Genomic DNA, 72,089 nt, shown 5'->3' with positions numbered 1-72,089 from the left:
CGACTTAAGCTCGAGAGTGGAAAACTCTTTCTCCACTGTACAATCTGCCTCGGCCGAGGTCTTACGAACTCAGTCTTATAAATCGCATAGGATCTCTCCTTATCTATCAAGGTCGATAGATTCCTTATAGGTGCATACCCTACTCCTACAGTGAACCTACTGCAGCCAATCTATACTGCATGGACCCATATGGCTATAGTCCATGTATGTGTGCAGTCAAACTACAATAACCTCACTGTGAGCAGCCGAAGCATCGCAGGTCAAAGAACTAGTCACACTACTGCAACATCAAGCAAGTCACTGACGAGTGGATAGACATCCAAGTGACTTCTTGTCTTGGTCACGCTCAGTACCCTTGTTCTCTAACAAGCACCTGCACTATCACTTCAGTGTCCCTACACTGTGGACTCGAGTCTCGTCCATCCGTAATGAAAGTGATGTGTGCACTGATCTCATCGGATCGATCACCGTCCTCGTGATGATCCATCGATCAGGAGCATTTAGAAATTAATCACCAATGATACATAGCTCAAATTCTCAACTCTTGAGAATATACATCATCATCTTATTAATTCCTTGAACGATTCATAGACACATAAATAATATGAATGAAAAAGATGCCTTTTATTTATTCAATAATAAATAGTCAAGTACAAAATTATGTCCCAGAATTAATAATGTGTTAGCCTTATTGGCTTCTAGGGCATATATCTAACATGTACATCATATGGACAAAAAAAATGATATTTTGTTTCTAAACATTTTTCTAGACATTTTTTATAACATAAATCATGACTAATGATTTGAATCTTTGATTTAAATGTTTCATTATTAATTTTGAACTCAAGCGGAGTAGCTACCCTCTTCTCTCGAGAAATTAGCAATAGATTAGCAACAAATACTTGCAATGCACATTAAAAGATAAATTAATAAAAAAAGCATTCATTAAATATATGAATTAAATTAAGAATACTAATATTTTTATTTGTTTTTAATTTTAAAAAAGAGTAGAACCATTTGGAGTTATGGATAAAGAATGAATAGAGATTTTATTTAAATAGAGTGCAACTATTTTTGGACCTTCAACGGGCACTATGTACATGAAAAATCGAGGAAGATACGGAGTCGGACATAGTCTAATTTTTTATTTTTTTTAGATATTCAAGAAGAGAGAAATTAAGGCTATTTGAATCATAAAATGGCTGATGAAACCTAAACTAGTATATTCTCCAATAATGTAATACGAATAAATGTCAATCATTTCAAATGAATATGAGTAGATCACACACGTACGCATACGCATACAAAAATACCCGTACGAGGACCCGTGCGAGCGTATGTTTAGTCCCACATCGATTATTCGTTAGATAGATTTTGGATACTTATATAAGATCGAGGATCATAAATAATATTTTTTGGCTAGCCATTTTGGATGAGGTCCTAAGTTGTTACAAATGATATCAGTGCGGAACTAGCCCATAACCTATGTGGGCTAGGGGGCACTACAGCATGGATCCATTAATGGAGCTGACCACAGGCTGATCGTGGTGTTTATGATTAAATTTGAACCTTTAGCCAGACGAGGACGTCAGGGCTTGAACGGAGAGTATATAAGGATCCGTGCGGGCGTGTGTTTTATTCCACATCGGTTGTTTGCTGGGTAGATTTTGGATACTTATACAGGATCAAGGAACCCAAATAATACCTTCCAGCTAGCCATTTTGGGTGAGGTCCTTCGTTGTTACAATCCATATCCGGGTTTATTCACTTGTTTGTCTTTTTGGGAAAGATTTATATTCACTTTTTTTTTTGGTAAACCAGAATTTATTAAATCAATCTAGTGTAAATACAACAATAGAAATCAGAAAATAAAATGTCTAACAATTGAGAAGAAAAATTAGGCACCACCAACCACAAAGTAGATTCTATGTAAGCAACGGTATATGATGCCATCCAATTCATAGTACCATTAACTTTTCTAAAAATATACCTTATCTCAAAACTTTGAATAGATACATCCATCAATATATATATATATATATATATATATATAAAATCCTGCATCATGGGATATATAGCCCCTGAATTCCGAAGAAGTTGAACTAGTGAACCACTTAAAAACTGCTAATAAAATCCTCTATAAAACATATGACCCTTGTTTTTCAATAGCGATTGAGTGTTACTATTGTCCAAGCACACGCTGATCCACCTTCCATCGGAAGGCTGTTAGAACTACATCGTTACGTGACCTTTGCACGACGCGATTCACCCTTCCGACGCTGCTGTCGTGCGCTCCCCGCACATATTTCATGATTTTTGATTGCTTACGCAGGTAAATTCAATGTCTTTCTTCTTGTACACCGAAAATAAATTTACATAGGGTATTCTTTACCTGAGAGCCCCCACCTGCAAATTTCCTCAAGGTCAATTTTGATGGCTAAGTCATTGAGAGAGGTAGAAGGGATAGAGCTGGATTCGTCATCAGGGGCCTGAGCTCTAGTGCAGTAGCAGCAAGGAGCTGTCAAATTTTCGATACCTCGGTTCCTGAAGCAGAGCTGTGGGCGGCTTAGATGGGCATGTGCTACGCGAGATGGGTGCTTCAGGCGAGCCCAGTCATTCTAGAGGATAACTCGGCCATGATTATCAGTTGGGTCCGAAAGGGCGGGAGCAGTGTCGGTGGAGTTCACCCCTTGCTCTGCGATATTTGGATGATGGTGAGTGAGGATGTTATATTTCAGACTGCGCACGTATATTACGAAGCTAACGGGGCGGCTAACTGGATGGCGACATATGTAACGAGCCACTCTGGAGGCACTATATGGACTGGGAGGGAGGGATGTCCGTAGCTTTTCGGGACCTTTTGTTTTCTGATTCGATTGGGTGTATTCGTATCCGTATTGTATGAAATGTTCGCTATAGGAAAAAAAAAGAAAAAAAAAAGAAAAAAGAAAAGAAAAAAGAAGAAGAAGAAAGAAGAAAGAAAGAAGGAAGGAAGGAATGAGGAAGAAGAAGAGGAAGAAGAAGAAGAAGAAGAAGAAGAAAAAAAGAAAGAAAGAAAGAAGGAAAGAGAACCACCAAGGTGGTAGCCCAGTTGGAATGGAGCGTTTGCTTCCAACCAAGTGGTTCCAGGTTCGAAACGCGCGGGCGTCGATTAAATTTGGGGACCGGATGCCCCATGCCTGGACACGGGGTCTGGAAGCGCTACTGGTCGGCTGGTAGCCTGGGTGGTGCCAGGTGTGACGTACTCATACGGAGGGTCGGGTCGGGTAACTGAGCCGGCCCACGGGTGGGGAGGGTATGAGTAAAATAGGTCGGGGTGCCCAACACACGACTCGGTCTACCCGCATCGAACATTCTTCTGGCGGGGTGGGGGCCCAGTGGTTGGGGCTGCTACGCGGGGTGGGCTTGTCCCTTCCTCCCCCTCCCCTTTTTCTAAGCAAAAAAAAAAAGAAGGAAAGAGAAGGAGAAGAAGAAGAAGAGAGGGAGAACAAAAAAAAAAGTGTTTAGCTTCCATGTCAACGATAATACAGCAATAATTATTTTTCCAAGTTTCAGTCTGGCTCCAATCAGGATCATGACGTCAAACACTGGCGACAAAAAACTTCTAGTGGGCCCCTTACCTCAAAAAAAACAAAAAACAAAAACGTCTAGTGGGCCCCCAATTAGTAGACTTCTTTTTTTAAACTAAAACATCTTTACATGCGAGATCATTAGCTTAGGCAAGCCAAGATCCCCACTCTATGCCCTGCTCGGTTCCGTGGTCTTCTGTAACGGTTTTGGTGCAAAAAATATGAGTTGGTGGTCTTTAGAGGTTCAGTCATTCCAGATGTCATGTTTGCGTGCCAAAAATAGGAGGCCTTTATCTTTTCCCCTGTCACAACTCACTCAGAAGCCAAATTTAATATCTCAAGGTCTTCTAGCTTGAAAAGTCTTTAAGCCATTAGAGTTGTTGGCATTACGGTCTTTTCTACCCCAAAAATATCTATTGTTTCTTTGTCAAAGGTCACTTTTATTTTGGCAGGATCTACTTATGTTAGAGTAATTAAAATGCCGTTTTTACCCCAAAAAAAATGGTCATTTTTATCATAAATTATTAGCATATCTGTCATTATGAAAATTTAGCCGGTTAATTGACTCATATGACTTGTGCAGGCAAAGAAGAAGCTACTCTAAATATCAAAACGGGCTGAGATAAAGCAATTTAGGGAAGCCCACGGGTTCGAGTTGGAGGCATCAATGATGCTATGCTGATTGCTGAACTATCACCTTGTGGAGCTATTTGGGCTGGGCTTCGAAATCAGGGAGCAGAGAACTGTCGCCCTTTAATAATCACAAGCCAAATTTATTGGAGCGGGTGCAGAGGATATCCCCTTCATTCGTTTGTAGTGGGGTTTTCACTATCCTGCTACCAAAAACAAATTAAATAAATTTTAGGTCTTTCAAGGTCGTAAAATATTTAGCTCATCTCATGCACATTAGGCTCTCTCCCATGCCAAAAATCTCTATTGTTTCTTCTGCCAAAGGTCAGTTTTATCACAAAGTACTAAGATATCTATCAATGTAGAATTTAGTCTATTGATGACTTATATGCGTTGTGGAGGCAAATGACAAGATACTCTAAATATAAATACAGGCTCAGCACAAGCAATTAGGATTTATATTTGTTTAGGGAAGCTTATAGGTTAGAGTTAGAGGCATTCGGGACGTTATGCACACGTATTGTCTTGTTGAGCTATTTGGGTTCGGCTTCAAAAGCTGCCAGTTCTTTTGCACTTCTATGAATAGTGGATACAACTCCATTCAATATATGTTGCGATGCCTCAGTTGTTTGCGTATTAAGCAAGAAATAAACAGCAACTCTAGACACTCCTAAAACCCAGTAAATGTTTATAATGTGTTTATACTTCACATGGTGAAGTATATGATGGTGAAGTATATCGATTTCATATAAATCTTTTTATGCAGGTGATTGATGTTAAGACATAAAAAGACCGAAAAACATCATAAATGTTCCCTTCACCACTGCTTTCTTCTTTTTTTTTAAGTAAAAAAACCTGCAATCTTTTCTTTAATTTTGATATCAAGACTACTTTTCATTTGACAAAAAAAATCTATATGGAAAAAATATTGGACACCTCGACCTCGAACGAGACTAACCTCGACCTCAGACAATGTTGGCCTTGGTCGAGGAGCCGACCGTCCAAGGTGAGCGACTTCGGCCCCGACCGAGGATCCGACCATCTGAGGTGAGCGACTTCGGTCCCGGCCGAGGATCCGACCACTCGAGGTGAGTAACTTCGGCCTCGACCAAGGAGTCCATCAGCACGTATCAACAAGGACTCACAAAACCCAACAAACGATACCTCTGGCAATCCACAGTCGTGGAGACAACAATCTACACCCGACCAACGTTGCACATCGTCCACGCAGACAAACTCCACGCCATGATCGTATCAGTGGCCGTTACCTGGCCATCAGTAAACGCCACATTAGCTTAGGTAGCGACAATCCGACTCTCCTATATAAAGGGGCGACCTGGGGGACCTCAAGGAATATATTCATTTCATACATAGCATTACACTCTACTGAAACTTTCTCCCTTCCACATTGTTGCATCTCTATTCTGACTTAGGCATCAGAGGGTCCCCCACCGAAAACTCTCTGGCAAGTGGACATTTTGCAGGCCATCCCCAAAGGAGATCGACGCCACTACCAGCCTACTCAGCTTGTCTCCAGTCAACCTCAGGGTTGTCCGAGCAGAACTCCGACCTCAGTTCGGATTCGGCAGCAACAGATTGGCGCTAGAGGAAAGGCCCTATCCTAGTTACTTCAATATTTAACGAAAGAAGAGACAATCAGCATGAGGTCATGAGAAGCCTGCAGTGCATCACATGCCTTGCAACACCGCACTCCAACCTTCTGAGGCTCATTGCAGAGCTTGGAACCTGCCCCACTAGAATAACTCGCTGCACTTGTGGGAAACAAGCAATTTGACTTGTTCATTTAACAGGTCCAGGCACTGACCGTGGTGATCCAAGACCTGCAGCAGACAACAGCATGTCGGAGCCGGTCCAACTAAAGTTCGGCCAGTCCAGCCACCACTCTCAATCACTGAAGCACCACATGTGCCTGAACCAGTCACCACTCTCAACACCAAGATGCAGAGCGGTCTCGCCAAAGCCGGCATACTCGGCAAAACAATCCCCATCAAGATAGGTAACAACGTACTCCAAGCCCCCATTCTGATAGGAACTTCATCCAGAGCCTCTCGCTTATTCACCTCGTAGAGTTCTCGCTCTAGCGGGATGCCAACCTTGATAGGAGAATCGAGGAGATGGGCTGACAGATTCAGGCCTTCAAAGGATAGACTCGGAGGGCAAAAATGAAGGCATCTTTTGTTGGGAACCCGCCCATGCCGCTGATATTTCAAAAATTTCAGATGGCAGCGGAATCGGCATGCACGGGTTCGACGTTCATCGCATGAACGCTTGTTTCGAGACCTTTCGTAATTAGGTAAGAATTAAAACTTTTAGAACTAATAGGAAGATCAAATCTTCACCTTGCGCGGGTAGATGATCACCGCGAATCTGAATTCGTGGTTTTGGAAGAGGGTTCGTTTGAAGCCGTTCAAACGTCCGGCCTCTACGGGTATCCACACGAAGTAGAGAACCGATCAAAGCTTTCTTGTCTTCCCGGGGTGCTAGCTCCCTTGCAAAGACTCCTTTGATGGCTGATCTCTTCTCTTTCTTTCAACTCTTGAAAGTGCTTGAGAGGAGGAAGAAGAAGAAGGAACTCAAGGAAGAAGAACACAGCTTCTGCAGCCTTCTTTCTTTTCCCTGCGTTGGAAGAAGGATTGGAGGAAGAGGAAGACGCCAACACTGGGACCTTGCTTTTCCTTTGCTTGCGGCTGAACCAAGAGAGGAGAGGGGAGGGTGGCGGCAGCAAGAGGAGGATGAATCCAATACCTAGGGCGCCGGCCTCATGGTGCTTCTTATAGCCATCAAGGGCTCCTCCAAAGTAGGAGCCCTAGATGGTTTTCCAAAGAAAGAAAGGGGGGGTGCGCCGGCCCCTCTCTCTCCTTCAATCCGCACCATCCAAGATGAGAGGGGCTGATGCCCCTCTTACTTGGTTAACCTAATCCTCTTCCAAAGAGGATTAGGTGCCTCTCTCATGGTTTAATCCTAATCTAATTAGGATTGGCCAAATTGGGTTCAATCTATACTAGTCCTAATCCAATTAGGACTTGAATGAACCATGACTCAATTGAACTCTTCAATCCTAATCCAATTAGGAGTCATGTTGATTCATTAGATTAATAATTAATTTGGACTTAAGGAATCCTAATCCAATTAGGATTTGTTTAATTTTAGTCCTGATCCAATTAGGACTCTACTTGAATCCGAAGTCCTAATCCAATTAGGATTTCTAGAAATCCTACTCCAAGTAGGAATCCAATTCAAAACTCCTAATCTCATTAGGATTGAGGAATCCTATTCCAAGTAGGAATCCCAGTCCTAATCCAATTAGAACTCTAGTTATCCTACCCGAAGTAGGATTCTTGTTTCAAGTCCAATTAATTAATTCCTTTTTCCTTCTTCAACTTCTTATCAATCAAATTGATTTCTTGTGATTCCTAATCACGATTTCAACCATCGGATCGGTCAATACTTCTAGTGTGTGTGACCCCATAGGTTCTATTCTGACTGGTAGTGAGATATATTGTGATCTCTATCACTATATCATTGAAAACTCCTTTCAATGGGTTGGAACGATTCCAACTCAACTCATTAGGGTTTATCGATCATCAAGATAATCCCTATGAGTCCCACCATCCACCAGTGACACCTAGCAGCATGTAGTGGCTACCCAGCAGAATGGAATGATGAACCTCTAGGTGCAGTTAAACATGTGATACAGTCCTACTATCGTGGATCCCTACAGGACGGAGGTCATGGACAACTCGTCAAACCCCATCGTCTGTCATATGTCAAGATTTATTCGACTCGAGTTCGATAGTGAAAAACTCTTTCTCCACTGTGCATACTGCCCCGGCCGAGGTCTTACGAACTCAGTCTTATAAATCACATAGGATCTCTCCTTATCTATCAAGGTCGATAGATTCCATATAGGTGCATACCCTACTCCTACAGTGAACTTACTGCAGCCAATCTACACTGCATGGACCCATATGGCTAGAGACCATGTATGTGTGCAGTCAAACTACAATAACCTTACTGTGAGTAGCCGAAGCGCCGCAGGTCAAAGGACCAGTCACACTACTGCAACATCAAGCAAGTCACTGACGAGTGGATAGACATCCAAGTGACTTCTTGTATTGGTCACGCTCAGTACCCTTGTTCTCTAACAAGCACCTGCACTATCACTTCAGTGTCCCTACACTGTGGACTCAAGTCTCGTCCATCCAGAAGGAGAGTGATCTGTGCACTGATCGGATCGATCACCGTCCTCGTGATGATCCTTTGATCAGGAGCATTTAGAAATTAATCACCAATGATACATGGCTCAAATTCTCAACTCTTGAGAATATGTATCATCATCTTATTAATTTCTTGGACGATTCATAGACACATAAACAATATGAATGAAAAAGATGCCTTTTATTTATTCAATAATAAATAGTCAAGTACAAAATTATGTCCCTAGAATCAACAATGTGTGAGCCAAATTGGCTTCTAGGGCATACATCTAACATCTTTAGAAAGAGCTGCTGAGCTTGAGCTCGTCATACCTCAAAGCCCTTCTTGAAGGCATCAGTCGCTTTCTTCAAGGCCTCCTTTGGGTACTCATCCGAGGTGCGATAATCCTCGACTGCCTTCACGACCTTTGCCTCGGAACGGATGACCTATTCCTTGGCCTCGATAGCCCGCTGATCGGCCTCAGCAGCCCGCTGCTTCGCCTCACGGGCCCTCCAGTGAAGCTGGACCAACTTCGTAGAAAGCATGACTGCCCCCTGATCAGCAGCTTTGAAGGCCCCCCTGACAGCAGATAGTTGGGCCTCTTTCATTTTTGCTTGGGTATACGTGGCCAAGGTGCGGGCTTCTGCCGATCTGAACTAATCTCATCCTCGGCCGACTTCACCTTCACCTAGGCTAGCTCGGCTCGATCCTCGGCAGCTTCCCACTTCTTCCGGAGCATCGAGCTGCGCTTCAAGAGCATCCTGGCCATCAAATATGCCTCGCTAATAGCATGGGCATGCTGGAATGGAGAATGAAAGTCAGTAACCAAAGTAAGGACTTAATGAAAGTTTACAAGTTAGAGGCCTACCCAGATGACCGTGGTGAAAGTCTCGTCGAAGAACTCAATGGCATTAACAGAGTGCATAGTCTCCTTGTCAGCCGGGAGCTACATGGCGGGACCACCTGCTTCACCACCTTAGGGTTTGCGAGAGCCAAATCTAACTCTCAGACAGACCAACTTAGGGAGTAAAACCTAGGGGGCCGATCTAGAGCCGAAGGGCGCTCCTTACAAGCGGATGAGCCTAGATCAGACCAAGCCAAACCACGGGACTCAGGGGGTGACCGAAGTGGAGAACAACAGCAACAGAGGGCTGTGTCGGGCCAACCCCCTCCGGAGGGGCCGACGTGATAGGCAACACAGCGTTGGCCTCGATGTTAGGCCTCGCGGTCTCCCTTTAAGGTGCGGACAGCTTGGGGGATACCTCGGGGGATAGAACCTCGATGGCAGCCTCGGTGGTAGCGGTCGAGGAGGACTCCCCCCTTGGCCTTTTCTCTTGAGGGGCCATTGACCTCAGCTTCTGTGGCTGACCTCTTCTTCATTTTCCTTCTCTAACGAATTAATGTGAGGTCAGTCTTCATGGCGGCGAGAACTGCAAAACCAAGGATGATGTCAGAAAAGAATGCAACAATGGAGGAAGATAGAGGAAGAGTTCAGGAGGAGCTTACCAAGGGGGTCTGCGAGGCTCGGATTGATATTAATTAGAGTCTCCTCGAACAACAGCTCCCACAAGACAGAAATCTTGAACCAAGAGTCCAGAAGCCTATCCAAGGCCTTTTGATCGCTACCAGACAACCTTGGAGGCTGATTTAGGTCTCTCCAAGGTGCCCTCCACTCAGTCTCAAACTCCTGTAGCTGCTTAAAGTGAACGAAGAAGAACCTTCCTTTTCATCCATGAATGGAAGAGGGATTATCATGGAGCAACTGACGGTCTTTTCAAGAAGAAAAATACTACCAGCTATTATCCCGAGGGTGCTTCTCAAGGTAAAGCATACTCAAAAAAGAGACATCGAGGCTCGGATATTCTAAATAGAACAAAAGAAGGGAAACTAACTAAGACCCGCCAAGAGCACAACATGAGCTAGTTCGAAATGAGGCTACAAGACCTCATCAGTTGTACAAAGAAGGATGGAGAGAAAGTCTCAGCCTGGCTCTTTGAGTCTCCTCATATAAGCCGAGCCGAAAAGGATGAGGGTTTGTCACCTGATTACTAGGACTGGCGAGATCAAAGGTGAACTCGGAGGGCACAAAATACTGAACTCAGATGAGATCTATTTTCTCTTGAGTGAAGATGGATGCCTCATGATCCAAGTCTGACTGGACCTTGGACTCAGCCTCACCTAGAGGTGATAACTGCCGCGCTCAAGAGGAGTGTTCAGATGATCGACTCCCCTCTAGAGCATTGGCCTCAGCCCCACTCATGGTGGCAAGGAAAAGATGAAGGAAAAGACCAACAAAAAATCAAGAAAGGGACGCAAAAGAAGATAAAAGCAGAAAAGAAGATGAAGGAGAGTGGTCGGGCAACCAAGAAGCAAAAACCCATCAGAAATCAAAGAATGTAGAAAGCGCCAGAGCCAAAGATAAAGAACTTCATCGGAGCACCACTCGAGAGCTTGGACACGTGGGCACTTGGGCGGCGAAGCAAGTAACACAAGAAGTATAAGCTGAAGGAAGGGTCCACCCTTATAGGGGCCCCGATCCAAGTGTCGGTTTGACTACCCGAGCAGTTTGAACCATGCATCATCTCAGGGTATGGCGCAGGCGATTCACCAAGATTACTGCAATAATGATGCCTCAAGATATTCCTGCATTAATGACACATTGAAGTCATCCTACCATGATGACGTCTCGAGACACTCCGAATACGACAATGCTTCAAGAAGATTGATCGGCACATTTATTTCTCCCTAACAATGACTCTGTTCTCAGCCGAGGTGACAGCTCGACTTCCATCACCCGATACGAAATGCAATTTGGCCTCAAAAGTGGGGGGCAAGTGATGCAGAAAATAATGACACCTCAATCTCGAATGAGACCAACCTCGACCTCATACAATTCTGGCCCTACCGAGGTGAACGATTTCAGCCCCAACCGAGGATCCAACCATCCGAGGTGAGCGACTTCAGCCCTGACTGAAGAGCCCATCAACATATGTTGACAAGCACCGCCAAAATCCAACAACCGACAGCCCTGACAGCTCACAATTATGGTGACATCACAATCTGCGCCCGACCAGCACTGCACGCCGCCCACGCGGACTGATTCCATGCCGTGGCCGTACCACCTGCCATTATCTGGCCATCAGCGCACACCATATTAGCCTAGATAATGACACATCCGACTCTCCTACATAAAAGGGTGGCCTAGGGAACCTCAGGGAATATATTCATTTCACACAAAGCACTACACTCTACTGAAACGTTCTCTCTTCCACACTGTTGCCTATCTATTCTGACTTAGGCATCAGAGGGTCCTCCACTGAAAACTTTCCGGCAAGTGAACTTTTTGCATACCATTTCCGAAATCGATTGACGCCCTACGCTAGCACTAACCTACTCAACTTGTCTCTAGCCGATCTCAAGGTCATCCGAACTGAACTCCGACCTCGGTCCAAATTCGGCGGCGATACAATTCATTTTATAACCCTTTCCTTAACAATAATGCTTGGCATTTCTTATGGAGGCTATTAATTAGTCAAATCCGCCGAGCTCACATTGTTAGAAAAGAATGGAAAGTACATACAAAGTAACAATTTAGTCAAGTAGCTTTGAATACTGGATTTGTATAAATGAAAACAATTTGACTTAGTTTTCACATGTTTGATTATTGCTTGGACTTCTTTAATTACCTACAATAATTACTATCGCAAGTTTGTGTACATAATGTGGTAAGTAAAAACATAATCTATTTCCATAGTACATGTGCTAAAGAAGACTATTATGAAAAATGTTTTGTTATTCAAATTGAAGGATGCATGTTAGGCCCCAAACACTCAGGCTGGTGCGTGGCACGGCATTCCACAAGCATAACTCTATGAAACATGTAAAGCATAATGAATAATTAAAACATAAACCAGATTATTCTCCATTTTAAGGAATGAAGCAAGCAATTATTCTTTTTTTTTGAAAATAGAAATAGTACGATCACAATATCCAACATCCATTGGACTTAGAAATATTCTAAATTTTCTCCACCTCTCATTGGCAAGCCTCATACCTTAATCGAATGCTAAGCACCGTATTGCCCTATAAAGAAAAAGAAGAAATGAAATGAGCTAATGGCTCAATGAGAATTCTCGGGTACGCTCATCAACATAAATAATTTGAAGACATAAATAGCCAATGATCAATACCAACATTATGTGCAATTATCATGATATCACATATCAACAATTCATCATAACTCCAATAAACTGGAAAACACACTCATACATCATATGTCAAAACAATCGTTCCATTCTTAATATGCCATATATCATCAATTTAACCATTTGTCCAATAATGCTTTCAAATAGCTTATTTGCCATTTTCAAACAAATGATCTGGTTTCAATGTAGTTTATCTTCTTGATTTTGAGCCAATCCCAATCACATTTTCCACTCGTGATAAGGCAATCAATAGTATCACATTTTTCATCAATAACAAGTGAAACAATAATGCCACATTACCGGCCTATGACAGGACAATCAATAATAATGAGATCAGCCTAGAGTCCACTCTCACCTAATAGGTTCACATGCACATATCTAATATTTTATTTTCAGTTTTAGACTAACCACCATCATGTTTTCTGCCCGTGATGGGGCAATCGCTCGTGCCATGTTTCTTGCCTATAGTGAAGCAATCAATAGTACCATATTGCCATTTGTGGCGAGGCAATCCACAATGTCCTGCTTTAGCTCGTGACCAGCAATCCATAATTAATGTGGTTAATCTAGAGCTATCACCCACCCATTCATTTCAAAATTGCATATTAATTATATTAAATTATCTTCAGTTTTGGACTTAGCAACAATCACAATTTCCGTCTTTGATATGGCAACCTATAATCTCACATTTTTGGTCTATGATGAAGCAATCGATAATAACATAACCAATCCAAAGCACCCACCTGATAATCCAATTATGCAAATCTCAATTTATAAATTAAATATATTAACATGCCCACACTATAGAATGCAAAATATTGTCACAATTTAATTCATTAATTTCTATAGCATGCATGCATATATCAAAATCACACATATATGTATCAAATTAACATACAAGAAATATGCAAAGAGGATTGTTATCTCCACCAACGATAAAACTCAAGCAAGGTGTCTAATAGTCCACATGTACCCCTAACATATCTAATCAATTTTATACTTATATTTAATAAAATTTGAAAAACTAATGATCCTTATCAAAATCCAAAAAAATAAACTCTTCCCAAACTACTTACCTAACTTAAAATAATTGAGAAGATCACATCTTTACCCATAATCAAAGGATTTAGGTATAGACCCCTCCTCACTGGACCGCCACTTCTTGATCAAATGATCATACTAGCAGGAAATTAAAATTAATTAATGAAAGACAGTGGTTAAAAAAATAAAATAAGAGAGAGAAGAAAGCCAGCTAGCTAGCGGGCCCAGTAGCCCAGAATTGATTAGATCTGCATAGGGCTGCAAATGGGTCGGGTCGAGTCGGATCCTAAGTGATCCCGATCCGATCCGGTTTCTTGTTCGGGTCCAAATTTTAGACCCAAATCCGACCCAGTTGAAAATTGAGTCAGGTCGGGTCCATGCCTACAAATTTTGACCCGAGGGGTCATTCGCGTCGGGTCAGGTCTAGGTAGGATTCGGATTCACAGCTCTGCCTTCTCGCTCATGGCCAGGCTGTCGATTTCCACAGGCTCAACCTAGCCTGGCCACGCCGAGTTGACTCGAGTCGACCGGGCCAAGACTCACAACACATTTCTGCGGAAAAATAACTACTGATTAGAACAAAGATTCGGAAACATCACGTCTGGGGTTCGATTATCTGAAAAATCCATTAGCTTACCGGTGTCCTACCGGTGAACCTCCATTATGTTTCAGCTCTGAACTCAAGACAATTGTCCAATGATCCATCACGAATAAAACCCATACAATCTTTTGTTGGAAACAACTAAATGCCGCAGAATGTCGTTCAAATTGCTAAAGTCTTACGATGTTTCAAAAATTATCCATTAAGAAAGGTACATATAGAGCAAGATGACATAATCTGGCAATGGAGATGAAATTAGATGAACTAACCTCAAAAAGTAGGGTTCTCAATACATTCATATTGCTATGAACATAGGCAACAAAGACTAAGAACAGTATTAGAAACAAGAATTAATGTTCGGATTGAGAAACTTTATGTTGTTCGTAGCTCTTTTTATTTTTTTGGTAGAAGTTCATAACTCAAATTTGAATAAGGAACAGCGGCAAAAAATTGAATATCCCCACTTCTAACAACTTGACAAAACCGCGATATCAGCCAGGGTTGGGAACTATGGTTGATGCTCTGCCAAGCTATCATCGTAAAACATGCCACAGCATGCAACATCGTCTTCAGGTACAAGATATTTCCAGTTGTGTACTAATCCAAGATAAATATATTCATTAATCATCTAGCATCATAATTATGTAAAAATTTGTACATAGAAGCTTACTGCAAGATCAGCAGGAATAATACTCGATGGTGAGAACGAGAGATGTGACTGCTGATATTTCAAACTCGAAGAAGAACAGGGTACAGCGAGAAGAGTGCTTAATTCATGAGCTGTTCAGTACCATTATTTATCAACCTATATTTTGAAGGTTTTCTGTCATAAAATATAATTTATGTCAAATATAATTTACAGGTGGATAGGTTGGACAAGCACATTTCAGAAATGGAGATTATAATCAAGGTTGGACAAAATTAAAAGAGTGATACATATTCTTTCTCAATTCAAGTAAACCAAACTTGAATTATTTATTAAACAAAATCTATTCTCTGAAGAAAAATAATCAACCCTTTTGCGGCTTACTAAGCTCATATTGTGTATTATCTTATTTGGGAGACAAGAAGAATAAAATAAAATTATGACTGAACAGGCGATATATTATATGCTTTTTGATAAGCACCATATAAAGATGGAGGGCAAGACTTTGCTATATGATTACCCTTAAAGACAAGCACTATGTTCTATATATCTTGTTAATTAGTACAAATTGATTGTTATTCAGAAAATAACGAAACAAATAGTACCGTCAATCAGCTATTCTGAGGCTGAGAAGAGTTCTGTTGCTTCTTAAACATATTCTTTATTACTTCTTCTTTCTCATCAATGAAACTGAAGAATTTATAAATGGAATGAGAACAGCCCTTGCTTGACTGTCCATAGGAAGATGCAGGATCTCTTTGCTTCCTATTGAACTGAATGAACTGGCGGATTGCCCTTATAAGAAATAGCAGAAGAGAAATAAAGGTAGCAATCCCACAAACCAAAAATAGTCCCCAAAAGCTGCTTACATGAAGCTGGTTAGGATCAGAGCTCGTGCTTGTCTGAGTAACACAATTTGTCTTGCAAAACCACTTCTTGTGAATTTTCTGGAGTTCTCCATTCTCCGAAAGGTTTAGCATAGCTCTTGACATGTCAATCGCGAGGGGAGAATCTCTTGGAAATGCCTGTCATAGTTTGTCAGCAATGCAAAGCAGTTGTCATGAAGCATATAAGAAAACAGATAATTTGCTATTGCAAAAGAACAAGTATCAAACTATGTATTACATGCTAATAATAAATCTTATCGACATAATCGTTTCATCTGTTTCATCAAGGATATTTCTGTGATGTAATTTAAAGTTCTAGAAGGAATGTTAAATAATAAAACAGATAATCTTTTATTTTAAAGGAAAAGGTATCAAACTATGTATTACATGATAATAAGAAATCTCATCTACATAATCATTTCATCTGTTTCATCAAGGATATCTGTGTGTGTGTGTCCATCAGCATGTGTTTATGTGCGTACGATAATTTATCTTTAGTAATGACAGTAGTCACATGATTTTGTTTCTTCTCTCTATGAACACAAACAACCACTCTTGTTGCTCAAGGGGTAACCAGAATAGCTGCCGAATGTCGCTGGAACTCAGTAGCTTAACAGACATGCCATCAGTCAGTTTACGCACAAATAAAACAACAGAAATCAAGAAGCCTAAGGTGATGTCTCCAGAACAGGTTTCTATTTTCATTTATTTCCTAACTCACTAAAAGTTACTGATAGAGGAAAAGGAAGAAAATTTTCTATTTAGAGAAAGAAGAACATCAACATATGAAGCTATTTCTTCAGAATTTTAATTCAGTGAATAAAATATAATCTCAAGGTTTTACCTTTCAACATGCAATTTGGCTTATTTTTTGCACTGTGGAGATGGATACAACTCCTTTAAGTAAACTTGACTACTAACCCTCTTGATCTAGACTCCTTCAAAGCCATAAGAACCATGGGCTCTTGTTCAGCTGCATGAGCATAACTGTAACAAAAAGGCAGATTCTCATTCCATGGTATTATAGGTTTTGTGGCAAACTCACCTGTTGTAACTTCCGCCAGTTCCCCAACTAACCTGCAGAGTTGTTGTTTCGGGTAGGAAGCTATTCAAGCCACTTTTCAGTATTTGACTGTTCTTGTTTGGTCGATTGAGTTGATCATATGGATGGGATGAGCATGTTTGTTTCATATCAATTGACTTGTTATTGACATACTCCTTCTAATTCACAGTACTTTCAAGTCCATTTCTTACTCCCTGTTATCCAACAGGAAACTTAGATGCAACTACAGTAGAATTGGTAATATCTTCTCATAGACCATACATTTGTTTCTTTAACATCCACTGCATCTTAACTTTTTCCTAAATTGTGACATGCCATGGTACGCTGTTCATCTAGAAATACATTATGTAATTTAGTTGGTCTAGGTGCCTTTCTATGTATCCCAGCTCTTTGGGGCACTCCATATACGCTAGAATGTTGGTAATTTTTCAAGTCTTCCTTTCGATGCTAGCATCACTATCAATAGTATATCTGATGTATAAATTTTCAACATCAACAGAAGTGGTGTAAGTAGAAATTTCTTTCAACTAGTTAATTGCATATTCATTATAGACTGTTATTTCTGTTCAAATATGTAGGGACTTCACTATTATGACTAGTAACCATCGGATATCAATAAGATATACCATTGTAATCCAAGAATATTTGTCTTCTAAATTTCTGCCACTCCCAAATATTGGTAAGGCTTATGTATTCATTTGCATCAATGGATTAGTAATATTGAATGCAAATGCATCATTTACACTGTTCCTCCTTTTCCTTTTTTCTATCATTACCTAGTTTTTGAATGGAAATTGTCCATACTGCAAGTTGATCCTCATTGCTTCTAGCAGGCATATCTTAACTAGCCAAAAATCTCAAATAATATAAATCTACAATAGACAGTTGTTGAAATCACAAATTATGCCAAAATTAGATTTATAGCAGCTAATGAGTACATATCAGATTGCATGGTAGATCATAAATATGGTCCAGGAAAAGTGACCAAGCATGTTCTTCATGTATTATACACCAAAAAAATTCAAAGAGCTTCATGATTTTGTTACCCCTTATCAGATTTGCTATTGTCAGCAGAATTCTGAAATATAATCATTTACTTCTCTACACTTATAAGGATAACATAACAAGGAACTCTAAGGGCATGGCCACAAGTCTACAATTCTCATGCAATAAATGATATTGGCCCAGAAAACCATCATTTCTTTTCCTTTTTGAGAACTACAAAGGGATGAAACCAGTAAAATTGCATGAGGTCGAGATTCGAACCAGGGTCACTGGTCTCAACACACTGTGACTTTATCAACTAAGCCAGTGGGCACCTTCAGAAAGCAAGCAATTTTTTAAGATTAGCAAAGTAGTACATCTTATATAGGTAAAGAACAATGAAAGTGATAGAAAAAAAAAGTTAATAAATGATTCAGTGATTCGTAGATTTTGATATGATGTAAAATTTTACAAGGTTACCATTACATAAATAAAGACATATCAGAAATAGCATGAAGATAGTGGAAGGAAAAGGAAAAGGTGGTGCCAATAGGGTTCTATGATCTCGCCCTCTATACAAACACAAACACATACAAGTATGCATGAGGGTGGCCCAGGCACGAGTCTCCGCCACTGCGGTATTTGGGGAGGGTCAGAAGTACACAACCTTACCCGAGGTTGTTTCTATATTTCAAATATGTGACAACTAGGTCACAATGGAGCAACCTTACCATTGCGCCAAAGCTCACCCTTACATGCAAACATACATACATACAACCAACCAAACTAGGCTTTGTACTAGAGTCCAAGGAACCACTGCCTCGACCATAGGTGGAACAGCTATGGTGGTTGAGTTCAACATGTCTATGTTACTCACCCTACACCATTTCATAAATGGCCTATAAATCAATCATAGAGGGCCAAAATTCCTTAGGCAAAATCAACTTTATATAAATTGTGGAGATGTTGAAATAACTTCGATGTGAGAGTTGTGTGAGCACCAAAGGTGTGGGTGCCATTGATGTGAAGAGACAATGAAGAGATAAACAAATTAATTAAATATTACAATCGGACTTCAATTATTCTCTTTCGGATGTGGAGAGAATCATAAGAAAATTACATTACCTTTATTCCTAATAGGTTATGCACATTATGTTGAAACTACAGTTTGATTCAAAAAAAGATTATCTTTTAGTTTAATATTACTTGGAGAACAACAATGTGTGGATGTCATAGAAACCACCGATAATTGTTTTCAGACTAATAATTTTTTCAATAGCATATTAACTTTATACATTATGAGTACAATAACGTGCGCTTGAATTCAAATAATATACTTACAAATCCCCATCCACTCCTTGTGAATGGCTGCCCAACAATGCCAAACCCACTTCTTTTTGACAGAAATATTTCAACATAGGGAAGCTCATCTACAATTGCGACCACACCTCCATTTTTGGGCCCACGTTGCAGTGCTACTTCATAAGCTTCAGGAGAACCAAGAGAAACAAGCCTTGATGGATGTACATTAAGACCATAGATCAGATAGCTCTGAGCAAAAGATCCTACTTGATAACCAATAGGCTGATTACTAGCTATCAAGCTATCAAACCCTTTTATTGGAGATGAAAGCTGCTGGACAGTAAGAAAAGATGTCAAGCTTGCAGTGTAGCTTGATGTTATCACCATCAGCAGAAATAGCCACACCATCATCACAAATCGCCCAAGTGTGCTCAAAGTATCTTCTTCTGAGACCCAAGAGAGAGCATTTTTTAGTTATATACACAAACTTGTGCCAGGTTATTTGGTTGCAAGACCATGGCTACTGCAAAGAAATAAAATATTAAATTATTGAGAATGCTTGAGTTAAAATGTCACTCACGCTGTGACTGGAAAGGTGTTGAGAAACTAAACCTGCATAACAGAAACAGATAAGTGTTAGTTTCTAAATATTATGAAAATGGAAAACAAACAAATCATCAAAAGTTAATGAAGAAATATTACCAGTTTCTACTACATAGTCATGTTGCCAGTCTTCCAGAAATTCTAGTGATGCTTTTACCATGCGTAAACTAGGGCCAACTTTTGTCAGGATAGTGAATTGTTTCTTAGTGAAATTTCTACTAATGCAATAATTTACTTGCATGGCACAGGTACAAAATCAGGTCCTTTTTAGATACCCCCCCCCCCCCCCCCCCCCCCGGCCCGCCCGCCTGCCCCTCCCAAAAAAAAAAGAAAGGAAAAAGAAATCAGGTCACTTAAGGTGACCTTTTTAAAACATTCTGCAGATACTGTACATTCTTTTTATCTATGGCTATGTTTTTTCTCTTTTTCCTTGAGAGGAAATCTACGGCAGTACTGCATTATCTATAATCAATTCGAGTAGATAAACCAAGTTCTTCATTTAAGATTTTCCTTACCATCATACTTTCTGTCATGGATAACAACAGGCAATTCCAAGTTCACAATGAATTCAGTGCTGCTAAGGTAACATGAGACCAAATGTCTACCAGCTATAAGACTATTTGTCAATGAGGGTGAGAAGAATATATTATTTTCCCATGGACCACCACTACTGAAATCCCAAATCAACTAAACACAAATCAGTTTATTATCTTAAACAAGGTGCGTACTCCAATAGAGCATGACATTCACAAGAGGAAAGGCCCTACATAGTGTCTTACAAATATCAGTAAAACTAATATTGTAAACATTTAAAAGAGATTGCTAGGGCAAGAGTATTATTAGAAATCAGTTGCAATTATAATATAATTGTACCATTTATTTAAGCATCTAGAAAGGCTTACAAGAACATAGTTATGCACTGCCGCTTGGGTGGACCTCGAAAAGCACTATTTACCCGATGCTCAAGCATCCAGATAACCACCCCAATTAAGAAGAAAAATGCTCCAGTCATGCACCACATTCCCATAGTAAAAGGCCTGAGAAAAACCCAAGCATTTGACTTGATACTTTTAATAGATGCCAGTATTACAAGGCCAGTAGAGATATAAGGCTGGGTGAAATCCACTATTTTAGTCCGATTTGTAACTATGGCAATATCCCCGATGGCTGCATCAATGACCTAACATAAATTTCATTGTAAGTATCCTAATAATGTGAAATGAAAACAACAAAAATGGAACAAATTAAAGAGGTTGCCAGTAGGTAATTACATCTTCTGCAACCATGCCCACAAGTTCATCATAATTTGGATTGGAGCGACCATAGCCAAAAGGCACAAATTGATATGAAACATCATAAGGAATTATCTTAATTATGGCCTTGAATACATCAATACAATATCCACTAACATTAACAATATTGCTTTTGTTCGTTACTGTCACAAATTCAAGATAACTCGCTCTGAAAGGAACTCCAATTCTCAGTGGCTTCTCATTATTTGCAACAACCCATCCCTGTGGCTTTTCTGTTTTTCCACCAGGCCACACAATTCTGTCAAGAACTTGATTGAAACTTAAATTTCTCTGTCCATTCCTATAAGAACTTTCAGGTATAGAAATGGAGAGACCCAAATAATTAGACCAGTATCCAACTGTATGGACCATTGAACCATTAACATTAATGATTTCATAAATACCATTGATGAGGTTGTTATCACTATCAAACTGAACTGGACCAGATAAGCCAGTAAACTTCAAGCTTAATAATTTCTTATGTAACAGGGAACCACCATCAAAGGTTTTAAGCTTTCCCAGCTGCATCTTTCCTTTTGAAGTTGGAAGCTTGCTGTTAGAAGAAAAAGTTACATTTCCAGATTCATTAAGGAAGTCATTGATGGCATGAGCAACTGCCCAGACTGTATCATATGCATAAAACCCATATGTATTTAGTTTGAAATTTACCAACCCTTCTTTGTTCAGTTCATTCCATCTAGACACGAAAGCATCTTTTTCATTTGATTGTGGAACATACTGACGAAAACCGACTACTCCTTGCAGATAACCGAGCGAGTTGCGGCTGATTGATTCAGATGTATCTAGAGTGGTAGAAAGCCAGTCAGTTGCCAGCCATACATATTCTTCCGTCAACATCTGAAGATCTCGAGCTGCAGAGAAAATCTCAAGTCCAGAGTCTGGAGTAACATGTACAACATAAACTCGTGGTCCAATCATTCTGGATTTTTGCAGCACATCCAGAATCTTATCACGGGTGGCTTTTACTGGCAGAGCAATTTTGTATATCTTTGACATTTTCTTTGCAAGTTCGTCATCTAGATAGTATATTCCATTTCTTCCATAATCATCATCCACAAAAATTGCAATGACCCGTCTCCACCCATAATAATCAATTACATCTGCCACTGCAGCCATCTGGTAAGAATCACTATGTGTCGTGCGAAGAAAGAAAGGATATTCAAGAGAAGAGAGAGTTGGATCTGTGGCAGCAAAGGATATGAGTGGTATTTGCAGTCCATTAGATATGGATGAGATCATATGAGCTACTGCAGAGCTTTGTGGCCCAATTATTGCAATTGCTTGCTTCTCAAGAACACTAAAGGCTGCAGCAAGAAGGAAAATACAAATACCATCATGTTTCAAGATACATATCCTACAGCAATTACTCTGAAGAAAAGAATCACCTTATAAGTCAAAAGAAAGAAATTTTAAGGATCATTCGTTTTATGATTTATCATAATTTCCCAAGATAGTGGTTGTAAATATTTTATTCTTCTAAAATTGTACCTAAAGTAAGATATAACTTTTAAATTTAAAAAATGAATATAATTTATCTATCTATTGCTATGTACAACAAAAAGCATATTTAGTCTTGAAGAGATATTTTAGCAGCTATATGCGACATCACTTCATGTAAAACTTATTAATCCATTGGTAGTTCATCCCTGGAATACTTCATATGGTAACTGAAATGTGCATCTTTTCATAAGCTATATTGAAACAAACACTAATCAGTTTACATTATAGTTGAATCATAATGACAAGATTTCACAAATAGTGACACCTATTACAGTATAACAAGTAAGGCCCATGTGCAGATTGTTTACTTGAATACTATGCTTAATAAAGGTGACTATTTGCCAGCTTCTGACCATATGTTCAAAAAAGGATGAGAATAATTTCACTGTTCTTGATATTCTGTTCTTTGTCCATTTTTAGACATTTTATAAATCCTTGAGCTAGATATGCTTAAGCCACAGTTCTACCTGGAATGTCCTGACACTTAAGCTCAAAACTTTGAAGGATTCTGTGCTATTAGATGCAGGAGTTTTCAGTTGATATCTACAAGGATATCCTTGGTTTGCTGCAGGCATTGGACTAGCATGGTTAACATTAAACGCTTTTGTTTTCATGTCACACTGCTCTTGTGAAATTGACTAGTTGTTAAACTACAAGCTCATTGAACTTCTGTCTTTTCCTTGATCTGGTCTGCAAGAACACTTAAATATTACCTGGAAAAATTATTTTGAAACAAACAAGCACGTTACATGGGATAAAGTGAAGCTCAATGTGCTAAAAAAATTTGAAGCCTTGAAGGGTAGTCATGGAAGTAATGAACTCAACTGAAAATTTTCAAGAATGCTGACCCTATTCTGCCATGTAATGAGCCAATAATTCCATCTCTTTGCAGACTTGATGAGATTTAACTATCTAGAACATGGAAGGAATAAAACAACTGGTTTGTTCATCATGATTAAATAAATTTCTAGTTTTTTGAAAAAGCAAAAGAATCCACTAAAGATGAGGGGGGAGCACCATCGGACAGTAAGTGGTACCCTTACAAATGTTTCCACTAAAGAAATCATTCTCGGATCAAATGGCCGACTCTCATGCATTTCAGTATGTCCCTCTTTGACATTCGTAGCACTTTTTTAGCAATCTTTTCAATTTAACAAGAAAGGACAATTCTTGTGGATGAGCTACTAACTTGGTGGAAGGAATATGAAGGGACTTTCAACTCTTGAATGTTTGATGTTGCTGACAAGACTTGGGGGACTGGAAGGAGTGTTTAAAAAAAGAAAAATGAAATATCTTTGCCCTGAGGACAAGTGACCATTTTTATATAAATGATGTTTGTTAATTTATAGTTGCACGGTTCCAATTTCAAACAAATGAAAATAGGTGTTCCTTGCTCCTTTCACTATTTGGATTATTCAAAAATTCTTCAATGCCTTGACAGATCTATCATTATTCACTAACTCACCTTCTCTTCCATCTTGACTAGAGGTTTGTGACTCTGACAATGTTGATTAGCCCATTGTACTTACTGATCATCTATTATTTACTTCTATAATATATGATGCTTTCATCTCTTGAAAGAGTAAGAAAGGAGATTCCACTACTTCCTACACTATGAGCATTGAATGTCATGCGATGGCTTAAGTATTATGGAGGTTCCCAAGTTTTGTCTCCTTCTCACCAAATTGGACCTCATATTTTTTACTCGCACCTATACTAAGATTACTACTAAGTAGACCATGTATCTGATGTTGCAATTTAGTGTTTTATTTTTAGAATCTTGTTGATTTCTGCCAAACTCAAAACTTATGTTGTACAAAGCCAGTCCCAGCACTGGATAAAGGAGGACGGTTGCAGTAGGTTGATAGTTAGAAATTTATAGTCGCATCCTGAACATGAATCCTAAAGGGAAAAATGTTGGGGTGTTCCCTGCCCTTAACCGAGAGGAATGAAGGAAAGGGTTAATGTGGCCAACCCCAAATAAATTGGGATTAAGGCTTAGTTGAGTTGAGTTGAGTTGAGTTGAATTGTTTATTTCTGCTAATTTTTTCATTGTATATATATAATCAGTCAATGTTTCATGTCTCAGTACCAAGTCCCGCACCACTAACACCCCATACTACCTGAATGATACAATACTTAACATGCTACGATAAGTTAAGTTGGTCTTTTGTGGTTCCGCACTACACCAAATCCTTTTGTTATGGTAAAGAATAAAAAACTTTATGCTCTTCGTTCAGTTTTCTATCCCATAAATTATACCTGATTGTGACTGTGTTTGTGTGTGTACGCATACATATGTATACATATACATATGTACATGTGTGTGTATAACGCCACTTGCAGCCTGTCGTAAAAAGCACATCAAACTCTAAAAATTAATCCTAATTCAGTCTTCATGAATGCAAGGGTGTTGGTAGCCCTCAATAGGAATAACTGGCAAAAGAGGCATCATAAAGCCAACCCAAGAGAGGAAGGCATGATGGTTCTATTTGTGTGTTTATCTTTGCATTTCCTCCTTTCCTTTCTCGGACTTGTAACTAGGCTTTAAAATAAAAACTGAATACAATGCACATTCTCCATTCTAAGTGTGCCATGCCTACGCCTTCTGTAGGAAATCTATAAAGGAGAATGATTTGAGAGATCATTTGCTTCTTTGCAGACATCCGCAAAAACCTTGGCACAAAGCTATCTGAGAACAAAATCAAAGCATCTAGACTTTGTAGTCTTGAGGTTTATTGCACCTCAAAGCTCTAAAAATTCTACAAATTTTTCAGTATTTCCTTTTTTAGTCACATCACACAAAAGGATCAAGGAACTTTTGGGCTTGGCAAGGACTTGCACATAGAGGAGTACGATCGAATTCAAGTTTGTCATACCTCAAGATTTCAAATACTGCATAACTACATGTAGGAGGCAAGTAAAAACTTAGGGCAGTAATTACATAACTCAATACCTAGGCCAGTGGGCTCGAAATTCATTAATACATTATCTTGTATTTCTTTGTTTATTGGAAAATTTTGATATGAAAAAGCTAATGAAATACATTTAATAGAGTTTCATGAGTAATTTTTATTTATAAATTCTGTTTTTCTCTTTTCTTAGAGACAGAGAAAGGGAGGAAAGATCTCCTAGAATAAATTTCCCAGTTTCAAATACTTAGGAACTGACCTCCCAAGCTTCGAACTTGAGACCTCCTCCAATTGGAGGAGGGGTGTGAAAACTGGGGCATTTCCCAATTCACTCTATCACTATGCGTGACATTTATAGATCAGCAACATACTGCTTAGCTTATAATTGGTATTCCTGCCCATGCAATAATATGATTGTTAGATTGTGAAGGTATACAGTAGAAACAGAAAGAGAGATGAAGCCAACTGGGGCACCCAAAACTAATCCCTATGTACTCACCAAAAAAAGAAAAAAGAAACATTTTAATCGGTATCTGAAAGTATCTCAGGAGTGTCCAAGAAGTATCCAAAGCCTTCTTAAATTTTAAAAAACAGGATTGTTAAAACAAGTAACACATATCCTAGAAATACCCAATGAGTACCAGTGTCTAATATGTATCCGATATGGACCTAACATGCAATTTGAAGTATCCATGCTTCTTAGCACCATTCAGGTTTTCTCTCGCTCATTTCTAGTAATATATGTACAGTTCTTCACAGAGCATTGCATTAACAAGAAGCACTGTGTATACAATATCCTATATTAGCTCTGTTGATGCATAAATGCCATCAGTTACTATGTTTTATGTTATGAAACTCAGGCTCAACCCACCCTCCACCGCCACCAAACAAAAAAAAAAAAGAGGAAAAAGAGAGAGAGATAAAGAGAAAAGAAAGGCAGGAAAAAACTGAAGAAAACAATAACCGCCATCATCCTCTTTTGGTGGCTTGTTATTGCATTATGGCATCTTTCCAACTCTTGGTGCCAGAGTTTTAATGTATAATAATGCTGGAAGGCAATGGAGAGAGAAAGAGCTAGAACAGATCGGAGGAAAGTCTCTTTTCTCAGCCCTAGAAATGTAACAAGGGGGCTACTTTATATAAAGTCATAAACATCCAGATGAAGTCCCAAAAAAGAAGACCAAGAAAAAAATTCTATTGAGAAATATGGTTATTGGCCACCCCAACGGATCAAACTGTGAGAAAAACATTAGATGTTGTATAAACTATTTGCCATGAAGAGTGTGGAAAAAACTACGTGATCGACATGAATGAGAAAAGGGAAAAATCAAAATAATCAGTATAGGACTATATAGAATGTTCTTGAATCCATGCTTAGGAGCAGAAAACAGATGTCTTGGTCTGTTTGAGTTCTAGTAAATGTTCCAAAAAGTCATTAATAAAATATTACATGTCACAAAAGTAAAAAAAAAGAAAAAATAAAAGAAAATGGAGATAAGATCTTTGCTTCCATTGAATCAGCTTTAAGTTAACTGAAGTATAAAAGAGCAAACAAATCAAAGGATTGTTTATTTCCATTTCCAACAATGATGCAACACCTATAACAATCATACTTTACACAGCCTTTTTTGTTTCTGGGATGAAACCTTCTTATAACATTACTTCCCCAGAATTTGCAGTTGTATAAAACAGAACCTTAAAAGCCATAAAAGGTATACCATGATACAAAACCATAAACATTAAGCTTTTTTCCCCAACAATCTAGGTTGATATTGCGAATCCTTCTAGGTTCCATGTAGATCTAAGGACCAGAGAGACATAAAAATTTTGTGCAAAGGATATGATGATTACCTCCAAGGGATCCAACAAAAACACTACAATTCGAGTTCTCCATAATCAGGTTCAGTCGGGTTCCACCAAGAACACTCTTATTTGAATTGACATCAGCCACAGCAGCTTCGATTGCAGCCTTCGCGACACCACCGATAAATGAATCATAAGTTAAAACAGCACCAACGTTAACAACAGCAGGCCTCTCACAGATGACGAGATTATTAAGCCCTGAAACCAAAACAAACACCAGAACCAGCACTCCAGGCTCCATGATTGAACCCCAGCTGCTACGGGAGGCCGGTTATACTTATCCCGCAACTAATTGTGATCTTCGATCTAATAATTCCAGATTATATGAGCGGTATCTTCACCAAATAGTTTACAACAACTCTAAATCATCATCACGAAGAAATCCCATTTCAGACTGGAGCTTGGATCTGCAGTTTTTCAGAAAGCAAAATCAACTCCCAAGTGCAAAATCCCAAACTAACCAATGCTAAGTAAAGACAGAGGCGAAGATGGAGAATTCAAGTAATGATGGAACCTAAACTATCCCAGGCCCTAGACCACCCTCGTTCGCCCTGGGCGTTGATTGACCCAAAAAGCTTAAAAGAGACCCATAAAAGACGGACTCGTAAAAGTTGGTAAGACGGCCCTCTAGCCCAAGGTATGCAAGGAGCATCACGGGCTCGCGAAAAATGTGCAGCGGATTACCTTTCCCGACCCTCGTTAAACCATTTATATTTTATTTCCACGGCCGCAGACTGACTTCCATCCCACAGGTTTGGTGTAATTTAGGGCTGGCATGGTCGCACCCGCCTCCATGGATCTCGTGTCTTAATCCTTTTGTCCGGTTCCCTTCGGTGATGTCGACGCAGATTGGACCCTGTCCGCATGACGTCCACCTCACCTACACCCCTATGCTGCTGCACGGACCCCTTGCTATCACATGGGACTGGCGACCCACGTCGCGATTGCCGCCAATTTAGGATTGATGATACGAGTTGGTTCCGTAAATTTGTAAGACTAGCAGGAGAAGATCCAAAGGCCTACCAAATTAGTTTCAGTTAGATTTCTAAGTCATGAGGATTTTTAGTAAGAGATAAGAAAGAGGAAGAATCAAAAAGACAGAATATCATTTAGGATTTTTCTGGTTCTTGAAAGATTACCACTCATGGGGTAGTTCTATATACACCCCCCCTATTGCTCAGGACACCCCCCAAAAATTAAAAAAAAATTAAATACTCTCTACACCCCCCCATTTGCTAAGGACACCCCTAAAAAATTAAAAATTCCTAAATTATCCCCCACCCTCCCCACCCCCTCACCTAAATTGCTCTCTACACCCCCCAAACCCCCCCCCACCCCGCTCTTCCCCTCCAAAACACCTCGCCAACGCCCAAAACCCCCCCGTTCCCCCTTCTCCCTCTCGTCGCCGGCATTCTCCCGATCTCCGACCACCTCGCCGGCTTCTCCCGGAACCACCTCGCCGGCTTCTCCCGAAATTTTTTTTTTTCACGGTTCGTGCTCCGTTCGGCACTGGATCGCCGAACAAAAGGCTTCTGTTCGGCTGAACAGTGCCGGACAGAAGCCTTCTGTTCGGCACTGTGCAGCCGAACAGATCTGTTCGGCTGAACAGTGCCGAACAGAAGGCTTCTGTCCGGCACTGTTCAGCCGAACAGAAGCCTTTTGTTCGGCGATCCAGTGCCGAACGGAGCACGAACCGTGAAAAAAAAAAAATTTCGAAACAAGGTGGAACACGTACCTTTGCGGCCGATTCTTCGTCCCAAATCACTAGTTGCTTGTCCATGCTTCGAATGGGGCTTAAATCTCCTTCAAAGATCGCCTAAACGATGTAAATGGATCGAGGGGTTTAAGAGGGGTTTGAGGGGGGGTTTTTTTTTCTTTTCAAAACGAAACGGAGGAGGAGGAAGGGGGGGTGTATGAGAAAATTTCAAGGGCAATATGGTAATTACACTAAAGGTTAGTTTGGGTTTTTTTTTTTTGGTTTTTGGGGGGTGTCCTGAGCAATAGGGGGGGTGTATATAGAACTACCCCCACTCATGGTCTGTCGATGTATTTATAGATGAGATCATAAATTTTTTGAGGATCATATCCTAACAAACTCCAAGTTGTACTATAACAATCTGCTGATGTGACGTAATAAATCAGGAATATACCATAAGTGTCTGACATGTGATAGAATTGCCAGAACTTTGTGCACATCTGGGTGAACAAGGCGAGCTACTTTTGATGCAAGAAGGTTCTACTCAGCTTTAGTTAGTTGTCGTGCTGATTGGTAGCCAAGCCAAGTTGAGAAACTTCAAATCTAGAGCTCGGCTACTTCTGGTCCGCTCATCACAGGTTTCAAGTTGGCTTGAGGGTCCTAACTAGAATTCTTTGGAGAATTTCCGAATGTACCTAAGTCACCATATAGATTATGAGCTAGACGAATCGGATGATGCCACATCACCTTAGTCATTCATTGCCCCATCATTGATCCTCCACTTTCGAGTCTGAAGCGACTTCCTTGGTCCGAGCAAAGGAAGTAATCGTCTTGTCAGACTCTTTGCTAATTTGAAGAGGGCATTAACTCCTAGGTGGTCGTCTCCCAAAGGACAAGTCCCAATGCTCTATCTCCCAAGGCGATGTTGGCCATTTGAGGTGGGGTGAATGCAATACATGTTTGCTGATCCAGACGGGGAGACGACCTATTAAGCCTAGCCCTTTGGCCTCGCCCTATAGCGGGAGCAAGGCCTGAAGGCCTACTCCATCTTTATAATCGAGCAGAGCCCCTCTTTGAGACGGAGAAGGAGAACCTCTCCTCCTCGTCCTCAGACTCTGCTGAAGGCTAGGGAACCCTAGCCTCTGTTGAAAATTGTGTTCTAAAGCCAATTTTTTAATTGTAAGAAATTGGTGTATGTATATATTTTATTAAAATGAATAAAAATTTATTCTACCATTTTTCTATTCATCACAAGTGTTACATCTTCAAATTGAACTCCTGTGTATTGTGATGAAGTCCTTAGGACTAATTTAGTGGATAAAGGAGATTTTATCATTTAGTCCTTAAACCAGTTCGCAATCGATGAGCCGTCAATTGGACGATAGCTATGTCAAGTATAAGTCGTTGTGTGCCATTTAGTTGGTTGTCCTCTTAAACCAAGAAGTGTGGAGATACTGTATGGCATACAGGTGAGATGTAGGAGTACATTGTCACTGAACAGTAACTCACCTGCGTAGCACTCCACTGTCGGAAGTTAGTTCACAACCAACTAAAGGCATAAGTACCCCTTAGACCTGAGACTGTCACGGTGACTTGCAAGCAACTCACTGTACTTAGTCACTGGACGACCTGAATTTCTAATTCAGGGATCGGAAGGATGCTGGGTGCAGTCAAGTACTCGCGAAGTCTGTGTATGAGTCAAGATGGGATTGACCACTCCAGATTATAGGAGTTGACGTCTCGCTGTATTTTAATTCAGTAAAACCTTGGCCAGAAGTAAACCAAGTGATAGGTCACTTAATTTGATTAATTGAAATACACTATGGATGACCGGATCCAGAGTTTGACAATCCACTCTGAGGTTATCTTGAGCATCGAAGGTCATAGAGATGAATTATGCAATAACCATACGTCTAGATTCTTGAATGTTGCTTTGCATATTTGACCTATCCGAACGTCGGGTACCATTGCTAGATGGTCACCTCGATTAGTACATGGAGTAGTCCATGTACTACCGGCTTAATGTTCGAACCTATCGGAGTCACGCACATTAATCAAGCTAAGTAGGAAGATCTTGACCCAATTTAATTAAGAATTAAATTGTGGGTCATTTAGAATTTGGTTCTGTCTATGTTCATAGCACTGAACATGAGGTACATACTAAATTTCATGGATGAACAACTAATTAAGTCTACAGGGTCAATAAGGTTTCATTTAATGCAATTGAACTTGATCAGGACTCAATTGTTGAGATTGGATTTGATTGGGTCTCAATTAGAGTAACTGGGCTAGATCATGATTTAATAAGGATTTAATTTCGTATTTGTTTTGATCTAAGTCGGACTTGGATCGAGCCAAGACTGGACCCAATTGAACCTCCCATGAGTCAGACTCATGTGGAATTTTTTTTTGGTCAAAAATCATTTAAATGGGCCATCAATTTGGTTTAGAACCAAGTGAACCAATTAGGCTAACCCATTTAATTGAACCGGCTGACCCAAATCCCATTTAAATAGCTTCTGTGGACCCATGGACCCTTAAGCTCATGGACCCTTAGAGCTGCTTGTGAGCCGCGATAGAAAAGAAATGCCTGGGAGCAAAACAGAGTCTTCTCCGTCCTTGGTTCAACGCCACGCCGTGCCACCATCCGGACTCTGTTCGGCTTGCCGTCTGGACCGGAATGTTCGGTTTTGAACCGGCTACATTCCGGTTCATTTAGATTTTTGAAATCTAGCACGTTTTCATGGATTCACTAGTTTTTTCCACCGTTTGTTTTTGAAACAAACGTTATGAAATTCATTCATGAATGAATTCTTTAATGCTCAGCCAATAACGCCTCTTAACTCCTCTCAACGTTGGCCTATTTGTAGGCCACCGTATCCTCTTGAAGAAGAAATGAGGAAGAGAATTTTCTTGAGAAGAAATTGTCAGACAGAGAGGGAGATTTGATTTTGTGAAGAAGAAGAAGAAGAGAGAGGAAGGAGTCCTTTCTCTCTAGTGGTTTAGAGTTTGGCCCAGATCTGGTGTCCTCTCCTCCCTTCCATTCCCTCTGTGATCAGGATCAAGAGATGGGCGTCTGTTCTCAGGCGTGCTATGAAGAAACGGGAGAAAAGAAACCGAAGAAAGAAAGAAAGAGAAGAAAGAAAGAAACAGAAAAGAGGAGGTCCTTTTTTTTTCTGAATTTCCTTTCTTCCAAGGGTTCTTTTGCAAAAGATTGTTTTGCACAAGTAAAGACATCATCCAACCTTCTTGCGAAGCTTGACGTGCGTGCGAAGTAGAGGGCTTGCAGATCTAGGCCTCGCAGAGCTACCTTCAGGGATCCAGATTACCTCGACCAACTTCCGCTACGGGTTTGAGGTAATTTTATATAAAAGTTAAATTTAATATTAATAATTGTTATAAATAAAATAAATAAAAAAATTTAAAATTGATTTTCATGCCTGGCGTTCGATTTTATCAAATAACTCGGGATATTTTTCCTTCAACTGGTATCAGAGCCAGGTTGGCCCATGGAATTGGCCTATAATATCTAGAATTATGCATGATTTAATTTTTAAATTTAGATTAGATCTAGATTTAATGATAAAATATCAATCTTGTGCTGAATTATAAGGTTGTCCTACTATAATATTAACCTCTTATAGTGAAAAGGTTGTCCTAGCACAAGATTAAGATTAATTTGTATCATAAAATAAATAGTTTATTTTTGTGAAATTATGCATAATTGATGTTTATGAAATTTCAGTTTTAAATTTATTATGACCACAAAATTTAAATATAAATTGTTTATATTTGGAATAAATTGACACCTTAAATCCATGATCATAATACATTTAATTAAGAATTAAATGTTGAATTTAAAATTTAAAATTTGAATTTCAAATAAAGATTTAAAATTCAAAATTTGAAATTTGAATTAAAATTTAAATTTGAGCATGGGATTTGGGGCATGGGTTAGCACAATCAGATTAGTTGACTAGGTTAGACCTAATCATGAAATCAAATTGAAATGGACTAACTTAAGAAACATGATTTAATCTAATCAATAATTGAACTAGACTAAATCAAGATTTCTAAAATAATCAAACTCAATAGTTGTAGTTTATCATATCCAAACATTTCAATTGGATCTGATTGTGGATCAGTAGTCGAGCCCGAGTTTCCAAGGATAACCTAAATTAACTTGATAAACCAATTGGTGTCTAAGGTAAGTCGGCATTTGATCATAGTTTTTACTTGGGGCTACCTCTTACCTGGCCAATATAGTTGGTGTCTAGGAAAGAGGTTAATGACGTAACCCTCCCATGATCTCTCTTACCGGGCCAATTTGGTCGATCAAGTTTTGATTAAGGTACCTTGAGACTTGGCACTCATCCATGCCATTAAGAAAAATTAGTATGACTGATTTAGGTGTCTAATAGACCAATAAGAGCTAGTCCTATGTATGACTTGATGAAGTCAGTGGAAGAATTTTGAATTATCGGTCAGTGTCACATATCAATTAAAATCCTCTAAATTATTAGGTCCTTAAAATGATAAAGTTATATAGATAACTAGATTATAGCCTCCCATTAAGGTGAATGACAATGGGTCCTGTTGCTGGAAATTGGACTCGAGGGCGGCCACTTGGCTGAGAAGGAGGAGCTCCGGTGCGGAGATGGCGGGTGGCGGTACGTCGGCGGGATGTGTCCTCCGGAGGACCTGCAAAAAATTCGGTGGCCGGGGTTTCCGGCGCCGGTCCTCCGATGTTTAAGTCAGAGAAGGGCTTAATTTGGAGAAGGAGATGAACTGTATATCGGAGTCCGAGTCTCCGGATCAAGAAGAAGAATCCCCTTGTAAAGAGGAAGAAGTGCCCCTTTTATAGGAGGGATACAGGGTTACCTGTGATGTGACCGGACGAATTAAATGAGTTACCGTCATGATTGAGTGTGGTCATCTGAATTAATGTGTTGCCGTGGAGGACGGAACTGGAGCCAATGAGTTGTTGTGGATGACCGGACGTAGTTGAGTGAGTCGATGAGTTACCGTGGATGGCCTGAAATTTTGAGTAACCCGGAGATCCGTGGAGACCATGCGCATTAATTGTTGACAGTCGTAGCAGAGTATGGTCCCTGGTTGATGTGTCGTGGCATTGCCGGCAAGCAAAGCATGGTACGGTGAGATTGCTGCAGGGCATGGCCGCAGCATGTGGACGACGAGTTCGGTCTTCTGAGCTCGGCCTGCATGAGCTCGGCCTTCTGGGCTCGGCCTGATGAGCTCGACCTGCATAAGCTCGGCCTGTACGAGCTCGGTCTGCATGAGCTTGGCTCGGCCTGCATGAGCTCGGTCTGCATGAGCTCGACCTGCATGAGGTCAGACTTGCTGTCGGATTTGGGTGCTTTAATTGTACTTATGGGGTGGTCCATTTTTTCCCCCAACACTACCCTCCAACTTTCGAGTTCGAGCTGCTTTTTGGCTCGGGCAAAGGAAGTAGTCCAGTCGTCGATCATCCTGTAATATAGCCAAATATCTATGGAGATGTATGTGCTAAGTAGGGTGTACCACTCGTGCAGTCAGAGCTAACGGCCTTAAGCCAAACTGTCCAAGCGGAGCTAAGCGACTTTGCTCTGAGATCGACTTCAGCAGCCTTCTTTGGCTTGTGGTCGACTCAGCAGGGTGCCCCCACTCAGATCGGGGCGTGTTGTCGTAGGAGGCGTCGAATGGCGTTGAAGGGCGTCGAATGGCGTGGAATGGCGTCGAATGGAGTTGAAATGGCCTTGGATTTTCCAGATGTGAGCATGATAATTGTGTCTATGTGAAGGATGTGGATGAGGAGAATGCTCTATATTTGCTTCTATATGTGGATGATATGCTCATTGCCAGCAGGAGTATCAATGTAGTGAATGAGCAAAAATCTGCATTGTCTGAAGAATTTGAGATGAAGAATTTGGGTCCTTCCAAGAAAATTCTTGGAATGGAGATTTGCAGAGATAGAAGCAAGGATGTCCTCCACTTGTCATTGGGAGGACACATTCAAAAGGTCTTGATGAGTTTTGGGATGGATAAATCCAAACCAGTTGGAACACCGCTTGCAAGCCACATGTCTCTTTCAAAGTTGCAGTCCCCTCAGACAGATGAAGAGAAAGAGTACATGGATAGAGTTCCATATGCTAGTGCTGTAGGTAGCGTGATGTATGCTATGGTGTGTTGTAGGCCAGACATAGCAAAGGCAGTAAGCCAGGCGAGCAAGTACATGGCAAACCCGGGGAAGGAGCACTAGCAGGTACTGAAGTGGATATTTCGGTATCTACAAGGAACTCGGAAGCTTGGTCTGATTTTTGAGCAGCAAGATGGACATGGGAGGAACTCCAATTCCTCAAGGGAGTTTTCAGGTCCATTGGAAGGGTTTGTGAATTCAAATTTTGCAGGTGATCTGGATACGAGGAGGTCTACTACAGGTTATGTGTTCAACATGTTTAGTGGACCAATTTCATGGAGATCAACCATTCAACCTATCACAGCCTTGTCAACCACAGAGGCCGAGTACATAGGGATCATAGAGGCTGCCAAGGAGGCTCTTTGGTTGAAGAGACTCATTCAGAAGATGGGAGTGAAGTAGAGTACAGTGGTGCTGCACAGCGACAATCAGAGTGCTCTGCAATTGGTTCAGAATCCAGTCTATCATGCTCACACAAAGCATATAGACGTGAGGTACCACATGATCAGAAAGTTGGTGGAGGATGGTGAAGTGATGCTGGTGAAAGTACATACAAAGAAGAACCAGTCGGATGCACTTACGAAGATTCTTCCATAGGATAGTTTTCTCTCTTGTGTGGGGTTGATGGGGTTGACGAACCAGGTGGAGCTTGCAGAGGCTTTGGAGCACCAAGGTGGAGAATGTGGGCAAAGTGTGGTGCATCCAAAGCAAGGAATGCAAGAAACTGCAGTGGAAACAGTGTAAGGGTCGACTCATGCTGTTCATTAGTCGACTCCTGAAGAACAAGAGTCGGCTCATGCTATTAAAGAGTCGACTCCTGAAGAACAAGAGTCGGCTCATGCTGTTAAAGAGTCGACTCCTGAAGAGCAAGAGTCGGCTCATGCTGTTAAAGAGTCGACTCCTGGTCTGTTTCAGATTTAGGTAGAGACGGAATTTGGTCTTCTACCTGTTTGAGACTCAAGTACTTGGGTCTTGAGGTGGCTAACTGTTATTGGGCTAGGTTGAGGCTCAAAGGGAGAGAGAGCATGCAAGTCAATGGGTGTACATGGGCTTGGGTTGAGTGCTTTCTCACGTGGTTTAGCTTAGGGGAGTTTTTGGATTTGGGTCATTATTAACCATGTATTATACACTCACGTCTTTTGTGTATGGATGGAATGAAATCATATGAGACTTCTTTCTTCCTGAAATCCCTATTCTCTTCTTTTCTCTTCCTCTCATGCACGTAAGCCGCCGTCCCTAAGAACCCTAGGCCATAAGGAAGAAGAGCCTATTTCCGCTCGGATCTTGTTCTCCTCCACCATCAAAGAACCAGTGATCCACGCCTCTAGCAGCCAAGAAAAGTCTCCAGGTGCTATTTAAGAGGTGGTTCATCTTCTGTAATATTGGGATCAGATCCGTTAGATCTCCCACAAAGAATCCCTAAAAATCAGGGGGTTATTACGCCCCAAACTTCAGCTGCACGCCACCCTCCTTGATGCGCCATGCAGTCCCTACAAATTAGGAATTTGATTCCTATCTTTTTAGGAAGATTTGAGGTGCTATATTTTTTTGAAAAATAGCCCCATGCCTCCTGTTTCCTCACGCCAAAAATTGGCCAAAAATAAAGAGGATAGACACCACTGCTTTTAGGGATAAGGATGAGGTATCTTTCTTCTCCAAGAAAGAAAGCTAGGGTTCTAAATTTTAGAAATTCTTCTCTATAATAAATTCTGATTATTTGGACTCTTAATCCTCGTCAAATAAGGACTCTTAATTAACTTGAGGTAAGCCCAATCCAATTGGGTCAAGTTCGATCAATTAAGTTATGCCCAATCGGCTCGGGTCGAACCCGATCAAATTAGGTCAAACCCTAATTTAGCCTAAATTGAATCTAATTCAATTTAGCTTAATTAAAGTTCAATAATTCAATCAAATTGAATTTATTAGTAATCCAATTACTAATTAACCCTCCAATAATTCAATAGTTATTTTAATGCAACTTTTGCTTAGGATAATTTGTCAATCGAATTGACCAAATTACTCCTGAATGATTCTTAATCATCAATCAACCATTTGATCAACCCAGAAACTTCTATGCGTGTGACTCCATAGGTTCGAACCTAAGCCAGTAGCATAAGAACAACTTCTTGTACTAATCGAAATGACCATCTAGCAATGGTACCCGACGTCCGGATAGGCCGAATATATGCGAAACAAATATTCTGGAATCCAAGACTATGGTTAATGTATAATTCATCTCTTTGACTCCTAATGCCAGGATGACTTCAGAGTTCTATCAACTCTGTAATAAGTACATCCTCTATGTAATCAACTTTAGAAATCCTGTGACTCCTCACAAGGATTATCCTGGCCAAGATTTTGCTAAATTGAATACAAAGCATTATCTCCTCTTTTCAAGAGGGGTCAATTCCATCTTGACTCATGCACTGATTTCGCAAGTACTTGACTGCACCTAGTAACCTTCTGTCCCAGAATTAGAAATTCTGCTAGTCCGGTACCAAAGTACAGTGAGTTGCTTGCTAGTCACTATGGTGATCTTAGGTCTGAGGGATACTTATACCCATATCCACTCGGAACATCCATCGACAGTAGAGTGTTTCGGAATTGGTCACTTCAGTGAAATGTACTCCTACACTTCACCTGTGCGACATATCAGTGTCTCCACACTCCGTGGTTAAGAGGACAACCAACGTATATGTCTCATAATGACCTAATCTTGACAATGCTATCGTCCTATTAACAGCAAATCATTTGGTCGCGAACAGGTTTAAGGACTTGAAGATAAATCCTCCTTTATCATAAAACAAGTCCTAAGGACTTCATCATATAAGAGTTCATTTGAAGATGTACAATAAAATGATGAACAATGCCAAATAACACTTTATTAATTTGTCAATTCATTTACAAAATTCAATCATCAGCACACTGACGATTGACTCTTAGGATACAATTCTCAACATATAGGACAGTTCCTTTTACAATGGCCGTCATCATTGCAATGGAAACATTTTTCTTTGGGTTTGGCCTTCTTCTTAGAAACTTCCTTCTTCGGCTTTTTCGGTCTTCTGCTTTTTCGCAGGCTTCTTCTTCTTTTCAGTAAATTTTCTCTTGGAAGGAGAAGCTAGCTCAGCAGCGAGAACTGTGTCCCTTGAACCTTTCAAGGCTCCCTCAGTTGTCACCAACATATTCAACAATTTAAGCTTGGTGCATTCAATTTTATTGATATGGTAGTTTACAATAAATTGCCCATATGAAGATGGCAACGATTGTAGGATCAAATCCGTTTTCAAATCCTTGTACATGGTCATGCCAAGCTTTTCAAGCTCCTCAAGATCCTTGATCATGGTCAAACTATGTTCATGGACGGACTGCCTATCGCGCATCTTGGCTTTGAAGAGCTGCTTGGATACTTCAAACCTTGTTGCGCGACTCTGTTCACCATACAACTCTTGTAGGTGATCAAGCATGTCCTTGGCGGTCTTCATGCTCTCATGCTGGCATTGCAATTCGTTAGACTGTAGGGTTTTAGCATGTTATAATGCGCAGCGGAAGCTAGGGATTTTAAAAAATTTCTTAATAAAGTCCCTTAACATGAAATCCTTATTAGCCTAGATTACCTTAATGGTAACAATCAAATAACATATAAATATAAATATAGGAATAGAAGAATACCTCTAACGCTAAATTCAAGTTTGTAGAATCTCCACGAGGCGTCCAAGTGTCCGCCCTCCAACGGTGATCCACACGAAAACTTAATTCATGTCTTAAGCTTCAAAAACTTTGATCCTTAATGCAGAATTCTTCTAAAGAACTCTAATGGCTTGCTTTCCTTCCTTTCTATTTTTCTTTCACCTTCTAAAATCACTTCTAATCCTTTTGTCCTAAAGAAGACCACCTTGTCTTGGATTAGGACACCCTAGAAGCAATACTAGAAAGAGACAAAGCCTTGTAAGAAAGAAGGGATAAGGGAGAGAGAATGCGGTGGAGTTGGAATGAATGAAACCCATGGAGCGCTAGCCTATTTATAATAGGCGTAGGGATGCATCTCCAAGGGATGCATCCCATCCACACATCCTTTCATGAAAGGGCATCATCTAAAGGGCCATATCAAATAAGAGGAGGCACAGATCAAGTGAGGAGGTGTATCAAATGATATGTCCTTTCATGTGGTGCCATATTTTGACCAAGTCAATAGCACATGCCAATCACATGTCCATCATGCCTCACCTCTTGATCTTTCATGATGATGATCCAAGGGCTCCAATGCAAGGCGCCATTCACTTGACCCATTATGTCTTCATCCAATGGTGGGATTAAGATCCAATGGTCAATTATGATAGCCATCCTCTAACCCAATCCAATTGGGTTAAACCAACTCTCCATTATGTCTTCATCCAACGGTAGATCAAGATCTAACGGTCTAGATTGAATGATTTATCAAATCTAATCCAATTAAACTCAAACCAAGCCAATTAGGTGCCAACTCTTGGCTAACCCATATTAGAACATGATCTAATCAAATTAGATCAATTAAGAATCAAATTCGAATCCAATTCGAATCAGATTCGAATCCAATTCGAATCAGGAGCTAAGGGTTTGCAACACCTGCTAGGATGTTTATCTTGCAAACATGATCTAATCCAATTAGACCCTTGATAAGATTTCTTGTGTGTGACCCATTGGGTTCCATACTTAGCCAGCAATAGGTGTGAGTGCGAGTTGACCCAACTTGATTAGAACTCTTCTAATCGATTTAAGTCCAAACTGCGCGAACCCGAACTTAACAATTAGAATCCTTTCTAATTGGTGATCGAATTAAACTCTTTAATTCGATCAAACCTATAAGACAAGATTGACGTCTAGCAACGTGTCATGTCTATCCGGAAAATATGGAATTTGGTGGAAATACCAAAAATACCCTTCAGTGGCAAGTTACCGTGCAGTTCAATCCTTTAATCAAACTGCATGCCGAATATGCATATGAGTATGAATATATGTCAAACTCAATTTCATATTCATATCTTTCTCAATCTTTTAATGATAATTCAAATAATGAAACATTAGAAACTCTTTCTAATTTTCATTCTGCTTTGATCGAAGGCTTCCTGAATTATCATATGATTAGAATAAATAGGATGCTATCTTCTCTTACTAGAAGTGATTAATTCCTTGTTGACCTACTCATAATCTTCGTACACAATTCACCATATCCAGAAGACCTTGTACACAACTTATTGTCATGAATGAGTGTAAACCAAAACATGGGTTCATGTGCACAAGATACCATGGTGATCTCAGGTCATAGGATCAGTTGCACAACTCCCACTAAGAGAATCATCTTTTGATATGTAAGTAAGACTTCATAAGATTTCTCTTTGTAGGTCAATTCAATGAACTCATTCTTCTAATGAGCACCCACATCTTTGTATTAGTGTCTCCACACAAGTGATTGTGAGATCAATCACCCTCTGCATCGAGCATACATAAGATGTGCCAGTCTTTCTGGTAAATATTGATCCCCGACTCAATATACCAATGACTTGGAATATTTAAGATTAGGATTTTAGGGTTTTAGGTCTCACTAGTATGATCTCATCATAGCCTCAAAACCATTGCCCTAATCTAAGGAGTTTATCACAAATATAATCAACAGCATATGATAAAACACAATGCCTTTATTCATATTTAAATGTCATGTACATAATTTGGAAAATCAAAAGAAAACCCTTCACAATACATATTGCGATTGGCTTGTAGGGCATCTACTCTTTCAATCTCCCACTTGCACTAAAGCCAATCGCTCTTATATTTCATCCCCATACAATCGAGGTGGCGATCGAACTGCTGTTGTGGTAGAGCTTTAGTGAACGGATCTGCTAGATTGTTCTTTGTGTCTACTCGTTCAATCACTATGTCTTGTCTCTCGACGATCTCTCGAACGAGGGGGAAGCGTCTTAGAATGTGCTTGGATTTGTGATGAGACCTTGGTTCCTTCGCTTGAGCAACAGCTCCAGTGTTATCACAATAAACTGGGACTGGTCCAGCAATCTCAGGAACTACTCCTAACTCAGAGATGAACTTCTTCATCCAGACAACTTTCTTAGCGGCTTCACTTACAGCAATGTATTCTGCCTTAGTAGTTGAGTCAGCTATAGTTTGCTGTTTGGAACTCTTCCAGCTCACTGCACCAGCATTTAGGGTAAAGACATACCCTGAAGTGGACTTGCTATCATCTGGGTCTGACTGAAAACTAGAATCAGAAAATCCTTCTAGTTTCAACTCAGATCCTCCATAAACTAGAAAAATATCTTTAGTCCTTCTCAAGTACTTAAGAATATTTTTCACAGCTATCCAATGATCCTCTCCTGGATCAGCCTGGAATCTGCTTGTTATGCCTAAGGCATAAGCAACATCAGGTCTAGTACATAGCATAGCATACATAATCGATCCTACTGCCGAAGCATAGGGAATAGAATTCATTCTATTTCTCTCTTCAGATGTCTTAGGAGACATCTTCTTAGAGAGACGTATGCCATTACTCATAGGCAAGTAACCTCTTTTACTTCCTTCCATGCTGAATCTTTTCAGCACATGATCTATGTACCTAGACTGGGACAAGCCTAGCATCCTTTTAGATCTATCCCTATAGATCTTTATACCAAGTATATAGGATGCTTCTCCCAGGTCTTTCATGGAAAAGCTTTTTGACAGCCAAGTCTTGACCGATTGTAACATTGGAATATCATTTCTAATGATCAGTATGTCATCTACATACAATATTAAGAAGACAATGGCACTCCCACTAGTCTTCTTGTACACACATGGTTCATCCACATTTTTGATAAAACCAAACTCTTTTACTGTTGTATCAAAACGGATGTTCCAACTCCTCGATGCTTGCTTTAATCCATAAATAGATCTCTTAAGCTTGCATACTTGATTTGCTCTCCCACTTGAGACAAATTCTTCTGGCTGTGTCATGTAAACCTCTTCCTCAAGATAACCATTAAGAAAAGCGGTTTTGACATCCATCTGCCAGATTTCATAATCATAGTATGCAGCTATTGCAAGCAAAATCCGAATAGATTTAAGCATGGCAACTGGTGAAAAAGTTTCATCATAGTCAATTCCTTGCTTTTGCCTGAAACCTTTTGCCACCAATCTAGCCTTGTAGGTTTCTACTTGGCCATCTGCTCCAATCTTCTTCTTATAGACCCATTTGCAACCTATAGGGTTTATACCTTCTGGTGCATCAACCAAAGTCCATACTTGGTTGGTATACATAGAGTCTATTTCGGATTTCATAGCTTCTAACCATTTGTTAGAGTCATTACTCATGATAGCTTCCGAATAGGTCAGAGGATCATCATTTTCAACGATGTGGGCTTCATCATTCTCAATGATAAACCCATACCTCTTAGGTGCATTTCGCACTCTATTTGACCTTTGGAGAGGAGATGTGTGTTGTGGTTGTACTTCATCAATGGGTACATCTGGTTGAGGAATATCTTGTGTTTCCATTTGTAGGTCTTGAACTTCTTCAAGTTCAATTCTCCTATCCTTGCCTTTTTCTAAGATAAACTCTTTCTCTAAGAAAGTGGCATGTCTACTAACAAATATCTTTTGTTCAGTAGGGTGATAGAAGAAATATCCAATACTTTCTTTGGAATAACCTACAAATGTACATTTATCTGATCTAGCACTTAGCTTATGTCCAAAATTTCTTTTGACATAAGCTTTACAGCCCCATATCTTAAGATACTTAAGATTAGACTTCTTTTCTCTCCATATCTCATATGGAGTACTAGATATAGATTTTGATGGTACCCTATTTAATACAAGTGCAGCAGTTTCTAGGGCAAAACCCCAGAAGAAAATAGGAAGATCTGTAAAGCACATCATGGACCGTACCATATCTAATAGAGTACGATTCCTCCGTTCGGCTACATCATTTAATTGTGGCGTATACGAAGGTGTCCATTCAGAGAGAATGCCCTTTTCTTTAAGATGATTTAAAAAATCACTAGAAAGGTATTCACCTCCTCGATCAGATCGAAGGATTTTAATACACTTTCCGGTTTGTTTTTCAACCATACTTTGATACTCTTTAAACTTATCAAAGGCTTCGAATTTATGTTTCATAAGATACACATATCCGAACCTTGATAAATCATCAGTGAATGTGATGAAGTAAGAGTATCCACCTTTAGCTGGAGTTGTCATAGGACCACATACATCTGTATGCACAAGTCCTAATAACTCACTTGCCCTTTCTCCATATCCAATGAATGGAGACTTAGTCATTTTACCCATAAGACAAGATTCACAAGTTCCTAATGATTCATAATCATAAGGATCAAAGAACTCTTCTTTGTACAACTTGTTGATTCTTGATTCGCTTATGTGACCAAGTCGGCAATGCCAAAGAAGGGTGTTATTTACTTCTTCTCTCTTTCTTTTATTGCTTTTATCAATATGAAAGGCATTGTCATTAAGTAATAGAACAAGAAGACCATTTTCCATAATGCCATTGCAATAGACTTTATTAGAAAAAGAAATTGAGCAACCATTACTCTTTACATTAATTTCATATCCTTTCTTTAACAACAAAGGAATGAAAATTACATTTCTAATAATTTTAGGCATATAATAACAATCTTCTAATTCCAGGAGCTCTCCCGAGGGCAACTCCAAATGGTAGATTCCAACAGCTTCAGCCTGAATGGACTCTCCTCCAGCGCCATATAGCTCGAAATCACCTTTCTTCAAACTTCTAATTTTCTGTAGTCCATGCAAAGATTTGCAAATATGAGAACCACAGCCGGTATCCAATACCCATGAATTTGAATTTGAAGAACTTAATGACAAGTTGGCATGTAACATAAACATACCTCCAAATGGTAGATTCCAACAGCTTCAGCCTGAATGGACTCTCCTCCAGCGCCATATAGCTCGAAATCACCTTTCTTCAAACTTCTAATTTTCTGTAGTCCATGCAAAGATTTGCAAATATGAGAACCACAGCCGGTATCCAATACCCATGAATTTGAATTTGAAGAACTTAATGACAAGTTGGCATGTAACATAAACATACCTTTCGATGCAACTCTTGCATCGGTCTTCATACTTGCAAGAAAACTCTTGCAATTCCTTTTCCAGTGGCCAGCTTTGCCGCAATGAAAACAGGTACTTGATCCGGAGTTTTTCTTTCCTATTTTTCTTTTTGATGCTACTCTTAGGGTTCAATCTTTTCTTAGAACCCTTATTTTTCGATTTCCTCTTAGAAGTGCTATCTATAAGAAGGAGTGGACCTTTATCCTTCTTAATATGGCCTTCAGCTGTTTTGAGCATATTTAACAGCTCGGGCAGGGAGGTGTTTAGCTTGTTCATGTGAAAGTTCATAACAAACTGAAAGAATGAATCAGGCAGTGATTGCAGGATCAAATCCTGACTGAGCTCACTATCCATAGCAGAACCTAATTGACTTAATCTGGTGATTAAGTCTATAACCATAAGAACATGGTTTTGCACTGGAGTTCCTTCATTCATTCTAGCACGGAACAACTGCTTAGATATCTCATACCTAGCAGTCCTGCTTTGTTCTCCATACAACTCTTTTAAATTGAGAAGTATGGATTGAGTGTCCATGCTTTCATGTTGCCTCTGTAATTCATTGCTCATAGAGGCAAGTATGATACATTTGACAGTCAAACTGTCATTTTTCCACATCTTATGTGTGGCAACCTCCTCTTCTGTAGCATTATCCCCTAGATCTTCAAGATCAGGGGTTTCAAGTATATAGAAAATTTTCTCCTGAGTGAGTACTATCTTTAAATTCCTCAACCAGTCCACATAGTTTGGACCGGTCAACTTGTTGGCATCTAAGATGCCTCTTAGTGAAAGTGAAGAAGCCATTTAATAATTCTACATATGCAAGAACAAAACTAACATAAGCAGACCAATCATGATGACATGTTTGCAACTAGATAAGGACTTTAATCTAATTTGTCTCCTACTATTTTTATCGAATATCATAGCCCTCTCCTATGATAAACTTGAAAATATAATTTTTCTTAGTAGGGTTGAGATCCTAATTCATCATAAAAAGCCTTGTGGTTACACAACAAACCCTTATGAGTTCAAAGGTAGGAAACTCTTTCCAATTGCATCTCATGCAATTCTCAACTTTATCTTGTCCTCTTAAAACACTTATTGCCTTGTGTTAGCACAACAAACAATAATATTTTAGTTAAGTCAAACCCTTCATTTCCATATAGTCATATTCGAATAATATTGCCCTTGTGGTTGCACAACAAAGCAATATATTAAAATATGCCATAAGCATCTTAATGCACCAAGATAATATAAAATCAGTCCCCATAGCAAGCCTTGTGTTAGCACAACAAACTAGCATGGATCTTGACATAATAATGTCGAGGCATGAAGGAAGGCTATCAATAGTGTTATATCAATATTAAGCTTATCCATAATAGGCAATCAAACAATTGGCCAGGTAAGCAGGTGGGAGGCTCCTCTTACTCAGAGAGTAAGGTCCTAATTAGAGAACCACCATTAGTGCTTTCCTTAGACACCAATTAGATTAATTGTTCTAGAATGGGTTAGCCTAAAGTTTTTCAACACTATGACTTAATATAATTTTTATTGAGGGCTTACTAGTCTCTAGCACATTCTTTAATTGTAACATATATTTAACATGTCTAAAATAAACTATCATGCATCATGGCTATCTCATAGCATGTATAAATCATAAGCAATTAATTAACATGCTTCAACATATCTTCACATGGAAAATTTCATATCATGACATTTTATTACATATCATATTATATATGAATTATATAATTCAGCATTCCTCTAAACATATGACATTACTATCTCATAGTAATTTAACAATCATACATCATGTATAATCACCTGATTGAACCAATTAAGGGTGGCTCTGATACCACTGTAGGGTTTTAGCATGTTATAATGCGCAGCGGAAGCTAGGAATTTTAAAAAATTTCTTAATAAAGTCCCTTAACATGAAACCCTTATTAGCCTAGATCACCTTAATGGTAACAATCAAATAACATATAAATATAAATATAGGAATAGAAGAATACCTCTAACGCTAAATCCAAGTTTGTAGAATCTCCACGAGGCGTCCAAGTGTCCGCCCTCCAACGGTGATCCACACGAAAACTTAATTCAAGTCTTAAGCTTCAAAAACTTTGATCCTTAATGCAGAATTTTTCTAAAGAACTCTAATGGCTTGCTTTCCTTCCTTTCTATTTTTCTTTCACCTTCTAAAATCACTTCTAATCCTTTTGTCCTAAAGAAGACCACCTTGTCTTGGATTAGGACACCCTAGAAGCAATGCTAGAAAGAGACAAAGCCTTGTAAGAAAGAAGGGATAAGGGAGAGAGAATGCGGTGGAGTTGGAATGAATGAAACCCATGGAGCGCTAGCCTATTTATAATAGGCGTAGGGATGCATCTCCAAGGGATGCATCCCATCCACACATCCTTTCATGAAAAGGCATCATCTAAAGGGCCATATCAAATAAGAGGAGGCACAGATCAAGTGAGGAGGTGTATCAAATGATATGTCCTTTCATGTAGTGCCATATTTTGACCAAGTCAACAGCACATGTCAATCACATGTCCATCATGCCTCACCTCTTGATCTTTCATGATGATGATCCAAGGGCTCCAATGCAAGGCGCCATTCACTTGACCCATTATGTCTTCATCCAATGGTGGGATTAAGATCCAATTTTTAATTATGATAGTCATCCTCTAACCCAATCCAATTGGGTTAAACCAACTCTCCATTATGTCTTCATCCAACGGTAGATCAAGATCTAACGGTCTAGATTGAATGATTTATCAAACCTAATCCAATTAGACTCAAACCAAGTCAATTAGGTGCCAACTCTTGGCTAACCCATATTAGAACATGATCTAATCAAATTAGATCAATTAAGAATCAAATTCGAATTCAATTCGAATCAGGAACTAAGGATTTGCAACACCTGCTAGGATGTTTATCTTGCAAACATGATCTAATCCAATTAGACCCTTAATAAGTTTTCTTGTGTGTGACCCATTGGGTTCCATACTTAGCCAGCAATAGGTGTGAGTGCGAGTTGACCCAACTTGATTAGAACTCTTCTAATCGATTTAAGTCCAAACTGCGCGAACCCGAACTTAACAATTAGAATCCTTTCTAATTGGTGATCGAATTAAACTCTTTTATTCGATCAAACCTATAAGACAAGATTGACGTCTAGCAACGTGTCATATCTACCCAAAAAATATGGAATTTGATGGAAATACCAAAAATACCCTTCAGTGGCAAGTTACCGTGCAATTCAATCCTTTAATCAAACTGCATCCCGAATATGTATATGAGTATGAATATATGTCAAACTCAATTTCATATTCATATCTTTCTCAATCTTTTAATGATAATTCAAATAATGAAACATTAGAAACTCTTTCTAATTTTTATTCTGCTTTGATCAAAGGCTTTCTGAATTATCATATGATTAGAATAAATAGGATGCTATCTTCTCTTACTAGAAGTGATTAATTCCTTGTTGACCTACTCATAATCTTCGTACACAATTCACCATATCCAGAAGACCTCGTACACAACTTATTGTCATGAATGAGTGTAAACCAAAACATGGGTTCATGTGCACAAGATACCATGGTGATCTCAGGTCATAGGATCAGTTGCACAACTCCCACTAAGAGAATCATCTTTTGACATGTAAGTAAGACTTCATAAGATTTCTCTTTGTAGGTCAATTCAGTGAACTCATTCTTCTAATGAGCACCCACATCTTTGTATTAGTGTCTCCACACAAGTGATTGTGAGATCAATCACCCTCTGCATCGAGCATACATAAGATGTGCCGGTCTTTCTGGTAAACATTGATCCCCGACTCAATGTACCAATGACTTGGAATATTTAAGATTAGGATTTTAGGGTTTTAGGTCTCACTAGTATGATCTCATCATAGCCTCAAAACCATTGCCCTAATCTAAGGGGTTTATCACAAATATAATCAACAGCATATGATAAAACACAATGCCTTTATTTATATTTAAATGTCATGTACATAATTTGGAAAATCAAAAGAAAACCCTTCACAATACATATTGCGATTGGCTTGTAGGGCATCTACTCTTTCATAGACATGGATGCCAAAATGTAGCACCTAACCTTATTGTCGTCATCCAACCATTTTGCATGCGTCTCACGCTGCTCATTGGTTGCACGGGCTGGTAACACCGGAAGTTCATGGTCAAGAATATAAGCTATTTTTTCACAACTCAAGACAATCTTCAAGTTTGGAACCAATCTTTGTAGTTTGGTCCGGTCAACCTATTGTTATCTAGGATTCGAGCTATTGGGTTGGAAGCCATTGACATCTACAGAGAGTAAAGATTCTAATTAGAAATTTGTATTTGATATTAATTTATTTTAGAAACTTTTAAAATAAAATTGGATCAAATTCTTCCACTATTTCTCGAATCTCTCACACTCCCCTAGTAAAGATACGGAAACCTACGACTTAGGATTTCAAGTGGGGTGCTGCAGTCCCACCAATCTACATGTCATCTCACCTAACAGCTATTGGAGACACATATATGATGAGTGTACAACTCTTGTACAATGCTTCATAAGCAAATTGAGCTAACCTGGTCTCCAAGTCATAAGGACCTCACCTAACAGTTATTGGATCCGTTCCTTGGTTAAGTCAGACCCACCGTATATCCCACAGAAATAAAGCTGTGATTGGATTCTCACCTAATAGTTATTGAAGCCCAACCCTATCTTTACCCTACAACATCTCATGTCAATAGAGAGGTCCAATCCTCCGATGCAACTAGCCCACTATATCCAGCTGAGACTAATCAACTCCGGAAAGATCTTAGCAACTCTACTATGGTGGAAGACCAATCGACTTAATATTGGGTAATCAGATCTTAGTGATTTCAATTTTGAGCTTTCCATATAAGGTAATCGATCAATTGGCCAGGTAAGCAGGTGGGAGGCTCCCCTTACTCAGAGAGTAAGGTCCTAATTAAATAACCACCTTTGAGCTTTCCTAAATACCAATTAGATCAATTAATCAAATATGGCTAGCTTAATATATCGTTCACTCTCGATTGATTTAGAAAGGTTTTAGGTCTCTTGGGATTTACATCTAATGTAACCATCTACCCCATACCATATGTCATTTGATTTAGATCTTATGTAAATGTCACATTGGTTCAAGTTTACATCCTATGTAATTATGAAACCCTTTCATATATTATATGATTACATCTTATGTAAATGTCCTATTGTTTAAGGGTTTTATTTACATCTCATGCAAAAAAAATTGTTTAACTAATACATACATCTCATGCATACATTGTTTTAAACATAACCTTAAACAAGTATGAACATTATGATTACCACATGCATCTTATGCATAATTTTTTAGATCTGTAACTTTTAATCTATTATGCTTTCTCTAAATTTTAGATCATGCGTTAATTGATTTTAAACATTGTAATCTAATTGTAATTCAAAAATAATTTGCAAGATCAAAGCAAATAAAAATCTGCATGCTGAAAATTTCGACAACCTGAAATTTCAGCTTGCAGAAAATCCAGCAAGCATAATTCTTTTAAAAATCAGATTGAAAATATGGTAATTAATCCTTAAGTCCTAATCATGCTTCTTAGAACCATGGCTCTGATACCACTGTTGAGATACGTCCCGTTCAATGTAACGTTCGCAGCGGAATTCGAACGGGACGTCGTTCATCGTATGAACGCGCCTCAGATCGTAGAATTTAAAAAAATTTCTGGATCCAAATTCAGCAGATCTTTGAACTCATTAGGAAGGAAAGATTAGGATCTGAGAAAGTTTGATTAAGATTCATAAAACTAAAATAAAAATCAGAAGTTATAAATTTGAAGATCTCATCTTCAAAAATTCTACAGGTGTAGAACATCGCAGCCTGATGATCTTTCTAGGTACCTGGTTAAGTTGCACATGTGTCCGGCCTCTACAGGTATCCACACGATGATCTAATCATCTGAGATAGGGTCTTACCGGAGTGCTAGCTCCTTGCAAAGACCTCTCATGACTATCATAATATTGGAAGATAAAAATCTGCAGCATACATCTTTGAAGAAGAACGCTTTCTTCTTCAACCTTGCTCGCAATTAAGGGAGAGATGGAGGTAGCTTTAATCGTGGATCTTCCTTGCTTTGATGCCGTGGAAGAAGAGGATCCAAAGGACCCTCCTGCTGCTGTGGGAAGAAGAAAGAAAGGGGCTTGGCGTGAGGAAGAACTCCTTCTTCCTTGCTGCCATGTGGAGTGCTCTTCCCTTGCTTCTTCTTCCTTTCTTTCCAACACCTTGGAGGAAGAAGAAGGGCCTTCACCTTGCTATCGTGAGAGAGGAGAAGGTCTCCTCTTGCTGCCGTGGAGAAGGAGGAGAGGAAGAGGGTGGAGGCGTGGGGAGGAATTTCATAAAGAAGGCTCTTACACGCCTCCTATTTATAGATGAGGGCCCTAGGATTTTCCAATTCCTAATCACATTAGGACTTGATTAATCTCCAATTCCTAATCACATTAGAACTTGAGTAATCCCTAATTCCTAATCACATTAGGACTTAGGCTAACTCCTAATCACATTAGGAGAATTAATTGGGAGCATACATCCTACAACGCCATATGGACTTTAAAGTCCGCATAGTATGAACACGACTTAAGTCATATTCATCTTACGACGACATGTAAACTTTAAAATCCGCACAAATTTAAGATCATCCATGCTTAGGAATGATGTAATGTCCTGCCACATTAGTTTAGGGTAGACATTTCATACCAACCGAAGATGGATGTTCCTAAATTACTTTTGCGAAATTTTATTTGAATGCTTATTAGGCTTGTAACCAATTTGCATGTTAATACAAGAATAAATTAAATTACAATTAATCCTTGTTTCCATGTTAGTGGTGAATTTCTTGCCCTAGGTTCTCTCAACTGATATCATTTTAATTGCATTTCTTATTAAATTGCTTAGTTCAATAGTCTTCACAAACTCTCTTTTTCAAATATTTTTACGAAAATAATTGTACCCCAATTCCTGTGGATCGATATCCGTAAACAGTATCCTATAGGGTACGTGCTATTGCGTGGTCTTTAAAATTGACTATCACTGCTTCCCCTCCCTTACCAACTCAAAGGGGTGGCCATCCTCTCTTAATGCCATCCCTTACATTGTCACAAGCTGTATAAGGCACCACCGCCTTCTCCCCTCTGCCTCTTCCGTGCTCTGTCTGTCCCCCATGATCTTCCCTTGTGTTGAAGACATAACGCTATCCCATGTTCAAAGCTGAGCCAGGCCAGCTTTGAACATGGCTTGGCCAAAACCTGGCTTAGTCGAGCTGATGCTCATGTCAAGGGTGAAAAAATGGGAAGGATGTATCTAGGTTGGGTTGGGTTCAAATACAACAAGTGGAGAGAGCATGAGAGAATTTGGGCAAAAGAATGGAAGGAAAATAAGATGGATCTACATTGTCTTAAATTATGATGATTAATTTTAGAACAAAGGGTAGTTTAGTCCAAATATAATAACAATTGCACTCTAATGTTGGAAATAACATTTGTTTCTCAACCAACTAGTGGAATTTTAACTAGGTAGCCATTGAGAAACCATTCGAGGTTTTTTGGTGCCAAGTTGCAAATATGGATAAAGCCGGACTCGTGCATAAAAGGCAAAATACGGGAAACCTATGGTATTTGGATGAAAATATTAAATTGAAAAAATAAGTTAGAGCACTAAAGAGTTGAATCAACATGAATAAACTAATCAAATACGGTAAACTTTGACTTCTACTTGAGATTTGACCTCTGGAGAACTTGGTCATTTTTAGATAAGGTATAGAAGACCTGGTAAGACAGAATATCAAATTGATGGCGAACCGCTATAGGGAGGAAGAGAGAAAGAGGAAGAAGAAGGGAATGAGAAGGAAGAAGAGGTTATAGAGACGCAGGAAGAAGAGAAGAGGAGGAGGAAGAAGAAGAAGAAGAACAAGAAAAATGCTAGAGTTTTTTCATTCAACCATTAATTGCCTCATACATGAGAGGGGTGGTCTTTATATAGACCTTATATCTTGATCAAGTCAAGTAATCAATTGACCAAAACAATTAATTGACACTGACCAAATTTGGACCCTTACATCAATTAATCCCTTACCAAAATTGGTCCACTAAATTGACCCAATTACATAAACCCAATTGACTAGTCTAATAATAAAACAACTGACCAAATTGACTTGACTAAGACAAAAGCAAATAATGCAATAAAATAAAAGTGACTCAGACTCAAATAGACCCAATCTAGGTCTGACTCAATCCGGTGGCTCAAGATCATCTGAGTGAAGGGCTCTGATGTCCCCATCAACTTTTTTTGGATGGAAAAAACTCGATCCTGTCGAGTACAGGTCTGGCCGGCTATCGTACTGCTCTAGGAGATCGGAGTCAAAGGTGCTGCAACTTGGCTCTGGAAATCTATGTCACATCAGACTTTGGTCGATCTTTCCACCGAACAAGATAACGTTGATAACCACCATTCCTGGTTGACATAACCTGCTCATATAATATATGTTCTATTTGCTTTCTGCGTACATGACATTTTGAAGGTGGCGGCTCAATAGCAGGTAACGGATCAGGGTGATCAATAAGGGCAAGTGTGTTAACAAAGGGGTCAGAAGGGATAAATGTTGTCTTTTTGTAGGAGATTAAATCTTGAATATTAAATGTCGCATGAATTCCATAGTCATCAAAAAGATCCACAACATATGCATTCGAATTAATTTTCTTTAAGACTTTGAACGGTATTGTACTACGAGCTTGCAATATCTTGAATGTTTTCGAAGAAAGTCATTCAAACCTAAATCTTATCATGATGTAACCTCTTTCACTTAGCACTTTATAACATCCGTGTAAATCAACAAGAGAGTTATATTTTAAGTTATTAAAGTGAATACATTTGCTGATTTCTTGATGCAATGAATGTGGGTGCAATGCGAATAATTGTGCAGACTCAGATACTCTATACTGATGAGATATGAAGATCAGGTCTATGGGTTACCTAGGTTCGCAACCATGCACCACATCGAATGGACTCATGCCTATGGACTTATTGATCGAACTATTATATGCAAACTCAGATATCAGTAACACTAAATTTTAGGTTTCAGCATGTTCACCTACCAGACATTTTAACAGATTTTTAAGGCTACAGTTGACAACTTCAATCTGGCCGCCGGTTTGAGGATGATAGATAGAAAAAAATTTCAGTTTGGTGAAATAAGATTTTTCTAAAGTAGCTCATGAATCTAACATCCCTATCAGGCATAATAGATTTTGGAGGGTCAGGGGGTCTAACGACTTCATCGACATAAAATTTGGCCATTCTAGAAGCATCAGAGTCATAGAATAGAAAAGAAAATGAGCCATCTTTGAAAATCGGTTCACAACCATAAAAATAAAATCATGCTTGGTAGAAGTATGTGGAAGTCCTAACACGCAATCCATAATGACATCTGGCCATGGGCATTCGGGACGAATCCGAATCTGATGGTACCAACACTTCAAATCAATCCTAGACAGGATCGTGGCACTAGATATAGAATCTAAAAGGTCATTTAAACTAGGAATGGAAAAGCGATACTTAACTATGACTTTGTTGATGGCATGGCTATCAACGCACATCCTCCAGAAATTATCTTTTGCGGGGTTGAGGAGTGCAGACACAGTATAGGGGCTTAGGCTCTCACAATCATACCCTCTTGCAAAGAGTTCGTCAACTTGATGCTTCAACTCAGCACATGCATTTGGGCTGAGCCTATGATAAGGAAGGGTATGCAGAGGTGCTCGGGGGACTAACTCAATTGTGTGATGGATATCACGCATCGAAGAAAGTGCATCCGGAAGATCATCAAGTACTATAGAATGAAACTCCTCTAGAAGGAGAGCTATCACAAGAGAATGATCAGGGTTAGATTCCTTATTGATAGCTTAGCCACATGTGCCAATATTGGAGACTGGCTCTCGATATCTTTTACTACCTCTTTCGAAAAAAGTGATGTAAAGTGGTGTGTTTGTACTCAGATCGACAGTTTTCTTTTGGGGATCATTCTGGACAAATTCTAATCTGGTGGGTTCGTCTTCAAAGTCTTCTACATAATCTTCTATATTTGGTTCATAGACTTCTTCGACATATTCGGCCTCTTGGTTTTCAACTTCTAGTTCAGTAATCAGGCAAGTCTTGACAGGGCATTGGGACACAATGTGGCCGAACTTTTGGCACCTGAAGCATTGGGTTTAGTTTTGAAAAGGAGGGTTGAAACCTAATATTCATTTTTTTCTTATCATTCGAAGGATTCGGGATAGGCATCAGGGAGGCCCTAGTCGGTGCTTGGGTTGGGAAGGTTGATTGGGAGGATGGGGAAGCGGTCTAGGTTGTAGAAGATAATTTTGGTTAGGTCAGGCTGCTAGGACCAGTGGTCGAGGGTCGATGCGCCTCACCACAGGTGATCTTAAGAAACTATCCACATCTTGAGCCAACTGATATGCTTTGCTAAGGATGGTAATCTCTCGAAGGATTAGCTCTTTCTGGATCTCCTCGCGGAGTCCTGTCCGAAACCTAGAGAGGGTAACAGTCTCCTCTTCTATTACACTGCACCTCATATAAAACTCCTCAAATCGTGCGATGTAATCAGCAACTGTCGATGTCCCTTGAGTTAGTTTTTGCCACCAATTCATAAGGCGTTGTCGATAAGAAAATGGTAGATACTTCTCATTCAGCTTTTTCTTCATATCCTCCCATGTGGTGATACAAGGAAGCCTTTGGGTCTCACGTATATGTTCAACATTATGCCAGTACCAGCGATCTTGTCTAATAAGCTTCATTTTGGCAAATCTCACTTTCCAATCATCAGTCATCTCATACTACTAAAAGTAATTGTCCATGGTAGCTCTCCAATCGAGATACACGCTTGGCTCAAATTGACCAACAAAGTTAGGGGCCTCTACTCTTACGGTACGCAACAGCCTCTCATCTAGATTGCGCTGGTGATCGAGAGGTGGTTGGTTCCTAGAAGGATAGGGAAGGGCTACATACGGTGCAGCCAAACCGAATTTCGATTGTATTGCACCAGGTGTAGGTGGGTCTGGGGTCCTAATGTTTCGCACTAACTCATGGACCTCTTGTTTGAATTCTTCATTTGCAGCTCGCATGGTAGCGAACTGTTCCAAAAGAGACTTCAAAGCGTCAGAATTCATAGTAGCTACGGGGGTTTTAGGTTGATTGAGATAGTACTTCCTACCGCTACGGGTTGGCATGCAATGACAATACTTGATGATGGTGTGAAATGACATGTTACTAATGAAACTCTAATAAATAGGATGCAGGACAACCTACTAATACAATCTATTATGATTTCAGAGATCAGCAAGTTTTCACAAAAATAACTTAAAATTTAAATTTGCTGATTTTTACTTCGGTTATTTGGAATTAAGAATAGTACAGTTGTTCTAGTTATTCTGATCCTAAAGTAAACTGATCGAATAATGTTAAGAAGCGTCCTGTTACTAGGGTGTGCTAATTTAATATCAAGATTTAATGAGTAATAGGACGGGTTCGGAAGTGAAAGGTTCAATGTTCTAAATTTTGACGGCAATATAAGTTTTCAAAATATGGCTATCATGCAAGAGAACTAAAACATAATTAAATGAATAAGCCCAAAAAAAGTAGAAACCTTATTACCTGTCATGGAGCAGTCAATCAGAATCGTTCGCTTGTAGGCTGGGGCGACGATCGGGGACACGGCGCAACAAGTAGGCTTGTCGAAGGCGTGAATTGGGTGGTCGAAGCAGCTTATGGGCCTGAGGGACCTGCGAATTATGGGGTGTGCTGTGTGGTGTGGCTGGCGGGCCTGTAAAGGAAGGGGAGGCCTATGAATTGGCTTTTGAAGCAGTGGGCAGGCCCTGCAGTCAGCTGGGCCGCAGGTGATGCGGTGGGCCTTGGATCGACCGTGGGCATGGGCGCGGCCTGTGGATTGGGCGCAGGAGTGAGTTGCGGTCTTTTGGGCCCTGAGGGGCCCGGCTCGGTTGATGGGGCATGTGAGGCCGATGGTGGATGGAAGGGGGCAGTGAAAGGGCTTTGACCGAAACCCTAGGGAGCTACGCTTTGGGAGGGGGACGAAGGGAAAGATAGATGAGGGAGAGATGGGAGGTCGGTGCCGAGGGAGATGAGGGACGAGATGTGGGTACGGCCGGAAGGGGACGTGGAGTGGCATATGGGACTCAGTGGCGGCAAGGAACCGAGCGGCGATGGCTCGGTGCAGTAGTTGGAAAGTAGTGGCGGTGGGGGAGGCCGAGGTGGCGGTTCTCGACGGCGCAAGTGGAGGATGGAGGAGGCGACGACGCTCGATTGTGGAGCTCATCGGGGCTCGGCGGCAATCGGCTTCAGTCCTCTGCGGTCGACCATGGGAAGGAGACGGCCGAAGGAGGTGGCACACAGTGGGGAGGCCACAGGAAGAGATCGGCACTCGGCGATGGCGGCAGTGGCGAAGCGGAGACGGCGCGATGCGGAGGGAGCTCAGCAGCACGAATGAGGCGGCGGCGGAGCAAGGCAGTCGCAGGGAGGGAGAAGACAAATAGGTACTTTTTTCAACTTTTTTTTTTTGGGCACGCACGTGCGGGGGACTTTTCTTTTTTTTCTTGTTTTTTTGTAACCCGGTTGGATTCAAGTTAGCGTGTTGTCGGTTAACGGATTCGGCACTTAGCCGTTAACTTGATCCCAACCTCCCAACAGTTTCGGAAGGGTTTGCCTACCCTCGCGGCGGCTACGGAGGAGAGGGGAGGGCGGCGGTTGCGGTTTGGCCGAAGGAGGGGGGTGGCATCGAAGATCGAGGGTGAGGGTGGCCGTAGGTGTGACGGCAGGTGGGGAGGATCCGGTGGCGGGGGCCTTCCCTTTCTATTCCGATGAAAATCAAGAGGGAGAAATGGACCCGTCTTTCTAGTGAGCACCGAGGGAGAGAGAAGAGAGAAGGGAAATCAGGCTTCCCTTCCTCTTTGCAACGTGCGCTGTACGTCGTACTTTAGCGCGTTCCGAGGTTCGCGACACAATAGATTCAGTGAAGAACTCATGTGGCAGATATGGCAAAGGTATCGGAGGTGGTCCGTCCATAAACAAGATCCCAGAACTTTGGCAATAGAGGCAAAGCCGGCCTGCTCTAATACCAAGATGATGGCGGACCGCTGCAGGGAGGAAGAGAGAAAGAGGAAGAAGAAGGGAAGGAGAAGGAAGAAGAGGTTGTTGCCCAGAGATGGTCACCCAAGAGGGGGGTGAATTGGGTGTTTTAAAAACTTTTGACTAATTAAAAATAAAACACACGAATATATGCACTAAAGTAAAGAAGGAGGAATGAGAAAGGTCAATCGCAAACACAAGGTTTTATAGTGGTTCGGAGCTTCCACTGCTCCTACATCCACTCCCCAAATCACCTTTGGGAATTTCCACTATAATCCACGATTACAGTACGGTAGTTTTGCGAGTTTACTACCCAACTCGTTGTTTTACACCGGGCTCACAACAAACCCTAAAACCCCCAATTTCACTTAGGCTTGGGACGCCTTTCCCTTGTTCCAAGTTCCTTGACTGGAACAAGCACCACAACGAAAGAGTTTACAAAAGAAAGGAAAAGCTCTAAAAAGCAAATATTGCAATTATGAACAATAGAACCCGGAAGAATCCTTTTGCCGTTGGAAGCGTGGGAGATATTGATTCTTCCGATGTGGAGCGCGTAGGATTGAGTGTGAGCTTTGAATCCCAAGCGCACGAGAATGATTGAGCTTGAAATCACTTGGGAAGCTTGAAAACACTTGATTTCTTCACTTGAATGCACTCACTCCCTTGAACTTTTCTTTCTTACTTCTCTCTTGAATGATCTAGCTTTGGGTTGGTGAAGAGTTGTTGAGAAGCACTTAAGAGGTCCCTTTTATAGCCCAAAAAGCAAATATAGCCGTTAGAGACAAAGAAAGAAGGATTTGAAATTCAAACCAAACCTGAAAAGCTGTCAGTCGCGTCCCAGTCACTCCGGGGACGTCTCCGCTTCAACGGGAGACGTCTCGGCTACAAGATTTTACTTTTTCCGTTGTCTGGGGTCGACTCGGCACTTTCAGGGGACGTCTCGGCTTGTTTGCACTTTTTGAATGGGGACGACTCCGCTGATCTGGGGACGACTCCGCTTCTTTATCTCCGAAGAACATGTCCTCTGGTATTTCCTGAGAGAGTCGACTCCGCTCCTTCAGGGGACGTCTCGGGTTGTCTGCACTTTATGCATAGGGACGACTCCGCTGTCTCAGGGTCGACTCCGCTTCCTTATCACCCAAAAAACCATTCTCTGGAAAACCCTGAGAGAGCCGTCTCCGCAATCTTGGGGACGACTCGGGAAGTCTCCTTTTTACTTGCGGGGACGACTCGGCTTACTGTGGGGACGTCTCGCACATATCTCTTGAAAACTGCCTTTCTGCCGCCACTGAGAGAGTCGACTCCGCTACTGAGAGAGTCGACTCCGCTAACGCGGGGACGACTCGGCAGGTGTCGGGGACGTCTCCAAGTGTGCCGGTTCTTCCTGTTTGTGCCAGAGACGTCTCTGAAACTATCCGGAGACGTCTCGGCTGTCCCTGATCTGTTTTCTTTAACTCAAAATATTCTTCAATAAATTCATAAAAATTATGGGAACTTGCCTAGACATTTCTTAACAATATTCTTAATAAGACACATGAATTCCTCAATTAAATTGTTAAGATATAATGGAATTTTACTCTAGTGTTTTGTATTCATCAAAATCTATTAGGGGGTCAACAATCTCCCCCTTTTTGATGATGACAAAACACTGAGTATATGCAAAATTTGAGATTTAAACATATACACAGTATTTGATCAGATGTACAAGTATAATGTTTTGATTAGAACTAGATACAATGTGCATCACTCAAAGTATTCAATTTTCAGTTCTTTCCTTGTGCATAAGATTGATCTTTATAGTTCTTAAATAATTTTAGCATATCAACTGAATTTGAATCAAGTTAAAATGAAGTATTGATGCTGAGGATAATTGAAAGCTAGATTCTTTTTGACTCCCCCTTTCTTTTCCAGAAGGGCAATTATCTTAAGGTCAATATTCTTCAATTTTATCTTTTCTAAATCAACTTTGGAGTATGATTATAAATTTTGCATTCCATATTCAATATCCATATATATAACTGCTCCCCCCTTTCACTATCTCTACATTCAATATCTACTCCCCCTTTTTGTCATCAACAATGAAGGGGACAAATTATCTCTATATTCAATATATTCAGTGTTTATTTTACTCCCCCTTTGATATTCAGGTTGTGCTCCCCCTGTTTCATATGCTTTGATACGTTGTGCCAAATCTGAATACTTAATGTATGTTATGAGATTCTTATGACACATCAAGAGGCACATTCACATTCATAGAAACACATACATAGAGTTGGCAATGTACACAGTTTTCAAAAGGGATTGTATTCATGTATCATTGTGAACCTTTGAAGTCAGTACATAGTCAAAAAGAAGAAATCATTACAAGTATTGATTTCTAATACAAAAGTGTTTCAAAAATAGCCTAGGATTTACAAAAAGAAGATCCTACAAGATATCCATCATCGGCGACGTTGCTCATGGGCCCTACCAGCTGTATTTTGTTCATAAACCTTACAAGCTGCATCTATGAATGTGTTGATGGAATCCATGAGGGTCTTAAATTGATCTCCCTGTGACTTGTGGAAACCTGCCACAAGTGCCTCAAACTCTATAGTTGCCATTTCAATTCTTCCTCTGAGTTGGGCAACTAAGGTGCTCACATTGCCATCTGGTTTTGTTAGCTCTTTAAGACTCTTGGAAATGCTCTTCAAGCTGTCCTTGAGCTTTAATGATCTGATGGTTTGGGTGGCACCCACACCAATTATTTCTTGTGTTGTAGCTTCAATTTGACTTCTAATATCCTTCATCTCTTGTAGAAGCCCTTCATGTGAAGCTCTGATGGGGGCCAACTCTGTGGAGATCATGGATCTCATCTCCTCCCTCATCTGCTGGCAAATGGCAGATGCTAAGGTGCGCATCTGATCCTCTGACAGAAAGGAGGGCCCACTAACTGGAGGAGGTGGTGGCATGGATGTGGAAGGTCTAGCTGAGCTGGAGGGAATATCAGGGATATCCATGTGGCTAGGTGGAGGAGAGTGATGGTCAGACTCATGATGTGGGATCTCAGGCTCTAGGATTTGGGTTTTTCTCTTTGGTACCTTGACCCACGATCCATCTATCTTATGAAATTCCATTCTTCTCATTGTGCCCTCATTGTAATAGTCGGTGTTTCTCAAGGGCTTTGCAGGTTCATTTGTTGGAATGGGAACCTTGAAGTGTTTAAAGATTAAGGTAAAGATCATGCCATAGGGTATACTAAACCTAGAATACCTATGACATAGGGCAATGTAATTTACCATGAGTCTAGGGAGGTTTAGAGGGATCCCTAGTAGGATGTGGTGCATTATAACTAAGTCTCGCTCCGAAACAAAATCGAAGCGACCGGTTTTAGGAAATAGGACCCGGTTGACAATACTTAAGAGAAGTCTCATCTCTGCATTTAGGTCCTGGGAATTGACAACATCAAGAGGGCCGCAGTCCTCTCTTCCTAAAAGTAAATTTAGGGCTGACTCCCTTTGGGGATGTGAGGTTGGAGCCTCACCGTCCCTAGGAATTTGTAAGACAGTGGATAGGACATCTTCATTGACTTCTACTAATGTCCCTTGGACATATCCAGTGTACCCTAGGTCCCCTAAGGCCATATTGCTAAAAAGTTCTCTAACTAGGCCGGGGTAGGTCGAGGTATTGAGGGTACAAAAGTGTTCCCACCCTTGGGCTCGGAGTCTCTCTCCAATAGAGAACCCCTCATGATCTAAAAAGGAGAAATCTATGTACCTTCCTGTCGTGACTGTGCGATTTGCACAGGAAATAGTCGTGGTTGGCGGAGCAACCGGAGGAGACGGCGCGGAGGGTTCTTCCCGTCGTTCCTCACCGTCGGCCGCTACCCTAGGTCGCCTTCCACGGGTCGTCCTAGCCTTCTTTGGTGCCATGGATGCTAGGGTTTGTGATGTAGAGCAAACGGAGGCTAGAATTTGAGGTGGAGAGCAAATGGAGGCTAGGGTTTTTTGTTTTGGTCGGGAATGAAGGAGAAAGCTCGAGTCGGCTCGAGCGATTTCGACCTATTTAAAAAGCCCTCCTTCGGTCCCCGAGACGTCTCCGCGACTAAGGCGAGACGTCTCCCCTGGGGGGACGTCTCTGCGATTTGCCAGAGACGTCTCCGGCACTGAAAAATTTCAGACTGAATTCTATCTTCTACCAATTTTTGTTTAATCACCCTAATCAACATGATTTTTTTTTGATAAACTTAGAGTGAATTTGTTTGTGATCCTCCCCCTTAATGATACATCCTATAATAATTTGATAATGATTTTTGAATTATTAATATTGAAATGAGGAGTGTTTGACCAAATTTCGAATACCTATGAAATAGGCTCTGAAAATATCTCCATGAAGAGTCCAAGGGAGGGTAACCATCCTCCGGAAAGTCAAACAGTTCGTCATTTAGCTTAGATGAATTCATGTTTTCACTTATGTTTACCTTGAGGTTGATTATTAGTTTGAGTAGCAAAGCAATGCAATACAAATTCAACTCATTTGCTAGGATCATACAAGCTCAAGGCATTCCTTAAGAATTGAATCTTTCTTTACAAAGGGGCTTTGTAAAGATATCAGCTAATTGATTTTCAGTACATACATATTCAATCATCACATCATTTTTCAGCACATGATTCCTAATAAAATGATGCCTAATCTCTATATGCTTTGACTTAGAGTGTTGGACAGGATTTTTTGTTAAGTTAATTGCACTTGTATTATCACATTTAATTGGTATATTATCCATTTTGATACCGAAGTCTTCAAGTTGTTGCTTAATCCAAAGAACTTGGGCACAACAGCTTCCAGCTGCAATGTACTCAGCCTCAGCTGTGGACAAGGCAACTGAATTTTGTTTCTTGCTAAACCAAGAAACCAAATTGGCACCCAAGAGTTGACATGTGCCACTTGTGCTTTTTTGTCGAGTTTGCACCCGGCAAAATCAGCATCGGAATAAGCAATTAAGTTTATGTCAGATTGTTTAGAATACCATAAACCTACATTAGATGTCCCTACTAGATATCTAAATATTCTTTTAACAGCTTGCAAGTGTGATTCCTTAGGACATGCTTGGTATCTAGCACACATACAAACACTGAATAATATATCTGGTCTACTAGCAGTAAGGTAAAGTAGAGAGCCTATCATACCTCTGTACAATTTGCAGTCTATACTTTTACCTTTTTCATCTTTGTCAAGCTTGCAACTTGAGCTCATGGGTGTGCTGATTTCCTTTGCATCCTTCATCTTGAATTTTTCCAGCATTTCCTTGATGTATTTGGACTGACTGATGAAGATGCCTTCCTCTGATTGTTTTATTTGTAGCCCAAGGAAGAAATTGAGCTCACCCATCATGCTCATTTCAAATTCTCCCTGCATAAGCTTGGCAAACTCTTGACAAAGACTATCATTAGTAGCACCAAAAATTATATCATCCACATAAATTTGTACAAGCAATAAGTCATTTCCTTTTCTTTTAATAAAGAGGGTTTTGTCTACATTTCCTCTCTTAAATTTGTTCTCAATTAGGAAATTGCTTAATCTTTCATACCATGCCCTAGGAGCTTGCTTAAGTCCATACAATGCTTTATACAATTTATACACATAATCTAGATGTAAGTGATTTTCAAAACCTGGAGGTTGTCCTACATAAACTTCCTCCATTATATAGCCATTTAAGAATGCACTTTTTACATCCATTTGATAGAGTTTAAAATCCATGAAGCATGCATATGCTAAAAGCAGTCTAATAGCCTCTAACCTAGCAACAGGAGCAAAAGTTTCATCAAAATCTATTCCTTCCTCCTGATTATATCCTTTGGCCACTAGCCTAGCTTTGTTTCTTATTACTATTCCATCTTCATCTAGTTTATTTCTATACACCAACTTGGTGCCTATAATTGAAACATTAGGGGGTCTTTTCATTAGAGTCCAAACTTCATTTCTTTCGAATTGGTTTAATTCCTCTTGCATAGCATTCATCCAATTATCATCTTTTTCAGCTTCTTCTAGTGATTTAGGCTCTATTTGCGAAACGAAGGCAAGATAATTACTAGTGTTTCTTAAAGAGGATCTAGTTCTTATACCTTGTGAAGGATCACCAAGGATTAGATCCTTTGGATGACCATGTGCATACCTCCATTCTTTAGGAAGATCTTGATTTCTTGATGGAGGTTGATCTTCTTCATCTCGCTGATTTGTATCTTCTTTGATCTCATCCTCATGTTGTTTGTCTTGAGTGGAGAGTTCCTTCATTTGGTCTTCAAGTATACCTACATCACCATCTTCTTCTTTTCTAGAAGAATCTCCATTAGTTTCATCAAAAACAACATGAATGGATTCTTCAACAACGAGAGTTCTCTTGTTGAAGACCCTGTATGCTCTACTAGATGAGGAGTAACCTAAGAAGATCCCCTCATCTGATTTAGCACTAAATTTACTGAGATTGTCCTTTCTATTGTTCAAAATAAAGCATCGACAACCGAAAACATGAAAATAACTTATATTTGGTTTCTTACCTTTTATCAACTCATACGGTGTTTTCTTTAAGATGGATCTAACTAAAGCACGATTTAAGATATAACATGAAGTATTTATTGCTTCAGCCCAAAAATACTTTGGTAGATCCGATTCGCACAACATGGTACGAGCCATATCTGCTAGTGTGCGATTCTTCCTTTCTACCACCCCATTTTGTTGGGGTGTCCTAGGTGCCGAGAAATTGTGATTGATACCATTTTCGTCACAAAACTTTTCAAAGTGCTGATTTTCAAACTCGGTACCATGATCACTCCTAATTGCTTTTAGTTTAAGATTGAGTTCATTCGAAACCCTATTATGAAACTTGATAAAAGCAGGAAAGGACTCATCTTTATGTGCAAGAAATGAAACCCATGTAAAACGTGAAAAATCATCAACAATTACAAGACCAAATTTCTTACCCCCTAGACTAGCAGTTCTAGTGGGTCCAAACAAATCCATGTGAATTAGTTCTAAGGGTTTTGTTGTTGAGACTATATTCTTAGACTTGAAGGAACTTCTTGTTTGTTTCCCTAATTGACATGCAGCGCAAATTTTATTCTTCTCAAAGTCTATTTTTGGTAGTCCTTTGACTAGATCTTTTGTAATTAATTTGGAGATTAAGTCCATGCTAGCATGCCCTAACCTACGATGCCATAACCAACTAGTCTCATTGACTTTGGGATTCATGGCTACAAGACATTGGCCATCCTTCATGGTGAGATCATCAAGATCTACCATGTAAACATTTCCATGCCTATGTCCTGAGAGTATGATCTCATTATCATTTGGACTACTAATTATGCATAGTGATGATTCAAATGACACTTTAAAGCCCTTGTCACAAAATTGACTTATACTTAATAAATTATGTTTTAGTCCATTAACTAACAATACATTATCAATAAATGAGGAGGGTGATATGGAGATTTTACCCATACCAATAATTCGGCCTTTAGCATTATCTCCAAATGTGACTACTCCTCCTTCTTTTGATTCCAAGGTGACGAAGAGACTCTTGTCACCGGTCATATGCCTTGAGCAACCACTATCAAGATACCACATTCTCTTTTTATTCCCGGCTGCAAGGCATACCTGCAAAATGATCATGTGAAGCTCTTAGGTACCCAAGTTTTCTTGGGTCCTTCGTGGTTAGTGTAGTTGGTTCCCTTAGGCACCCATACTTTAGTTATGCTTTTAGCTTTTACAAATGTATTCTTGTTAGTTTGGATTTTTTTTTTAATACAAGAGTAGGCTTTATGTCCATTCTTTCCACAAAGAAAGCATGTTGGTTTTTCAGTTTTTACGTCTTTTGCTTTTACAAAGAAATTCTTTAGATACTTTTGTTGCTCATTAGTTTTATATCCTAATCCGGCTTTATTAAAAACAGCTCTTTGATTTGAAAGAATAAGATTTAATTTTTCGGAGCTTTGCGTAAATTTTTCAACAATTAGTTTGTATTTATGTACCTCATTCTTAAGATTCAAATTTTCTTTGACTAGTTCTTCCTTATCCTTTTTAAGAGATTCAACATTTTGTGCAAGTGAGGTATTATTATCGAGTAGGGATTTTACTTTTAGATTTAATTCCTTAATTAGTGTTTTTGCCTTTTCATTTTCAATGCTCAGTTTTTAATTTTTGATTTCTAGGTTAGTAGTGTTAATATTTTTAATGCTCTCCTTTTCAATTAATAAGTTTTCAATATTTTCCTTTAGTTTTTGATTGGAGGCTTTTAATTCTTTATTCTTTGCTCCTAACATACTACAATCACCCATAAGTTCTTGAAAAGCCTCATATAATTCTTCTAAAGTAAAATTTATGGTTGGGTTTTGACATACCTCGTCGTCTTCGAACGCCATGAAGCATAGATTGGCGGTCTCTTCCTTCTCTTCCTCGGAGGATGATGTGTCACTATCATCCCATGTTGCCTTCAATGCCTTCTTCTTCTTCTTTCCAAAATACTTCTTTTGTTGAGGGCATTCGGAACGAATATGTCCCGGTCTCTTGCAATCATAGCATACGATTGGGTCTCTTTCTTTTTTCTTTTCTTTTTCCCAATCATTTCTCCCTCCAAATTTCTTTCTTGGGAAGGGTTTCTTTCTTCTCATGAATTTTTTAAACTTCCTTACTATCAAACCCAAGTCCTCATCTTGACTTTCTTCTTCACTCTCACTGCTCTCTTCTTCACATACACTTGAGGTAGCCTTGAGTGCGATTGTCTTTTTCTTTGGCAACTCTTCTTCATGCTGCTTCATCGTGAGCTCATGCGTCATCAATGAGCCCAAGAGTTGTTCTAGCCCCAAAGTGTTGAGGTCTTTGGCTTCTTGTTGGCGGAGGCCTGAGGGGCCGAGTCAACGTTGGCGGAGGCCTGGAGGGCCGAGTCAGTCCTGCCGCCTGCCAACGTGGATGCGCTGGAGGAGTAGGGTGGGTTATACCACTAGGGGGTCCCTGAACCCACTGGCGAGGCCCTGTCGGAGTCCGGAGTTGGGCGAGGCTTGGTCGGAGTCGACTCGTGGCGCTATGGGCCCCTGCGCTAGTTTAAGAAAATAAAGTTGCACCTTCACTAACACCTGCGGGTTTTGGTGTAATGGTAGCGCTTGATCCTGACAATTGGTATCAGAGCCATAGGTCTCGAGTTCGAAACCCAGGCATCACGTTGGGGGGGGATTGTTGGCGGAGGCCTGAGGGGCCGAGTCAACGTTGGCGGAGGCCTGGAGGGCCGAGTCAGTCCTGCCGCCTGCCAACGTGGATGCGCTGGAGGAGTAGGGTGGGTTATACCACTAGGGGGTCCCTGAACCCACTGGCGAGGCCCTGTCGGAGTCCGGAGTTGGGCGAGGCTTGGTCGGAGTCGACTCGTGGCGCTATGGGCCCCTGCGCTAGTTTAAGGAAATAAAGTTGCGCCTTCACTAACACCTGCGGGTTTTGGTGTAATGGTAGCGCTTGATCCTGACAATTGGTATCCTGATACCAATTGTTGACCCCCTAATGGATTTTGTTGAATGCAAAACACTAGAGTAAAATTCCATTATATCTCATCTATTTAATTGAGGAATTCATGTGTTTTATTAAGAATATTGCTAAGAAATGTCTAGGCAAGTTTCCATAATTTTTATGAATTTATTGAAGATTATTTTGAGCTAAAGAAAAAGTTCAGGGATAGCCGAGACGTCTCCTGATAGTTTCAGAGACGTCTCTGGCACAAACAGGAAGAACTAGCACAAGCCGAGGCGTCCCCGGCACCTGCCGAGTCGTCCCCGCGTTAGCGGAGTCGACTCTCTCAGTAGCGGAGTCGACTCTCTCAGTGGCGGCAGAAAGGCGTTTTTCAAGGGATATGCGCGAGACGTCCCCGCTGTACGCGGAGTCGTCCCCGCAAGTAAAAAGGTGACTTCCCGAGTCGTCCCCAAGATGGCGGAGACGGCTCTCTCAGGGTTTTCCAGAGAATGGTTTTTTCGGTGATAAGGAAGCGGAGTCGACCCTGAGAAAGCGGAGTCGTCCCCACGCATAAAGTGCAGACAAGCGGAGACGTCCCCTGAAAGAGCGGAGTCGACTCTCTCAGGGAATTCCAGAGGATATGATTTTCGGAGATAAAGAAGCGGAGTCGTCCCCAAAGCAGCGGAGTCGTCCCCACTCAAAAAGCGCTAACACGCCGAGACGTCCCCGTAAAGTGCCGAGTCGACCCCAGATAAAGTAAAAAGTAAAATCCTATAGGCGAGACGTCTCTCGTTATAGCGGAGACGTCCCCGGAGCGTCTGGGACGCGACTGACAGCTTTTCAGGTTTGGTTTTGAATTTCAAATCCTTCTCTTTTTGTTTCTAACGGCTATATTTGCTTTTTGGGCTATAAAAGGGACCTCTCAAGTGGTTCTCAACAACTCTTCACCAACCAAAAAGCAAGATCATTCAAGAGAGAAGTTAGAAAGGAAAGCTCAAGGGAGTGAGTGCATTCAAGAAAGGAAATCAAGTGCTTTTAAGTTTCCCAAGCGATTTCAAGCTCAACCACTCTCGTGCGCTCGGGATTCAAAGCTCACACTCGATCCTACGCGCTCCACATCGGAAGAATCAACATCTCCCACGCTTCCAACGGCAAAAAGATTCTTCCGGGTTAAATTGTTCATAATTGATATATTTGCTTTTTAGAGCTTTTATTCTCTTTTGTAAACTCTTTGATTGTAGTGCTTGTTCAAGTCAAGGGACTTGGAACAAGGGAAAGGCGTCCCAAGCCTAAGAGAAATTGGGGGTTTAGGGTTTGTTGTGAGCCCGGTGTAAAACAACGAGTTGGGTAGTGAACTCGCAAAACTACCGTACTGTAATCTTGGATTATAGTGGAAATTCCCAAAGGCGCTTTGGGGAGTGGATGTAGGAGCGGTGAAGGCTCCGAACCACTATAAAACCGTGTGTTTGTGGTTGTCTCTTCTTATCCCTTTATCTTTGCTTTAGTTCATATATTTGTGTGTTTTACTTTTAAATTAGCCAAAAAGTTTTAAAACACCCAATTCACCCCCCTCTTGGGTGACCATCTCTGGGCAACAAGTGGTATCAGAGCAGGTGCTCTGTGTATTTCTTGAAAGACCTAACCGTCTTAGCCAAAGATCTAGATGGGAACACCCTTTAACAATGTTCCTGCCGAGGGGCAAGCAACCAATAGACCTCCACTCTTCAATGGGACAAATTATACCTATTGGAAGACTAGAATGAAAATCTTCATTCAAGCACAAGACTATGCCTTGTGGAGGGTTATAGTCAAGGGACCACAAGAACCATCACATGTGGTTAATGGCATTCGAGTTCCCAAACCTGAGGAGGATTGGGATGAGAATGATGATAGGATGGCTCAACTCAATTCTAGAGCCATGAACTCACTATTTTGTTCTTTAGATGTAAATGAGTTCAATAGAGTCTCTACATGTAGTTCCGCCAAGGAAATATGGGATAGGCTTGAAGTTACCCATGAGGGTACAAATCAAGTCATAGAGTCCAAAGTGAACATTCTAGTTCACAAATATGAATTGTTTAAGATGGAACCTAATGAAACCATCACATGCATGTTTACTCGCTTTACCGATATAATTAATGGTCTAAAGAATTTGGGTAAATCTTATACTAACCCGAAACTTGTGAGTAAAATTCTCAGGTCTTTGCCGAAAGCATGGGAAGCAAAGGTCACGGCAATCGTAGAAGCCAAAGACCTCAACACTTTGGGATTAGAACAACTACTGGGCTCATTGATGACGCATGAGCTCACAATGAAGCAACATGAAGAAGAGTTGCCGAAGAAAAGGACAATCGCACTCAAAGCTACTTCAAGTGTGTGTGAAGAAGAGAGTAGTGAGAGTGAAGAAGAAAGCCAAGATGAGGACTTGGGTTTGATAGTAAGAAAATTTAAGAAATTCATGAGAAGAAAGAAACCTTTCCCAAGAAAGAAATTTGGAGGGAGAAATGATTGGGAAAAAGAAAAGGAAAAAGAAAGAGACCCAATCATATGCTATGATTGCAAGAGACCGGGACACGTTCGTTCCAAATGCCCTCAACAAAAGAAGTATTTTGGAAAGGAGAAGAAGAAGGCATTAAAGGCAACATGGGATGATAGTGACACATCATCCTCCGAGGAAGAAAAGGAAGAGACCGCCAATTTGTGCTTCATGGCGTTTGAAGACGATGAGGTATATCAAAACCCAACTATAAATTTTACTTTAGAAGAATTATATGAGGCTTTTCAAGAACTTATGGGTGATTGTGGTATGTTAGGAGCAAAGAATAAAGAATTAAAAGCCTCTAATCAAAAACTAAAGGAAGATATTGAAAATCTATTAAATAAAAAGGAGAGCATTAAAAATATTAACACTATTGACCTAGAAATCAAAAACTCAAAACTTAACATTGAAAATGAAAAGACAAATACACTAATTAAGGAATTAAATCTACAAGTAAAATCCCTATTCGATAATAATACCTCACTTGCACAAAATGTTGAATCTCTTAAAAAAGATAAGGAAGAACTAGTTAAAGAAAATTTGAATCTCAAGAATGAGGTACATAAGTACAAACCAATTGTTGAAAAATTCACACAAAGCTCTGAAAAATTAAATCTCATTCTTTCAAATCAAAGAGCTGTTTTCAATAAAGCCGGATTAGGATATAAAACTAATAAACAACAAAAGTATCTAAAGAATTTCTTTGTAAAAGTAAAAGATGTAAAAACTGAAAAACCTACATGTTTTTATTGTGGAAAGAATGGACATAAAGCCTACTCTTGTATTCAAAGAAAAATCCAAACTAACAAGAGTACATTTGTGAAAGCCAAAAACATAACTAAAGTATGGGTGCCTAAGGGAACCAACCACACTAACCACGAAGGACCCAAGAAAACTTGGGTACCTAAGAGCTTCACATGATCATTTTGCAGGTATGCCTTGCAGCCGAAAATAAAAAGAGAATGTGGTATCTTGATAGCGGTTGCTCAAGGCATATGACCGGTGACAAGAGTCTCCTCGTCACCTTGGAATCAAAAGAAGGAGGATTAGTCACATTTGGAGACAATGCTAAAGGACGGATTATTGGTGTTGGTAAAATCTCCATATCACCCTCCTCATTTATTGATAATGTATTGTTAGTTAATGGACTAAAACATAATTTATTAAGTATAAGTCAATTTTGTGACAAGGGCTTTAAAGTGTCATTTGAATCGTCACTATGCATAATTAGTAGTCCAATTGATAATGAGATCATACTCACAGGACATAGGCATGGAAATGTTTACATGGTAGATCTTGATGATCTCACCATGAAGGATGGCCAATGTCTTGTAGCCATGAATCCCAAAGTCAATGAGACTAGTTGGTTATGGCATCGTAGGTTAGGGCATGCTAGCATGGATTTAATCTCTAAATTAATTACAAAGGATCTAGTCAAAGGGCTACCAAAAATAGACTTTGAAAAGAATAAAATTTGTGCTGCATGTCAATTAGGGAAACAAACAAGAAGTTCCTTTAAGTCTAAAAACATAGTTTCAACATCAAAACCCTTAGAACTAATTCACATGGATTTGTTTGGACCCACTAGAACTGCTAGTCTAGGGGGTAAGAAATTTGGTCTTGTAATTGTTGATGATTTTTCACGTTTTACATGGGTTTCATTTCTTGCACATAAAGATGAGTCCTTTCCCGCTTTTATTAAGTTTCATAATAGAGTTTCGAATGAACTCAATCTTAAACTAAAAGCAATTAGGAGTGATCATGGTACCGAGTTTGAAAATCAGTATTTTGAAAAATTCTGTGAAGAAAATGGTATCAATCACAACTTCTCGGCACCTAGGACACATCAACAAAACGGGGTGGTAGAAAGGAAGAATCGCACACTAGCAGATATGGCTCGTACCATGTTGTGCGAATCGGATCTACCAAAGTATTTTTGGGCTGAAGCAATAAATACCTCATGTTATATTTTAAATCGTGCTTTAGTTAGATCCATCTTAAAGAAAACACCGTATGAATTGATGAAAGGTAAGAAACCAAATATAAGTTATTTTCATGTTTTCGGTTGTCGATGCTTTATTTTGAACAATGGAAAGGACAATCTCAGTAAATTTAGTGCTAAATCAGATGAGGGGATCTTCTTAGGTTATTCCTCATCTAGTAGAGCATACAGGGTCTTCAACAAGAGAACTCTCGTTGTTGAAGAATCCATTCATGTTGTTTTTGATGAAACTAATGGAGATTCTTCTAGAAAAGAAGAAGATGGTGATGCAGGTATACTTGAAGACGGGATCAAGGAATTCTCCATACAAGACAAACAACATGAGGATGAGATCAAAGAGGATACAAATCAGCAAGATGAAGAAGATCAACCTCCATCAAGAAATCAAGATCTTCCTAAAGAATGGAGGTATGCACATGGTCATCCAAAGGATCTAATCCTCGGTGATCCTTCACAAGGTATAAGAACTAGATCCTCTTTAAGAAACACTAGTAATTATCTTGCTTTCGTTTCAC

General features: G+C 40.1%; 1 protein-coding gene across 4 annotated transcripts; it reads right to left on the bottom strand.

Moving 5' to 3' along the window:
• Positions 1-15,350: 15,350 nt before the first annotated feature.
• LOC103723202 (glutamate receptor 3.7) lies at positions 15,351-28,083 on the bottom strand. Of its 4 annotated transcripts, none has more exons than XM_088702937.2 (7): positions 28,022-28,083; positions 27,326-27,744; positions 21,021-22,366; positions 20,652-20,929; positions 19,727-19,758; positions 19,186-19,592; positions 15,351-15,935 (listed from the first exon to the last, which is right to left on the bottom strand). In XM_088702937.2, the coding sequence occupies exons 2-7, from the start codon at positions 27,576-27,578 to the stop codon at positions 15,522-15,524; spliced, it is 2,730 nt and encodes a 909-aa protein (XP_088559063.2). In that variant the 5' UTR covers positions 27,579-27,744; positions 28,022-28,083; the 3' UTR covers positions 15,351-15,521. The 4 variants fall into 4 exon arrangements, 3 of the variants coding, with proteins under 3 accessions (XP_088559063.2, XP_008812268.3, XP_088559064.2); XM_008814046.6 differs by lacking the exon at positions 28,022-28,083 and adding an exon at positions 27,852-28,019; XM_088702938.2 differs by lacking the exon at positions 28,022-28,083 and having other exon boundaries at positions 21,021-21,594; positions 21,715-22,366; positions 27,326-27,729.
• Between the last annotated feature and the right edge of the window lie 44,006 nt (positions 28,084-72,089).

Source organism: Phoenix dactylifera, chromosome 8 (genome assembly GCF_051530095.1).
Source record: "Phoenix dactylifera cultivar Ajwa chromosome 8, Ajwa_hap1_PhDact_Kaust_v1.1, whole genome shotgun sequence".
NCBI lineage: Eukaryota > Viridiplantae > Streptophyta > Magnoliopsida > Arecales > Arecaceae > Phoenix > Phoenix dactylifera.
Note: the sequence above shows the minus strand (reverse complement) of the source record. Positions and strands in the feature narration are given on the sequence as shown.

Bases quoted from the DNA above. Each gene is read 5' to 3' on its own strand.
- LOC103723202 (XM_088702937.2), bottom strand. From the start codon at position 27,578: ATGGAGCCTGGAGTGCTGGTTCTGGTGTTTGTTTTGGTTTCAGGGCTT. The intron at 20,930-21,020 runs GTAATTACCTAC...AATTTATGTTAG, and splicing joins TGGGCATGGTTGCAGAAGAT to GTCATTGATGCAGCCATCGG. The intron at 19,593-19,726 runs GTGAGTGACATT...CTTGGGTCTCAG, and splicing joins AACACCTTTCCAGTCACAGC to AAGAAGATACTTTGAGCACA.